This window comes from Sceloporus undulatus, unplaced genomic scaffold (assembly GCF_019175285.1).
Source record: "Sceloporus undulatus isolate JIND9_A2432 ecotype Alabama unplaced genomic scaffold, SceUnd_v1.1 scaffold_16, whole genome shotgun sequence".
NCBI classification, from domain to species: Eukaryota; Metazoa; Chordata; class Lepidosauria; order Squamata; family Phrynosomatidae; genus Sceloporus; species Sceloporus undulatus.
The window spans coordinates 3,318,887-3,390,975 of NW_024802938.1; the positions used below are offsets into that span (position 1 = coordinate 3,318,887).

The window sequence follows — 72,089 nt, forward strand, 5'->3', positions numbered from 1 at the left end:
TTGCAACCATATATCAACTGTGAAATCTATTTAGGAAGTGAAAATGAGATGAAGATAAACACAGAGGGAGGCGGGAGAAAAATAATAAATATGAGCCCTGATGTGCATGCCTCTCCAAGGAGCAAAGAGAAAGCATGTTATATATGCAGAAAGAGGCTCAGATAGCTATATTTCTTAGTGCTTTTGGGGGGCTCTCAGGAGAAGTGTTTGCAATTTGACATTTATTACTCCATCATGGCTGTGTAGTCACTCTTGCCTGGATTGCCGATGTCAGCAAGAATGATTGATTAGTCAGCAATTATATGCTAGTATGATAGTGGCTGAGATGCCTGTTCCTACTTTTGGGCTTCTCCTTCTCAATTTTCTCATAGTGGTATCCTATGAATCCTACCAATGTACTACCCTATTGGCCACTGCTTTCAAGCCATGTTTATATTAACATGATATCAGTCTTTCTAAACCTATTAAGACTGTCATGATAATTTTCAAATTAGACTCTTGGAATGGGACTTGGGAGATCCAAGTAAGCTTTCAGTCCCTCAAGTGTTCTTGAGCAGTCACACTCTTTCAGCCTGACAGCATTGTTTGTTTGTTTGTTTGTTTACAATTGAGATAAGGCATGACACATAAGGGTAGGGAAATAACTGTGGGGCAGGAATTAGGCTCAGCAGTAGTAGTTAGAATGCAATGGTGGCCTTTTGCTAGCCCCTGGGCCACTGCATGATGGATCTCTGTCTGGCTGTTCTTCTCTCCCTCAGAGGTCAGAGCAATGGCACTTGAAATGCTGGGAGGATCTCGATTTTGTTATTTGTGAGATTGTTGTGAGGATTAAGTGGCTTAGAGAGCAACCATGTATATTACCTTGAGATTATTGGAGGAAAGGGCATATTGATGTAACTGTCACCATAAATTGGAAATGACTTGAAGGCATGCAATAGCAGCAGCAACAACAAATAACATAACAAAATGACCAAGGAAATCTTACATTTTTATTTTCTGTAGGGCTAGAAGAGGCATCTCAAAATCTCAGAAAAGGAATTCGATTTGATACAAAACTTATTCCTTGGTGGCAGTTGGTGGCTTCCATCTCTGTGAGATGGTGAATTCACTTTAGGTTTCAGCCCACATTTTAAAAGGAGCTTTTTAGGTAGAGGGACCCTATCTCTCTAAGCAGTTTTAGCACCTTGGGGTAATATCAGACTAAGATCTAGAATAGATTTACTGCCCTACTGAAATGGAAGTTGCCAAACACTCCTGCAACTCCCAGATCTATTTGGAGAAAGCATCCCATGGCTGCTGGGTGACAGGGGTGAACAGAAGAGGAAAGAAGGTAGCATTACAGCTAGCATTTATCTATGGCTTACATATACAGTTGTAGATGTGCTGTTAGGTTAGCATGTGAAATATGCACAATAGAACAGGCTCTAATTTGCTAGTAAAGTTAGCCTCTGGTATTTGCTGTGGTTTGGTTCCAGGACCTGACATAGATACCAAAATCCATGGATGCTCAAGTACCATTATATATAATGGTGTAGTAAAATGCTATCCCTTATATAAAGTAGAAAAATAAAGGTTTGATTTTTGGAATGTGTGTGTGTGTGTGTGTGTGTGTGTGTGTGTGTGTGTGTGAATATTTTTCAAACGGTGGTTGCTTGAATATAAGGATGCAGAATCCGGGCATACAGAGGGCCGACTGTATGTGTTCTGAACAATGTGTTAGAACTTAGTACAGCATACCCTTGTTTCTGCTACAGTACTAGAACCTGCAAAGAATTAGTCCTCCCCACATTGCCACATGTTTTTATTTAAATATCAAAGAAGGATTGCAGACAGGCAGACGGACTCTGATTTTTAACGTTCTTCAGCTTCAGAACACAACCAAAAGATCTTATAAAATTATGGCATGTCCCACAGAACAGTCACGAGAAGGGGCTGATCATTGGGTGAATAGCAATTTATAATTAATTACAGTGACACAATAAAAAAGTAGACCATGCTGGGCGATGTTTGAAAAGTATATGTTTTGTAGTTTTTTATGTGAAACTGTTATCTTAAAAAAAAAAAGAACAGAAACAAAAAAGCAACCTGCCTGCCAGCAAAAAGAAAGAAAATGTGTCAGACAGAGAGCTCAGAAGAGGAAGCAGCCCAGAGAACAACCATTATGACAATAATGGGCATAGGGAGATATGGAGTGGGGAGACAGTCCTATAATCACAGTAGAAGGGAGAGCCACAGTGTGTTGGTTATCTCCAAACTGTCCCCCACTTCAAATAGTCTGGATAGCTTTGGCAACAGGACCCTGGGCTGAAAATGCTGATCTTCAGTGCCAGCCAGGTCAATGAAAGGAAAAACCTTGATCCAAGACTTGATCCTAGATGAACATGCTGACCTGGTTTATGTTACAGAGAACTGGGTGGATGAAGCTGGAGGGGTTAACATTTCCCAGCTTTGTCCACTTGGGTTCTCTGTGCAGCAGTAGGTGAAGCAAGGGCATGGAGATGCAGAGCTGCAGTGCTCTGTTGAGATTCCATCCCCTTGACCAGATGCACTGTCCTACTGTCTCTAGGTCTGAGTGTGTATTTTTGAAGGTGGCTGGGTGGGACAGAATAGGGACTCTGTCAGTGTATTTCCCAACCTATTGCTCAACAGTATCCTTTACTGAACTGGCTGAGGTTATCTCAGTGGTGTTGGAACGTTAGGAAGAACTTCTTGATGGTAAGAGCTATTCTCTCTCTCTCTCTCTCTCTCTCACACACACACACTTTTTGGGTTTTGTTAACGAAAATCATACTTCCTTGTTTACATGTAAATACACACACACACACATATACACACATGTAAACAAGGAAGTATGATTTTCGTTAACAAAAACCAAAAACTCTATGCTCCCGCATACTTTGCTTACATAGAAAAAAAAAGATAGCCAAGAGGCTGCTGGCTGCTTGTTGTCCATGCCCATCTTACTTTATTATGCCTTTGCATCCATATAATTTCACACAATCGTCACTGAATGAACAAACAAACAAACAAACAAACAAGCAAAGGGTATTCTCTCTCTCTCTCCAGCAATGATTAACAAAGAGCATTCTTTCCTTCTCTCTGTCTCTCTCTTGCAATGATCAATAACTTTATGACAAGTGCTATGGAGCAGACATCTTAAGCAATGGGTGGAAACAGAAGAAAAACAGAGTTTGGCCAAAGCTCAAGAGAAATTTCCTATTGGTACAAGCTAATCAACAACGGTACAAATAATCTCAGGAAGTGATTTGGTTGAGGTATTTACATCTTGCATTTCAGATCTTGCACTGAGCACAGGGCTGGGTGAAATGACCCTCAAGACCTGTTCCATTTCTATTATTCTATAAAATCAGAAGCAACCCAAACAGGTTTAAACAATACCCCAAAAGAATACACACACACACCTATTTATTAATTTAATATGTATACACTGCTTTATCCACTGGTTTTCCATTGCAATTTACATTAAGAAACAAAATATCCATATCCACAAGTTCTTCATCCATGGATCCAACTACAGTAAATGCAGATTGAAAATATTTAGTGGGAAAAAGTGTGTGCACCTAGTGGATCATTATTTCAGCTCAAGAGCATTTTCTCAGGCACTTTACAGAGTGCCCAAAAAGGGTGCTCTGCTGGCGCCCGTGTTTGCTGCGCCAGGGAACCGCAGCAGACAAACCGCGCAGTTCCCCAGCGCAGCAAAAAGAAGCCACAAAAAGCAGCTTCTTTTTGCGGCACCATTATGATGCCACAAAGTGCCATTGGCGCACTTGCGGCATCATAATGGAGCCAAGACATGCGGACGCTAAGCATCCGCTACATCAAAATGGCGGTGCCCATGTAGAATGGGTGCCACCATTTTGTACGTGCTCAGCACATACTTTTTGGCGGTGTGGAACCCGCCTTAGCTATTTATTGCTGGTCCCTGGGCAAAAGCAGGGGTAGGGGTGTGCATGGGGGAAGGGGAGGCAGACAAAGTAGAAGTTATAAAAGCACAAAGTTGGCAGGAATTAGTAAAACTTCTGCACTTTTTCTATCTTGGTTTCCTGCCCTACTGTGGAAAGACTCCCTCAATGAATGGCATGTGGTGTGACCCAAACCAGAATACTTGTTGTGCTGCACTGACTGAGCTGAGAGAAGAGCAAAGAGACCTTGTAGATCAAGTACAAATGTAAAAATAAATAAATAAACCTCTCTGAGTAACTATAAGGAACTTGAGCATCCATGGATTTTAGTATCTGCTGGCAGTCCAGGAACCAATCCCCCACTGATCCTGAAGACCAGTTCAGTATAATGATGAAACCCAATTTAGCATCAGTATACAAAACCCAAAAACCATCAGTAAAAACAGAAAATTCAACTATAAAATGCCATCAGGAACAAAACTGGATTTCAAATGTGATTTAAGATGTGAAGGGGAAGAGCTTATTCCACAGCTGTGGAGTTACCCTGTTAGTGATATACCTTCACTTGGATCTCAGAGGGGCAGAACAGGTGGGCAGGAAGGAGTGCCCAGAGGCTGTTTCTGCCTGGAGGGCTGTGGGACCCCAGCAACCACATGCCACAGTCTGGATGTTGGCCCCTGCTGTGATCCACAATGGATCACTGAAAGAAGCAAAAATATCTGCTCCTTTTGGGCCTGGGTTTGGGCCACCCTGGGTGGCCTCGCAGCAACCTTGGCTTGGCTTCCATGTGGGTTGGGGGCATACATTATCTAAATGCTCCCAAACTGCATGGAAACTGGCTTTTTATGCTCATCTGTTTCAGGCTTTAGTTTCATGTCTCTGAAGTAGTCTTGAAGGCTCAGGAAGATTCATAATGGTGAAGAGCATACAGATAACTTTCCTTTTTAAAATGGATTTTTGAAGTTTAACTACAAAGAAAAAAGAAAACAAGAAAAGGGAAAGGGGAAAATTAGGAATAGTACATGATAAGAACATTAACTAGCCATATACATTTATATAAACTAACCCTACTTCAAAAAATACATTTCCAGTCCATGTTTAAAACAAAAGAAAGAATGGAGACCAACAGGGAAGAAATAATGTTGCCCATATCAGTTGTTGCTCTTTGCAGTTCAGTGGCTGGTAGCACCAATGTCAGTGTCAGAATCTGCTCTCAGTTTTACAGTTATTATGAAGTTCAAAGGAGCTTTTGAAGATGGGAAACCTATTTTAGGAATTTAGGCCTGGGACAAACTGCCCCTAAAAGGCAGCCTGGCGGCAGCCTGTTAACAACCTGTTTCCCTCTGATGTGACGCCACAGCAGCCAAACTACCCGGTGTCCATCCACCTCCCCCAAAAAACAGAAAAACTGGGTTCTTTTTGGGTTGCTAGGCACATGTCACAATGTAAGCGATGCGCAGCAACATCTATATGCTGCGCATCACTTACGTCAAGATGGAGGTGCCCGTGTGAATGGGACGCCACCATTAGGCTGCCGCCATGCAGTGCTAGAGTTAGTGATCATGTGGTTGGTGTGTGCTCCCTAACCCTAGTTTCGGTGGCAGCATGGCGCTTCGGGACCATTTGTCCCGAGCCTCAGTTTAGTTTAGTTTAAACAAAAATCACAGCCAAGATACTGCATGTGACATGCAGAGTATAATGCTCTATAGCCACTCATCCTCGTTTTCCTTTTTTGGGCTGAGAAATTTCAGCCTGGACAAGCCATAGTCCCTACTGCTTGTTAACATCCATTCCTCCCTTTCCCTTTACCCTTTCCCTTATCTACTAAATGGCTGCAGGAGTATCCCTTGGGGCTTTACAGCTGGAATGTGTTTGTGAACCTTATGCACCATCTTAAAAAAGACATAAGCCTGGATAACCCTGAGTTACGTCATCAATAGAATTCTGTCTTATTACTTTATCACCACCCATATCAGTACCACCAGATACTATTATCCATTTAGCTATACTTCAGTTGGTAAAGCTAGTCCTCTATAGAAAAGCTGAACATGTTGGTGGGTTCATAGAGAAGAAGGCAATCTTTCATTCATCATGCATTCTATTTGTGTTCATAGAGACATAGATATCTCATTCTAGAGAAGAAAAGTTACATCCAAATACATATCAAATTCTTAGTTTGATGCAGGACATTTTTGATGTTCAAGGATCAAATCTATCCTACTTGTGAGTCAAAGCTCGGAAAAGGTAGGTTTATTTATTTATTTTTAAAATTACAATACTCAGAAATCTGGGGACTAAATTTTCCAAGCCATGTGCTGATTGCATTTGTTCCTTCCTGTTTGAGGGAGCAGCTGCTTGAAAGAATCTGTAAATTGTGGAAGTTAGTGTAAACAAAAACTGTTAATTTTCTACCAGTAGATTTTCTTGGAAATTTGAGAAGCTGAGAATACTTTGCTTGTTGGAAGAAAATGTTTAAGAATCCTTATCTTCTTTGTTTATGTGAATGGAAAATGACGTCCTGAAATGGCAATTTGCATTTTGTTTGGTAGATGATGAATAATAACGATAATATCACTATGACCTTTGGATGCCACACATTGCTGCTGCAGAAGTCCGTTAAACTACAGATGTAAAACTGATACTAAAATGTGGCTTATTTCCTCTCAACGAGAGTTGACAAGTGCTATGCATTTTATGGCAGTGGATTGAATTGTGAAGCAAAAAGGTTTACCAAAACATCAGTTCAGATACATGTAATGAGTTCCTTCGTGGTTTATGCACCTGTCAAATCTAGCAATTCATGTTTGTGTTTCTCTTTGTAAATGTTCTTCTGACTCTTGACTTTTTCAGCACTAGGCATTCCTCCAACTCACCACTGCTGCGTGGGAATGAATTTTCTCCTACGCTGTATGAAGAAAAGTAGAGTGAAGCATCAACAGAAATGCTAGGCATGGTCTTGGTCATAGAAGTAGTCCTCCTCCTCCTCCTTTTCTTCTTCCTCCTCCTCTTTCCCTCCTGGCATGGCAGCTCTGTCTACAATCTCGGTATCTGCAATATGATGTTAACCAGTTGTCCAAAAGATTGGAATACAATTTTGGCAGGTGTTATTGTTGTTTCAGATTTAATATATTTTATCACTTGGTCACATCTGGCAAGTCTTTATGGGTAGGGAAGGAGTTAAGCTGAGGTTTAGGAGCAAGCACCAATACAGTGATGGATAGCTTATTCTAGAGCCAGGGCAAAGCACGGTGACATTTGATCCTCTCCTTCAACCATTTGAAATAGCTTTTGCTCCTAAGTCAGGTCTCAGCACAGATAGTCTACAGATCTTTAGCCAAGAGTTGTTTGTGGAAGAGGGACATGTACAAAGGATAAGGGAGAAAGAGAGAGAAGGAAGGGAGGGGAGGGAGGGAATTTAGCTAGCAACTGTGAGCAGCAGAATGAAGGAGGACCAAAACAAAAACAGAAAACCAGGAGGAGAGGAAAGAAGAAAAAGTTTCATCAGGAGTTGTGGGAAACAGAAGAGAAAGATGATGACAAAGAGATAGACTAGGAAATGAGAGCATTGGTAAATGTAATCAGAAGTGGCAGGTGGGGGGGGGGGAGAAAAAGAAAGAGGATGGGATAGTGATACGAAGTTTAGCCAAGAATTCTAGGGGAGGGAGAAGAAGGTCAAGAAAGAGAGAAAAGTGAAATCAACAATTAAAAGAGAAAGGAATCAATGAGAAGGTTTAGATCCTGAGATCTGGGAAACCTAATGCCACAGGAATGTGTTTGTGAATTGTGTTCAACATCTAAGGCCCCATTCATACTGGCCTAAAAGACATGGAGGGAACTGGGATGATCCGGATGCCCCTCCCCCGAATCGCTCCGTTAGCAAGTGCCCACTACAAATTGAAATCGAATGCATTTTGACAGAAATCGAATGCATTCTGTAGATTGGCCGCTGCCAATCAAGCTATCGTCATGGTGATGTTTTCAGGGCATCGGGGGAAGTGTCCTCCCTTTTTAAAGAGCCAGGCACAGGGGTTTCAGCGGCTGAAGCAGGGAGAGAGATGCCTCTCTCTCTCTCTCTCTCTTTTTTTATAAACCTGTGGGCTTTTGGGTCAGATCTCCCCCTGTCCCAGGCAGAGGATGGGATTGCCATGCTTTTTTTTTTTGTTTTTTTTTTTTGCTTTTAAAAGCAACATTAGCTTTCCCTTTGCTTCCCTTGCTGTATCTGCTCAAGAAGACAAATCATGCGCATATTTGCTCAAAAAAATTGTTAAAAATGTAACATTGATTGTTTGCAACATTTGTAGCTTCTCCCTCTGCAGAAAGCAAGGAGATCCAAGGATATCCAAGTGCAAGCCTAGCTCCATCTGCCTCTGGAATATAAACAATGCGCATGTTCGCTCAAAAAAAATTGTTTGAATTTGAAAAGGGGGGGGGTTGCCTGACATGAGCTCCGTTCATGACCTGATTTTTTCCTCCTGCAAGGGAAGGAATGCCCAGCGACAGAGGGCTTTGGGCAGGGGATGCAGGGAAAAGAGGCTCCTAAAGAATGCCTTCCCTTGCTCCCTTCTTCCCAGGGCTCTTTCCTCCTCCCCCTCCCCTCCGATGACGGGAGGAAATGCCTTGCCCTTTGCCCACCCTCTGACCTAAATCCCTCCCTCAATTTGCCTCGATCGTGATCGAGGCCAAGTTCTCATTCCCAGGACCCGGGGTTTTTAAAAAGAAATGGCATTTGCGCCGATTTCAAAAGACCCGCGTTAGGGGCCATTTAACACGGAACGGGTGTGCAAGCCCCGGATTCGCTTGTGTGAGATTCGGGGTGAGTAGGAACTTCACGTGATTGAATCGGTTTCAGAACCGATTTTTTTTGTAATGTGAATGGGCCCTAAGGCCTCTTCCCTGTTCTGTCACTTTCAGATATGATTTTCATAGGGTCCCAGAGTTTCCCAGTGGTGATCCCTAGAATGTGGAATTCTCTCTTGAAAGATGCTCACTTGGCCCTTATTTTGTGAGTTTCAGGAGTGCAGAACACAGATTCTATAGTACTTCTAATCCATTTTCATCTCCTGTTGTTGTGATATATTTTAAAACTGAACCAGCTCTTTTAGCACTCTTTCATGCCTTTGAATTAATACTTTAACTGAAATATTGGCCTGTTACAGACTGCCCAAATAAAACTGCTTCAGGTCTCTTTGGAGGTATGCTGTTTAAATGATGCATGGGTCCTAAAAGTCCGGAAGCTGCATCAAAGCTGCCCTCCAGTGCTTAGGAACGGAGTGTGACTTTGGCGCGACCTCCAGACTGTTAGGACCCATGCATCATTTAAATAGCATACCTCCAAAAAGACTCGAAGCAGCTTTATTTTGGCAGTCTGTAACAGGCCATAGTCTTAGGACCCAAGATCAACTGTTCCTGCTTGAAAGGATTCTCTGGATGGTTGGCTCCCCTTTTTGTACTCTGTCAGATGAGGAAAGCTTGGAAAAGTTAATTTTGGATTTCAAATCCCAGAATTTCTTAGTAATTGTATGTGACACAGGAGGCATGGTGAGGAGGGATGGTTAACTTTCTTTAAACTTCCTTAAGTTAATTTATATTCAGATACAAATCCAATATTGGGCAACTCATTGATTCCCCCAGCTAATCATCCTCCTGGGCCTCCTTCACTGTTGTTCAAAAGATGTCCTGTTTACAACATTGTTGTAAAATGTTGTCACCTGTTGCTACTTCATGAATACTAGGGCTGTTGGGGAAGAGGTTGTTTTGCTATGGCGGGAGGACACTAGGGACAATATTCAGGGAAGTTTACCAGTCTCCTCTTCTCTACAAAACTATCCCCAACTCTGTAAGTGGAATACAACTAGTGGTAAATGTTCCTGTTTTATGCATTTGTGCAAGATGTTTGCATTCCACACATCAAACACATAATGCGTGTGAGGCAGCCCTGAAACAACTGGGAAAAATCTGGGCTTTGCAAAAATATTGGGATGCATTACTACATCGATTTCTGTCCAGTTCACATTTCTGTGGTTAGCATTGCAACCATGGCAACATGCTCTCTGTAGGAATTTATTTTTGTTTACAGAAGCATAAGGAACAGAGAAAAGGAGAGGAAGGTTGCAATGTCCCTTAACACAACACTATTTGCAGATTGCTTAGTTATTCAACCAAAACATCTAGTTAAAGCATGCTTGGGATTTCCCTGCCCCCCAATATAAATGAGTGTCAGAAGTACTTAATACACATTCTTATCATATAGAACTGATAACTGTAGATATGGGAATGGGTAGTGATCTTTGCTCCTAATTTATGTGCATTTACTTCACCTCAATTTCATGTAGGGATTTCTATATGTGTACATTTGTCTGTAATCTTGTTTTATGTGACAAAAATGAAAACATGCACTCTGGATATGAGGACTGCTGATGCAATGTCTCTCATGCACATTAATCCTGCGGCTACAAAAATCCACCAAACAGTGATACCATTATTGGACCAGCCAAGATGCACAATATACTGTACATGTTGCAAGCTTTCAAAGCAACACTGGCTTCTTCATCAGGCAAGGTGTTAAAAACCATACAGAAGAAAAAAAAATCAAAGATGCTAGTCATAGGCCTTCATTTTGCTGTTTTGTTCTCAGTTCAGATGGTATGGAGTGGTATTTCTTGCAGGCTGGAACCTCTTCCTTCAGGCCATTCTCAAAGTCCAGAAAATTTAACATCCATTTGCAACACAAAAAGATACTTTCTTTGCAATCCAGTATGTGAGGCCACAGGACCCTTTGTAGACAGAGGACACTGAATTGTGAGCCTGTGGCCTCACAAAGGATGGAGAAATATTGCATTGTAAAGGAAGTGTCTTTTTTGTATTGCAAATGGATCTTAAATTTCATGGACTTTGAGAATCTCCCAGTAGCCACATGGCCAGAAAGAGGAGGTGCCAACCTGTAAGAAATACTCTTTCATACCATCTGAACTGAAAACAAAGACAGCAAAATGCATGCCTAGGACTAACATCTTCAGTCCCCCCCCTGTATGGTTTTAACACATTACCTGATGAAGAACCCAGTGTAGCTTTGAAAGCTTGCAACATATATATTGTGCATTTTGGCTGTCCCAATAAAGGCATCACTGTTTGGTGGGGTTTTGTTGTTATTAGATTTGCTATATGGTCAGCACAGCTACCCCTGGATGTTTTTTTGGTTTTCAAGATACTGCATTAATCCCGTGGCTACAATTCTTTCCTTAAAGAATCAATTTGTGTGCTAGGTGTAGAGTGTGAATAAAATCCAAGAGTTGTTATAGTAATGGCCAAACTGAGGAGCAATCTCAGTCTCTCCCCTCCCCCAGTAATAATGTCATTTTATCTGTTGCCGAGAAACATGCACACATATTCTCCATGTGGGACATTCTTAGTAGCAGTAATCTATGCCCCAGCTATCTAGAAAACACACTGCCTAAGAGCCTGGAGGCCCTGCTGGTTTAGATCTTGCTTCCGATAAGCCATTCTCTCTTCAGATATAATGGGAAGCCAGACCTTCCCACTTACATGAATGTGCCCAGTCAATCTGCAGTTTTTCCAAGTTGCCTTTTTCTCATGCTTACCTTCTCTCACAGTTTCTTCTTTTGTGTGGCAGAGAAGGACACCAGAATAATGCATTTCCAATTTCCACAGTTCTCTGCAATGTCCAGACTCAGGGAACTGTGGTCTACATACATTCTAGTTAATGAGAACAAATCAGTATCAAAGAATAGTTTCAGCTTTTGGAATTCATTATTTAGTTAAAGTTGTAGTTCCCTGTGTTTGAACTAAAACTGAAATTTATTTAAGACCAGTTTGCTAGGGACAATCCCAATGAATCCTCCACTGTCCCACTTTTTTACCTGCCTTTAAAATATCCCAGTTTCTCCCTCTTCCTCCTTTGTCCTCACCTCACCTTACTTCAATGGCTGCAAACTGAATTCAAGTGGAACAGTAGTTTATACCAATTAACTTAGCAGGGGGAGAGAAGGAGAGGGAGCAGAATCTTGTCCAAATTGCTGAAGCCCCATCTAGCTTATGTGTTCTTCCTTTTGCAACTTTGACCACACTTAATATTGTTTGGCCAGATGGGTCCTGATTTTCATTTGTGAAATTCTGCAGGATATGCAATGCTCCAAGCAACTTTTCACAATCTTGAAAGAGGGGGAGTGGCAAAGAAGGGTTTGTATAAGCTGTGCATATTAAAACTGTTATAGATGGCTCATTCACGTGGCATGATTTTTTGTCACCGTTGCACTGGATCAATGTATGGGGACTGATTTTATATTCAGAGAGTTTTATACCACTTTCCATTTAACAATCCCAAGGTTGTTTACAATAAAAGTAAGGACTTTATCACACAGGGTAAAATCGGGCGTTTACACAGTGAATATTCCATGAAAATTGTACAATAGCGATTAAGATTCTTACACACTTAGAGATTAAAGAGTCATTATCCTGGGAATAACCAGCAATAAATCATTCAAGGGATTTCACCATGAATGATTTGTTGCTGATTATTACTGGGATAATGACTTTTTAATCGCAATGTCATGTGAAAATCTTAATCACGATTGCACAATTTTTACAGAATACTCGCTGTTTAAAAACCCTATTTTCCCAAATTTTCTCCATGTGATAAAGTCCTAAGATAAAATAAAAAGCAATTGTATTGTCATGTGAAACCCTGTGTGAACACTTGCTCATAAGATAAAAGTAATATTCTCAGTTTTTCTCATTTTTGTCAAGACAGCTCACTAGGGGAAAAAACCCTACTGTAATGAGGTTTTTTTTTTAACTTCTGAAAGGGGTTTTGCAGAAAAATAAGCAATTTTATGCAAAAACTGTATTTTCTACAAATCCATTTTTTGGGGGAAAATATCCAAAAAGTCCGCAAATGTGAAAAACAATTGAAGAATGCACAAAAAACCTGCAAATTCTGACCAGCAAAAAGACTATTGATATCTTTTGTTCTCGAATACAAGAATGAAGTAAGGGAAGATTTACATTTCTTACTGGACAGTGATTCGAATTTACTTCTTGGTTCATAGTCTACATTCTTTTTATTTATTTATTTTTATATATACATAAAAGAAAACAAGAATAATAACAAGTATAGACATATAGTACAAACATATTTCAAAAACCATAAAAAACCAGTACAATAACAACATTTATAACTCAAGACAAACTTCCTTTCTTCTTTGTTAGCTTCTAATATTTGAAATAGTACTTAACTTTTAAGGTGTACACATCTGTTTCGTTGTCTATTCTAGTCTTTCCATTATTTATCCAATTGTCATCTATCTTCTTAAATCATTTATTTTTATGCCAAAAGAGTTCATAATGTTTTTCTATGGAATTATGCAATTAATCCATGTTTTTGTTATTATGCAAAATTATTGATTAATTATTTCTAGTTCAGCAATCCCCCCCCCCCCGGTTTCTTTACTCTTTCACAGATTTCATAAAGATCTCAAATAAGCTATTCTCCTTTTCCATTCTTTTTCAAACTTTTCCCCCATGGTTAGCGGCCCAGGGGGGACCGGTGGTAACGCTATTGTTACGCCGGATAATTAATACATCTTTGAGGGATGGGCAATTTCCATCGGATCTCAAATTGGCCATTGTAAAACCGATCCTAAAAAAGCCCTCCCTCGACCCCCTGGTTCATAATAATTATCGGCCTGTTTCGCTGCTACCATTTTTGGGAAAGGTGATCGAGAGGGCGGTTGCGATCCAGCTTCAGGCGGTCTTGGATGAAACGGATTATCTGGACCCATTTCAAACTGGCTTCCGGGCGGGTCACGGGGTTGAGACAGCCATGGTCGCCTTGGTCGATGATCTCCGTCTGGGCATTGACAGGGGAAGCGTGTCCCTGCTGGTGCTCTTGGACATCTCAGCGGCTTTCGATACCATAGACCATGGTATCCTTCTGGGGCGCCTGGCTGAGGTGGGAGTCGGGGGCACTGTGCTCCAGTGGTTCCGCTCCTACCTCTCTGGGAGGTCCCAGATGGTACAGCTGGGAGACGTGTGCTCCAGCGAGCGGGCCCTTAAAACCGGGGTCCCTCAAGGAGCCATTCTGTCTCCCATGCTATTTAACATTTACATGAAACCGCTGGGAGAGATCATCCGGAGACATGGGGCGCGGGGTTATCAGTACGCTGATGACACCCAAATCATTTTCTCTATGTCTCCGACTGATGCAGTGACTGGGGATGGCGTCTCTCCTCTTGTGGCCTGTCTGGAGTCAGTAATGGGCTGGATGAGGAAAAACCGACTCAAACTAAATCCAGAGAAAACGGAGGTACTAGTGATAGGTTCCCCTGGTCCAGGAATGGCGGTGGTTCCACCTGTCCTGAACGGGGTCACGCTCCCTGTGAAGGACTCCGTGCGCAGTCTGGGGGTGCTTCTTGACTCGTCGCTTCACCTGACTGCTCAGGTGAATGCGACGGTCAAGAGCACCTGTTATCAGCTTCGGCTGATTCGCCAGCTGCGCCCATACCTGGCCCAGAGGGACCTAGAAACTGTTGTACATGCTCTGGTAACTTCGAGACTGGATTTCTGCAACGTACTCTACATGGGGCAACCCTTATACCAAACTCGGAAGCTGCAAATGGTACAGAATATGGCAGCCCGGCTGGTCACTGGCGTATCCAGGACCAGCCACATAACACCTGTGCTAAAAGATCTTCATTGGCTGCCCATCCGCTTCCGAGCTCAATATAAGGCGTTGGTTATTACCTATAAAGCCCTAAATGGCTTGGGCCCAGGATACCTAAAGGACCGCCTCTCCCCGTACATTCCGCCTCGCACCCTCAGAACATCTGGGCAGCAATTACTGAAGGTGCCTGGGGCCAGGTTAGCTTCCACTTCGAGAAGGGCCTTTTCCACAGCTGCCCCAGCCCTTTGGAACACGCTGCCCACGGAGCTCCGCTCATCTACCACCCTGGCCCAATTTAGGAAGGACCTCAAAACCTTCCTATTCAAGCAGGCATTCCCCGATTAAATATCCTGTGGGCCTCCCTCCTCTTCCGTGGCCATGAGGTTGGGCTAAGGGACTTTTATTGTTGTTTTTTAGATTATTGTTGTTGTTGTGTATATGTTTTTAACCTTTGTATTCTGCTTGCACTTGCTGCATCATTGTAAGCCGCCCTGATCGTTTGGAAGGGCGGGATACAAATAAAGATTTTATTATTATTATTTATTATTTCCATTGAATTATTCCTCAATAATTGGGTAAGTTTGTCATTTACTGAATAGTCCTGGAGTCTTGAAGACCATTCTTCTAGATCCAGGGTATTTTCTTGTTTCCAAAATTTGACATATGTGACTCTGGCTGCCGTAAACATGTGAAATAGTATTTTGCCGTGGCTCTTTTCCATATTGTCATTTATCATCCCTAAGAGAAAGACTTCTAGTTTAAATTCCAATTTTATTTATAAAATTTCTGTAATTGTTCTGTGTATTTGTAACTAGAACTTTCTTGCCTTCAGGCAAAGCCACCAGGTGTGGAAAAAAGTCCCTTTTTCTGTAAGGCATTTCCATAGTCCACATTCTCAACAACTGCACTAGAAGTTGTTCCAGACCTGTTCCTCAAAAGTAGCATCATCTTTGTTACCCAAGATGCTGTGATCTGTTGTCAAAGGAGACACAAACTCCTCCTTGGTCCATCATCTTCAGTTTGTGCAAATGCTTGGCAGAGGGTCTTTTAATAGTATACAAATGGCAATATAGTTCCATTTGAACTGCCATGGTTCTGTCCTGTGGAATCCTGGGATTTGCAGTTGAGGAAGGGACAGCGAGAGGGTTCCTGTAATGTCCCACCAAACTACAACTTCCCCCCTCCCAATTCTATAGGTTGCAGTGATAGTAATTAAAGTTGAATCACAGAATGATAATTATGTAATGTGAAAGGTGAGGAATGGAAGAATCGCTGATCTCTGACTTAATTTTCCATTATTTAAAGAATATTTTTGTTTTAATATTTCATTTTTAAATTAATTTTTGCACACCACTGTGGTATCCATATGGTTGATGCGAATGCATATAAATGTTAAACAAATAAATATGTTAAATGGAGTTTGCAGTATTTTTCTAGAGCTAGCATGGTGCAACGGTTGGAGTATTGGATTAGGACAGTGGGAGATCAGGGTTTGAATCCCCACTTGGCCTTGGAAACCCACTGGCTAACCTTGGGCAAGTCACACTCTCTCAGCCTCAGATGAATGCAAGGACAAACTTCCTCTGCAAAAATTCTGCCAAGAAAAGCCCTTTTTCTCAGGGTCACCATAGGTCAGAAATGACTTCAAGGCACACAACAGCAACAATTATTTTTCTCCTCTTTTAAAATATTATCTGCATTGTTAGAGACTAGAGGCAGGCTGGACTAGAAAACAGACTTCAGCACTGTATACTATCCATACACAAAGACATATGTTAGACAAATCAACGAACTGCCCCATTTATTCAAAAATTGTTAATCACTTAAATGAGAATGTGTGTGTGTTTGTGTGTGCGTGTGTGTGAGAGAGTTTTAAAATTAAAATAAAAATAATTACTTCATGCTTGCTGACATGAAGAAAATGATCAGAACAGTGTCCCCTAAAAGGGTTTTCTTGCAATACCAACTTAATCACCATTATAAACTGATTAAACAATGCATTAATAGCAACTGCAGTAGAAAAGTGGGTTGCTTAATGCATTCCAACCGAATCTGATTAACTCTTGGCATGTGTCAGGGTGGGATGTTATTCCATAGAAAGGAGATGATGAAAAGCAAATGCTGAGCAGTTTCTGAAAGTAATAAAATCAATAACTACTTACAGATGGTGGACATCGAGAAACAAAGGCAAAAGGCGGAAGAGGAGATAACGAACTCTTTGAAGTGGTGAATCCAGTTCACCTGTTGTGTTATGCTCAGGGTTGGGTGTACTCTGTACATCCGTGCACATGATGTGACCCAGTAGGATCTGGAATCTGGCATGGAATTTGAGTCTTGAAGGGCAGCTGCAGGCATTACAATTTGCTACACAGAGATGAAACACCATAAAGGAAATTGTCATGTACGAAGCAGTCCTCAGCACCTTCACTTTTGTTAGTGTCTTTTAAAATACCAGCTTTCTAGCTAATACAAAAATGTTGGGGAAAGTTCAGATGTATACAGGTACATTGTTGATTCAAGGCCCTGAAGTTAAAAGAAGCCCAGACACAGGATGTGATAGTCACCAGGATGCTGGTTAAAGCAAGGTAGATGGATCATATTTAGAGTTCCACAGATAAGTCTGTTTTACTTCCCCCAGATAACTTTTATATTCAATTGTTTCCTGTTGTCATTTTAATGTACTTTTATTTTTTTAAAATGCATATTTTGGTAAAACAAACAAAATGAAATTCTCGTGCAATTGCAGGGGCCAAATTCAATGGGTTTAGCTGTTTTCAGCATGTGTTACCTGTCTTCAAAGTAGCAGTTAAAGATGATGAGGCTTTTGAGGGAGGGGTTGAAGGGGATTTTTAAAAACTTTTTAAGGTTAATAAATGGAGTCTGATAGTAGATTGAATTTAACAGCATTTCTAATGACAGGCTATTTACACATTGCAGAATTAATGTAGTTTGACACTGCTTTAACTGTTGTGGCTCCATCCTGTGGAATCCTGGGATTTGTAGTTTGCTTTGGCACTACAGGTCTCTAGCAGAGAAGGCTAAGTATCTCACAAAATTACAAATCCCAGAATTCTATAGCATTGAAGCATGTCAGTTAAGTTGGTGTCAAACTGCATTAATTCTGTGGTATACAAGCAGCTCTAGTGCTGGGTGGACTCTGGACTCAATCACATGGGAGGCAAGCATCGTGAAAATGTGATTAAAACATGGTAATAGTGCAATTGGGGGGAAGATTATCACACCCCCATGTACTTCTCCCATTCATGTCCCATGCATAAACTGTAATGGATGCATCATTGGGTAATAACAGAGACGCCTGTTATTACTCAAAGGCACGTACACAAATGGGAGAAACACATGGGAGTGTGATAATTTTCCTCCCAATCATGCTATTACCACGTTTTAATCCCGTTTTCATAACGCTTGCCTCCTCCATGTGATAGTGTCCTCTGTCTTGAGATCACACAAGCAATTTAACCAACTTAGTAGCATTCTTACAAAAACATGCAGTGGCAGCAGTTGAACAATGAAAAGAAATAACATAGAAACAAACTCAGAAATAAGGCGAAAGTACTATTCTCAGACGATTTATATATCACACTTGTTCTTTGTAACTTATTCCTATATTGTAGCTGTTACCATAGCAGTAGAACATTTCAAGATGTTTTTGGAACATGGCTCAGAATGTGTAGCTTAACTTGAAATCTCCAGGAACTTACAACATTTTCTATATGTAAGCAAACTGTTTCCTTCAACATGATTCTAATTTATTAGGCCTTAAGGTTACTTTCTGACTTTTCTCCTTTAGAGTGTAGTGACCCTAACTCAGCATCTCAAACAACTGCTGGATAAAACAGGCGTCTGACCCAAACTTTTAAGAGCAAAACACTCAGAGTCTTTTACCATGAAAAGGATGGATCTGTTTATTTTGCTTTCTCTGACATGTGATCTTGTTTAACACATTTTCCCTGCCATGTGTCCTTGTCACACCCCCCCTCATCATATTAAACCTGCATTGGTTAACAATTCATTTCCAGGTTCAATTTAAATAGCTAGTAATAATGGTCCAACTCCAATTACTAGTCCCAATTTGAGTCGACCTAGAGAATCAAATGGAAAATCAACACTTATGTACAACTCATTGATTCATTGAGTCTTCTCTATTTGGGACTATCAGTTTGATTAAGGCCAAGTATTAAGGTGTTGGATTCCATTTTTGGAGAAAGGTGAGATATAAATGCAACCGACAATCACACAACAAAAATGTATAACCCTTAACAATCTGACTCCTTGTTATTTTTAAGTCTGCCTTCACTCAAATGAGTCTTCCAGTACCTTCAAGCAACATTAAAGAGTGTGCTCTCTGGTCTGTCATTAGCTTCTGATCGTATTGTTTAGTGCCACAAACAGGTCCTTCTTAGTGGTGGTAATGCAACTTCCAGGTATTCTTTCCTGCAAAATCATTCAGAAATTTTAGGCAGAATTTAAACATGTCTTTTTCCCCCCACAAAGCATTTTATGACTGTGTCTCCTGTTTTTATTAGTTTTGCAGATTTTTATAATGTTTTTAATTTGTTGTGCGATCATTCTGTAACCCTTTTTATTTTGTTTTCTAATGTAAATTGCTGTGGAGGAAATTTGAAAAACAGATTAGAAAAAATTTGAATAATTAAGCATTTTGGAGCCAACTCCCCTCCCCATCAAACCAAACCAGACCAGACCAGCAGATATAAAAAAGAGAACTGCATAAATAATTAATAGTTGCCCTTTCTTTTGTTTTAGAGATAGGTCTGTTCCAGAAGGTGTTTGCATTCTATGAATAAGTCCTAGAATGTGTGAACTAGTAACAAAGAATAGAATCCCTTTGGTCATTTTATAAATGTTGTCTGGAGAACCATTAGCCAAATCATTACATTTGCGTTTAGGAGGCAGAATTCCCCAGTGAGAACATATGGCTTAGATATTTCAATCTGTACTATTAAGAATTTTCAAATTTCACATAAAGATACCATGGAAAGCAGATGTTACTTCAACAGGTCAATATTCAGCTTGCAGAATGCATGTGAATATGTATGTATGTATGTATGCTTGGATTCCAACCATATGAACCACATGGGATCCTTTTCAGCAAAAATTGCTAGAAAAACTATATATTTCCTATATCTTTTTTGTATAGTACTTGCAGGCAGCAGCTCTCTTCAGGGCTATTGGGTGTCTGAAAGGGAGTTACTGAGTGAAAAGTATGACATTAGAGATAGCAAGTTCTACATGCATTTGCTGATTTTTCTCCTAAATTTTTGCCTGGTGCAGAGCCTTAATAGGCAAGTTTTTGTTAAGTGTTTTCCTCAAAAGGACAGCCACTACTTTCATTGAATCATATATCTGCTAGCCTGTCAAATGGGTGGGAAATCTGGCTTATGGCCACTGTGTGCTGTGTAAACAGTAGCACAGGAATCCTGTCAGAGCTTATGGCAGGAAGAGGCCAGTCTCTTTGTTAGGCCTATGAACATTTCCTCATGTTCAAAGCATTTTCTCAGCTTTAGGACTTCTCTCTATAAACAGAATACCTTCTTCTTATCCTTTGCCAACTTGAACTCAGCATCACAGCCTTCAGTAATATTACCTTTCCCAGTTGTGCTTTCTGTAAAGTAGATCATCAAAAACCAAGTCTGAAGGTAAAGTGATTTGGATTCTCAAATGTGCAGAAGAAGGGGGAAAGGGGGACAAACGGAATTGTTTGTTGGACTTAAAAAGCAAAAACCGGACACTTGGCTAATTGAAAGCTGGGCGATGGTTTTGAACATGACCTCAACACACATGTTGCTTTGGAAGAAGAATACATATCTGTTCAGATTTTTGCTTACAGTCTAATTATCCTACTGAGCTATTGTCAGATCAAGGACAATTAATGAAGAAGTGCTGTTGTTATGTTTACACTAAAATACTAAAATAGAAAGCCTTGTCCATTATATTTTTTATTGAGAAAGGATGTTTATTTCAGGTCTGTTGATTCTGATTTGATGTTCACATGGATTGATTTTTCTCTTAATATTTTGCCTCCTATAGAGCTTACATTACTGCAGTAAAAATCTTACTAGAATACAGGTGATCCATGGCTTCCACCCCCTGTCCAATCCTAATCTTGGGCTCTGGAAAGAAGGAAAGAGCTGCATGAATTTTGGTAAACCCCACTTCTCATTCACCCACCCACTAAAGGGTGGAAGGAAGAAAGGAGCTTATTGCTATGCTTAAATAACCTGTCTTACCTCATCCAAATTCAAGCCTAAATCGGGAGGCAGCTGGGTCCTACAGCAAGGATTTTGCTGCTGAGGTCAATGGGCGAGTACAGCCCGGCTGTAGCCTGGTCCCAGGTGAGCTCCAGCGGCCTTATTTTGAAGCCGGGAGCTTTCCAACTTGGAAAAAACGGTCACCAGAGATCGCCTGGGATCTGGGCTACAGCCGGGCTGTACTCGCATGGCGGCTTCAGGAGCAAAATCCTTGTGGTAGAACCTGGCTGCCTTCTGATTTAGGCTTGAATTTGAAAGAGGCAAACTGGGTTATTTAAGTGGAGTGATAAGCTCCAAATACAGACAGGCGGATGAACACACGTGAACAGAAAGCAAGGATGCAGGAAACAAAAACACATCTGAAAATATGAAATAAAAATCAGATTGACATTGCTCATATCAACATAACACCGCAGTCAAAAGCTTACAGAGTCTTGTGTCCATGTCTGATAAATATTGGCTGGTATCCTCCATTTCAGCTACAGATTCATAATCTAGAGTTAAAGATATTTAACTGCTCTGTATTCAACTACACTAAATATTCATGATCATGGCAGTATTGGCAGGAGCGACTAATAGGGTGCAGGGGTCATATTGCTCCAGGTGACACCTCAGATGGGGGTGAACACCTGGAGGGATAGCTGCTCATTGTTCATCCCAAGGTAACCTCTGGCTTCTTCCCTCCACCAGCCAGGGTATCTCTGCCATCTGTATACCTGCTGCAAGCTCTGGTGGGGGTGGAGTGATGCTGATACTTGGCAAGGAAAGGAGTCCCTGGCCACCACTGCCTCCATCACCTCCTTTTCCTGCCCAGCCAGTAGCCCTGACATACCTGGAGGGGGCTGCAGGGCAGCAACAGCACCTTTCCCAAATGCTTGGCGCATCATTGCCCACTTTGCTCTCATTTCCCTCTTGCTGCCTAGCCCTTCTGCCCCTTCTTCTGGGGTAGGGAAGGCCAGTGGGTAGGAATGGAGGGCAAGGCAGTCCACTACAGTTGCTGGTGGAGGAGGGGTGCTACAGCCGCCTGGCAGCCCCAGGTAATTTTCCCATTTAAATCTATTTATTTCTAAATGTTGTAAACAACCATGGTATTTTAGTCATGTATCAAAGAAACAAGGATAACTATATTCATCTGCACTTATTACAACACATGATGTCATGTTATGCACACATGTACTTATAATTTCCTAACTGGCTCTGTAGTATTTTTGATCCTCCATTTGGATAGAGTGAATGAGCTATATTTGGAATAATTAAGACTATTTTAAAGTGGTCCTTAATGGCCACAAAATCCCCTAACAACACAACAACATAGATAGATAATCTTCCAGGGCAGGGATATCTGTCTATAATTGTTAACTTTTTAAAAAAATCTATTGTTCATTTCTGGACAAAAATACACTTGCTCTCTCCCTGTCACCTCTTTGTCTCCAGCTCGTCATTTCTTTCAAAGTCTTCCTCCTCTCCCACATTTTCTCCAGTATCTATGTCATCATTATTGTTATGTATTTCTGGTGACCTCCACCCACTTCCTCTATCCTCCTTTTAGTAGCTCTGTGGCTGTGTGTCATGGTTATGCATACTTCTCTTCCTTCATGCTTATACATTGTTCTGGCGCTTCCCTCTTTCTCCCTGTGCCTAGTTTTCTCTTCCTAAATAATAACAACAATAACAACAACTTCTCTTCTTCCTCCTCCTCCTACCTCTGCCCTTCCCTCTCCATGTCCATGTTCAAAACATGACATCTTCTCTCCTCTTTCACCCTTTTATTTGCATCCACTCATCACTCTCATGGAGGTTCTTTAAAGGCTCTTTCCCACAGGCAGATGCTGCATTAAAAGGAGGTACACCATGGAATTCCTCTTCCTGCTTCTCCTTCCCTTTTGCTTTTTGCTATCCTGTCCTTAACCTACCACAGACTAAAAAACTCTTCAAGGGTTGGCAGAGGAGGGGTTGGAAACAAAGAGGGAACAATATAACTACTGTGCCCCTATTGTCCTTTGGAAAGCGTCCTCTAAATTCCATTAGGTTTCATTTGGGGGAAAAGACTCTTTGGCCCCATTCCCACTGGGCAAAAAAGCGGCTTATTTTGTTGTGATTCTGACTTGGATTCTGACTCGAATCTGACCCATTGTTCCCATTAAAAACGGGTGCAAACAGACCCAGGTTTTTTTTACCCCTGTTTTTGTTCCCATTGGTATTTTCCCTGTGGTAATTTGAAGCGGGTTATTTTGCTCCCCATTCACATTGCCCTTCCGAGACCTCTTTTTTTAAAAAAATCAGCTGTCAATCAAGTGCTTAAGCGCTTGACATCAGAGCCAATCAGTCGCTGAGGCGCTTTTCCCCTCTGGGAAAGGAAGAATAGTCCATCTGGGAAAGAGATAAGGAGCCTCTATTTGCCCTAACCCCCTTTGTGTCCAGGCTCTTCTGTGTCTCCCCAGACTCCCTCTGGAAAAGAGAGAAGAGGAGCCATTTGCCACAAATCCCTTTGCCTCCCCCATTGCTCCCTGGGCTGTCTGGGGGGTGATCAAGCAGGCATGTACTGCAAAGCCCATGTGCTGCTCAGGCGCTAAGGCAGAGGCAAAAAAAATAAATAAAAAATAATAGTTTAAAATGGTGTTCAATGGCTCTCCCCACACATCAGTCTATGAATGTGGAGCAGAGGGGAGACTGCAGGGGGAGTAATGTGTTTACTGCATTTGGAGGTCAATGTAATGCGATTGCCTTACCCTGCTTCTCAGTCCACTGGGGGAAAGGCTATGCGAACGGAAGAAAATGGCACCGGCGATGCAGAAAGAGAACAAAGAGGGTGACACACCCAGGCCAGCCCCTTGAGCGCTGCTCCTCCCATCTCCAGGTTCGCGAATCAGACACCCTTTCGTTCCCATTCATTTGCCCCGAATCAGACTAGGGAGGCACAGGAAAACTCGCAAAAAGCCACTGTTTTTTTTAAACCGATTTATCGACCTATAATTTGGGATTTTCAGGATAATTTGATTCAGATTCGAATTCCAATGGGAATGATATTGGAACAATGCGGGTCGAATGCACGCTCAAATGGAAAAGATGCACCCATGATTCGCATCCTGATCTGCGTTATAGGCCAGTGGGAATGGGGCCTTTATGTTTTGGTTTAATGCATGACTACTGATCTCTGGTTATTGTGCCTAGTTGGACAAGAAGCACTTTTTCCAAATGAAAGTGTATCTAGATTACACAGCTGCATCAGTCTGATGCCATGTTAACTGTTATCACTCAGTCCTGAGATCCATAGTTTGCCAAAGTTCTCAAGAATTCCCTAGTGCACTGTTTTGAACTGCACTGCTAGAATTGGCTAGCAGAGAATTCTAAGGATCTTACCTAATAGATTCAACAACAAATGCAAGGATTCTTAAGTTGAAACCATGACAGATAAACAATGTATCAAACTGCTATAACTGTGTAATGTATATATACACTGAGTTGTTATGGGTTTGGTGGGTCTAATATGCTGAAAAATGTGTCATCACATAAGGAAAGTCAGGCCTTGCTACAGTTAATCCTACCATAGTGGTATGGGACCAAAGTCTCATAAATCCTAATATAGTGTTGCTCTTAATGCAGTTAGCCTGATCTATTTCTTCCTTCTTCAGTGTGAGTAGATGGAGGTGGACTAGTGCAGGTTCTATTCAAAGTACCCTGTGGAGCTATGTGGAGTTTGTGGAACTTGAATGGGCCAAGGAAGCTCACCTGTTTCTTCCTGCTGCCCTATTACCATTCCGTGGTATATGAAGAACAAAAGCTTGAATTGTTTTTTTTCATTATGGCAGGACCAAGAATTATCTCATGACAAGCATCTACTCTGACAAGAAGATGTAACTATGCTTTTACATTGGTTGCTGACTTTCCAAACTCCTTGAATTGTACACTGTCCTCATTTGTTTACTTATTTATTTTAGTACACTTTCAGGCTACCCAAATAACTGCAGTTCTCTGGATGGTACAACTGAAACCATAAAATTTCAAACAATGATTAAAAAGAGTACATAATAAAACCAGTAGCAGGCAATAAAAACAATGAAGCACTTACAACCAAAGTAAAACTAAGAACATAATAAGCACTAAAACAATTGCTCAGTTAACAGCATTTCTTGGGAGCCACTTCATAGGAATGGATACATATCTCAGTTTTGCTGTCTCCTACTTTTGAATTGTTTTATCCCCAATTTCTTTCTGTCCTGTTTAGGAGAAAAACCAAAATTTTGATGTGTTCTTATCAGAAAACAACAAATTTATCATACAACTGTGCCCATCAAATATAATAGGAGCAGCTATTCCATGAGAAGATTACATTGTGCCTGCTGATGGTGTATGTGTTAAAAATGAGAGGCAGGCCACAGCAAAGAAGTGGTAACCACAATTAAGCACCACAAACACAAAGATGCACAACTTTGTCAGAGGGTTTTACACAGATGTTGGATACCTACCTCTTAGGAGTTCTTTAATGGTGGATTCCTGTACTGGCAAAAAGTTAGATTAAATGGCCCTGGGGTCCTTTCCAACTCTATGATTCTATTGATTCTGTACTTAAAGGCCTCTACCTGGGTGGATGAATGTATTGATTCTGCTTTCTCTTTAATCTAATGTTCTTTCTGTCTCCATCAGAGCTTTGGAAATTTACTTTTTGAGCTATACCTCCCAGGGGGCATTGTGATTGGAGGGTTCTGGGAGTTTCAGTCCAAAAGTAACATTTTCATGCTCAGTATACTTGCTGTGGTCTTTTTTAAAGCAGAGAATTCTTATTAATCAAAACACTAAGCAACTTTCTCACCCACCCCTACTTTTCACAAGACACCTCCCCTCCTGTTACCTTCAAGGATCCAATTTCCAAGGATTCAGAGAAGTGTTTAAAAGTCTGTCATGGGCGTCTATAGCTATGATAGTCTATGCCCAGAACTTCAGTCAAAGTCCACTCAAAAACACTTATATGTAATTGGTATGAAGAAAGAATGGTTATATTAAGGTATACCTTTTTCTCTTTTTTAGAAATTCTACCTTAATATGAGGAATACCTACTATCACAGGTATGTACAAGTTTCTGTGAGCAATGCCGGCTTGACATTTCCTTGTGTAAAATTACAGCTTGAAAAATACACTTTTGTGTTTAGTCTGGATAGGTAGCCTGAGGATGTTCACTTATTCTCAGGTTTGCGACTGTTACTCAGGAATAACCTCAAGACAGTGACAATTAAATTTATATACCTCTTTGATTACTTAGCTTCCTGTAACCAAAAGCAGGAAATGACTGCCTTCAGGCACTGTTCCCCCACAATCAACATATTATATATATGGGATCTTCCTGAAAGTTGGACTGATACACTGCTGTACTTTAATCAAAATTATAGCATGGTAACATTTCACATCCCCAGATCATGACAGCAGTCTTGAAACACATTTTCATAGCCTAGCAATTCTAGAGACTAGGCCAAATATCCTCAGACCAGTTTTATAGGACTTTGCATCTTCCATGAGTGTGTATGTGCACAGGGGGGAAATTGGTGATTTTAAAGGAGGTGTGGATTTGCCTTTAAAGATAAAGTAGCAAAAAGGATTCTCATTTTTTAAATATCAGAAAAAGTAATAGGATTTTCTGCCATTTCAAATAATAATAATAATAATAATAATAATAATAATAATTTTATTTCTTACCTGCTTCTCCTCACAGCACGAGGCAGGTGACAACACAGTTAAGACACAATCATTATATAAACTACACATATTAAGCTGCATAAAATGCACATATAAAGAGATTTATGCAATATTTATATTACAATATGTAGAACAATAATTAAATATAAAATGCATGTTTTAAAATTCATGATTAAAATCTGCCTGGATAGGCAGCTTAGTTACCCTAGGAAGCTGGCTACATTCTTTTTTAAAATGAGGGACAGTGTGCTCCCCTGAAATAATGTTTTGATATGACATGCCATTAGTCCCAAAGGCATGTGGAATAGGAAAAATGGGACCCCACTGAACACTCTTACACTCACCAAATGTCATGATTTGGCAGAACCTATGTTGATTTTAAAATGTCTCAGTTTCAGTCTTCGCCTCTCATTTCCCCCTTACTTAAATTACTGCAAACTGAGTTTAAAGTGCAAATATAGGAGGGATACAGACAGGGAGAAATGAGCGCTGAGACACTTCCCCTTTTGCCCCATATGGAGGCCGCAGCAACCAAATGACATGACCTCCGGGAACCCTAAAAAGAACCTGCTCCCGGCAGGTTCATTTTAGGTAACATGTCGGGCTCCATTGGTGCACTTGCGCACAATGATGATGTCTGCATGTGCTGTGCCATTTGGATGCTGCACCAAGTGCATGTCATCATTGTGGCCCCTGCATGGATGGAGGCAAGCCAAGATGGCATCCGGATGGTGCTGTACAGCTCAGGAGCATGTGGACACTCCACTCTCCTGAGCCCTAAATCCAGCTCCAGGCTGGTGCTTTGCACCAGTCTGTACCATACCATAGTTTGTACTCTATTAATTCACCAGGGAAGAAAAGAGAGGAGAGGACAGAATCATGCCAGGCAAAAGCAGATGCCTGAAGCTTCTTCTAGTTTGCATGTTCTTCCTCATTAATAACTTTGGCCACACTCTGCTGTTGCCTGGCCACATGTGTCCCAATTTTTCTATATGAAAAGTTGTGGTGGGGTATTTATTCTTCTCTCACACACCCTTGCAAACATAAATTCTGTATTAAGTCAAGCTCAGTCTCTTTCTTTCTTTCTTTCTTTCTTTCTTTCTTTCTTTCTTTCTTTCTTTCCCCTCTTTCCCCACAACTGGGACTCAAGGTGGCTCATAACAAGCAAATGAACATGTACAATTAAAACTAGATATGAGGCGCAGATTAAAAAAACAGATAAAAGTTATCATGTTATAACATATTGAAACATACTGATAAAACAAAGTTGAATTAAAATGTAATTTAAAATAAAAGCAAAATGTACAATACTAACTTAAAGACTTCCACAGCAGTCAATCAGCTGTTCCAGCTACTACTTGGAATGGAAAGTCTCAAGTTTCACACCTCCCAATAGATGTCAAAGAAAGGGATGGGTATTTCTCCTTGTAGTGTTGAAATATTAAGGTTTTTTTTTTCTCATGAAGGGTGGAAAACTCACGACAACATTTAAAAATAGTGCATTTTCAAGAAACTCACAGTTTTATTCAGAGTGGTGCAACTTTCTGAAGAACTGCACAGTTGTATGTCTCCAGCCATGACTGTTTTATCTTGCACAACCTTTTCAGAAAGAGATACAAGACATGGAGGGAGTAGATACCAAAAATTAATAAATAAAGCTGTATTGCATACTGGAGTGCTGGGGCTAGTTTTCTAGTCTTGCTTGATAGTTTTGGTCTACAGCCACTTCCCCTTTATCCTCATTTAAGGGATCCGTGAATAATGGATTCTTTGGGTTCTGAGTCTATGCTCCCTTCTTTCTTGACTTGCCTGCCTACTCCAATTCCCCAATTCCTTTTCATCCTTGCTAATTTGCTTCATCCACACCAAGGCTGTTTCTTTCCTGCCAGCCCTTCATCTGCTGCTCTTTCTCCGCTGCCTACCAAGAATCACAATAGGCAGGCAGCTCAAGAAAGAAGGGGAGCTCTGACTCAAAGTCAGAGTGTTCAGGGAGCAAGCGGTGCAAGAAAACAGCTGGGACAAGAGCAGCATAGAGGAGAGCCTTGATGGGGGTGAATCAAATTAGAAGAGGAAAAAAATGATGCAAAATTTCTTGCGGGAGCAGGATTCCTATTTATGGGGGCAATGCCTGGAAATGCCTCCAGATGCTTTTTTTGTGTGTGTATTTTTGTCTTTCAGTCACCTGCCCCACTCATGCCAACTCCATTGATTTCAAAGGGTTTTCTTAGGCCAGGAAATACTCAAAGGTAGTTTTGCCAGATTCTTCCTTTGAAATACAGCCCACAGCAGTTGGTATTAATTGGCTGTCTCCCATCCAATTAATAACCAAGGCTGACCCTGCATATCTTCCAAGATCAGACGAGATCTGGTGCCTTTAGGGTTTTTAGGCCTTTAGGGTATTTATGGTATTTAGTTGCCTCTTTACTTGAATGCAGATCTGTGCAGGCAAACGTTCCCTCTTTCAGGCTTGACCCCATTTGCTGACCTGTCCACCCACTTGGAAGCTCAGACAGACCACACACTAATCCCTTGGCAGACTATCTCAGCTGCAGGCAAGAGAAGAGAAATGCAGAACTTTTTCAACAGACAGAGAAAAATTTCTGTGAAGGGTTGTCTAATTAGAAGCTAGCAAATGATGGTAACAGAGAGTAGAGATCAGGACTGCTGGATGCTGTTTGGGTTTCAGTTTTTGTCCAGTTCCCAGGATCCATGAGAAGAATTAGGAGACTACTGCACACAATTTATCCCATTTTATCCCCAGCAGGATAGATGTGTGTTTAACAGACAATGAAGGATCCTACCGCATTCTTCCATGACCAGGCATATGCAGCCCATATGCAACACAAGCTTATCCCACAGCCTTTCAAGGACAGAATTTTCCTTTTAAACCCCCCATGGTTTAATGCTATGGAATCCTGGGATTTGTAATTTTTGTTGTGGCATGAGAGCTCTCTGACAGAGAAAGCTAAATGTCTCGGGAAACTACAATTCCCAGAATCCCATAACATGGAGGCATGGTAGTTAAAGCAGTGTCAACTGGATTATTTCTGCAGTGCAGATGCTGCCCTAGACAGTCATTATGTGTGACCACATAACACCAATACTAAAGTCACTCCACTGGCTGCCTATTAGTTTTCGGGCACAGTACACCTTGGTTATCACCTTTAAAGTCCTACATGGCTTGGTCTCAACCTATTTAAGGGATCGCCTACTTCCATATAATCCGCCCCGTACTCTCAGGTCCTCTGGGAAGAATTAATCCATTTTATAAAGACCAGATTGACTGTGACCTCCCAGAGGACATTCCCTGCAACCGCTCCCAGCCTGTGGAATGGCCTGCCAGACGAGATCTGTCAAATTACCAACCTAGACAGCTTCAAGAAAGCTGTCAAGACGGATCTCTTCCAGCAGGCCTTCCCATGTAATGGGAACTACTCGGCCATGTAATGACTCCTCCACATCATGACTCTGCCCCCTGTTATTGTTTTAATTTTAATTGTTTTATATATTATATATGTAATTTTGATCCTAATTTTGATCCTAAACTATGGAACGACCTGCCAGAGGAGATCAGTCACATTTCCACTCTGGCAGCTTTCAAGAAAGCACTCAAGATGGATCTCTTCCAGCAGGCCTTTCCAACTTAGTTACCCTCCCCAGATATAGAGATATTTGTCCCCTCATCTGTCTATTTCCCCCCACCAATGTTTCTGCCTATTTTTTGTTTGTTCCATGTCTTTAATGTTTTTAATGTTTTAATATTATTACTGTTTAATTCTGTTTTAGTACTGGGAATTGGGGTGGTGGTGGTAGGTCTAGGGTTTGATTTTTTAACTCTATTGTAATTTGTTGTATTTTATTGTTGTAACCCGCCCGGATTCTTCATGATTGGGCAGGCTAGAAATAAATCTATTATTATTATTATTATTATTAATTTGTTAAATTCTTTTTTAAGGGGGGATACTTTGTATATATTGCTGTATCATTTTTAACACTGTAAGCCACTTTGATTGCTTTAACAAAAAGTGGGGTACAAATAAAAGTTTTATGTTTATTATTTATTTATTATTATTTATCCAAGCACAAACCAAACCCTATCCTCCATAGCTTTAAGAATATTTTTGTAGCCTTATTGAGACCTGTGAGGGAAAGGTTTCCAGTTTATTTTATCAATACATTGACTCCATTGAGAGGTGCATACTTAGTCGTTTAGGTACAGGCTTGGAGAGGCAGGTGGATTTTCAACATAGGGTAACAAAGACTTTTTTGGTGGTAGAGGTTTTATGATTCAGCTTTATGATTCAGTAATACTGAGGTACAATAATTCACAGTAATAAGCAGTGGATCTGACACCAGGTTTGTCTGGACTGAGTTAAATTTAGGCTAAAAAAATTGAGAGAGAGAGAGAGAGAGAGAGAGACTTAAGCAATGTACATTATAATTAACAGCAATTAAAATGCATTGTGTGCAGAGGATGGTCTGGACAAGCTTTAAAGAAGCAGCAATATGACCGCTTTTCTTTATGGGAAATTGGCTAATCCTGCAGCCACTTTCTTCAAGAGAGAGGCAACATTTTCTGTTCAATTGCAGAGTAGGTTGTGGTCTCATCAACGGCATAAATCTTTCTCCATACTGTGCCTCCCATTTCTTAATGTGATGAAATAACGTCTTTGTAGTGTACTCTTTATGAATATCTTCCCAGCCTTGGGCTACAGATAAGATCGCACTGAGTTGGGTAAGTAAAAATGTCAGTTGCTGCTACCCACAGATGGGCCTGTAAGTGCTGCAATCTTATTTGTCAAACTCCAGGATGATGATAAGCCATCAGAAGAGATCTATTCACTCTGAGCTGCCATTGCCACAGTTGCTAGTTAACTTTTTTATTTAAGAAATGAAAACAAAACTCAGCAAGTTTAAATAGCTACTAGCAGTAAAATAGACAAATGTTCAATACCACTCTTCTGTCTTTTCTCCAAGAATGGGAAGATAAAAACTAGAAGGATCGTATGGCAGTAAACTGTCACTACCCCCAAGCTGAGCCTTGCCATTAGGTTTTGTGAAGCAGCTCTCTAAAGGAGCAACTAATGAAGATAGGAAATACGAAGACTCAGTGTTGAAGACCAGAGCTCTACATATCAGATGGCCTGTTTTGCTGCCCTATGTCCACAGGTTCATAGAGTATAACAGGTATTGGTGTCATTGTAAAATTCCTCTATATGCACTATTGGGGAGCTGTCACCTTGTCCTTTGCCTTAAAAAAAAAAAATCTTGTGCCAGCCCTTCAATTTCCCTTTCCTCTAAAAGCAAGAAGGTGAAAGTACCTGTGGGTACCTGAAATGCTAAATATTTATGTAACAAACAGACAAAGAACTTAGAAATCTCTTCCAGCTCTATGATAATATAATTCTATTCTATACATAATTATTTTCCCAATAAGAAGGGTATCTTTGGTGGTATCCACATTGCACTATGATAGCACTTTGATACCACTGTAACTGCCATAGCTTTCTGTTTTAAAAACTAAGATGTACTCCCCTAGAACCTAAAATGGGCAATCATGCAGTTCTCCAGTTCCTTTTGGACTGCAAGTCCCAGCATCCCTAACCAGCATAGATAGTGGTGATGAATGCTGTAACTGCTGTCAACTGCAGGGGCATATGATTGCCAACCCACACCTAAAATAAAACAGAGATGATGGTTGAGTGAACACTCAGAGAGAGTTATGAGTGGGCATCATGCCAGAAAAAGGATCTCTCCTCTGCCAGCTAGCCATCTAACTTCAGAAAGTGGAATTCCTGCAAAAGAATCTTTGAAGATTACCTTATTTCCTAGGGGCAACTTCATGTGAGAGCAGGAAAATCGGCTGTGTTTTCCCCTCTACCCAGAACTAGGAAGATGGTTAGGTTCAGATTTTAATCATCATTAAGAAGATTTTTCTGCCTTTCCTTGCTGGTAAATTTTGGCACATGCTAAAATACATGCAAGTCACTGTGTCATATGGCTATATGCATACACTTTCTTTCCTGCAAGTAATCTACAGTGGCTGCTTATTGTTTTTGTTATTTGTCATCAAGTCAATTGTGAAATATGGCAACCCTAATGAATGAGAGTTTTCCAGGAGCCCCAGTCACCAACAACCCTCCTCAAGTCTTGCAAACTCAGGGCTCTTGCTTCAAGGATTGAATCCTTCTACTCATAATGTCTCCCTATTTTCCTACTGCCTTCCACTTTACCAAGCATTACAATATTTTTGAATGAATTGGATTGTTTCATGATATGTCCTAAATATAACAGCCTCAGTTTAGCTATCTTTGCTTCTGGTGAGAGTTTAAGTTTGACTTGCTGTTAGACCCATTCATTTTTCTTTAGCAGTCCATGGTATCCATAAAACTCTCCATCACCACCATATTTCAAATGTGTTGATTTTCTTCTTTTCAGCTTTCTTCACTATCCAACTTTCACACCCATACATAGAAGTCAGTGACACATGTATTGCTAAATGGGAGGCCATTTTAAAAATAAAAAATAAAATGGGAGGCCAAAAGGGTGCCCATTTGCATTAAATTTTAAATTAAATTTAAAGTTAATGTATGCATATTATACACATATATACATTTTGAAGTAATAAGCCGTGGCCCTTGAGTTTTCAAGACCTGAATAGGGCTGTTAATAACAAGACTTCTTAGAGATTTCTCATTCATAGTGTTGCCATAAATAGATACCAATTTGACTGTGTCTACAAAAGAGAAATACAATGCATCTCATAATACTGTACTGGGAAAGACTTTGGCCTTGTGCCATATATGTCAGCAAGTTCAAGGTTGCTGCTCTGTCTTTATGTCTTTAAATCGCATTGGATAGCTCTTCATATAGAAATACTTCCAGAGGCCAGTCTATGGACAATACTTTCAAATAGACAACTTTCTTCTGCAACATAGCAAGTATATGTATCTGTATGTATGCATTTAGATCATTTCTATGCCAAATTTCTGTTAAGAAACACCAAAACAATTGAAATAACAATCTAAACATAAAAAGATAAAGATAAAAGCAATTCCAGAACAATTTTGTCTTTTAATGGGTGTGCCTTTTGTTTTTAATTGTTATGCTTTTAAAATTATTATACTATGTTTTAAATGAGTGGTTGTTTTAATATGATAGTTTTGAATTGCCAGATTTTAAAATATATTTTGTTCTAACTTTGTTGTACGCTGTCTTGGGTTGTGGGGAAAGTGGGATATAAATAAAATACAAAAAATTTGGTTAAAAATGTAAGTCTTGTCACCTTTTCTAAAGGAAGGAGTGGGGAATCAGTTGTAGTGTAAGGGGAGAAAATTGGGGAGTGGCAGAGCAGAAAGCCCTCTCGCCCCATCTGTAATGGGGCCTTCACAAAGCAACAGTGGCCTCAACATGGCTTCTCTTGCATATCTAACTGGGCAGTTTCATAGGGAGAGTGATGATGCTTTAAAAAGCCAGGTCCTAAGCTGTTTAGATCCATATCAAACCTTCCAACTGTCCCAATTTAAAAGGAACAGTCCCGATTAATCCTCTGCCATCCCACTTTTTTCAGCTGCTTTTAAAAAAATCCAGTTTTTCACTCTCTGTCTTTTCCACTTTTCTCCTTTGTCTACAGCTTACTTGAACTGATGCAGACTGAGTTCAAACTGCAAAGGTAGTTTGTATTCAGTTTCTCTGAAGATGCCAGCCACAGATGCAGGTGAAACATCAGGAATAAACTCTTCTAGAACATGGCCACATTGCCTAAAAAACCCACAAAAAACTATGGATGCTGGTCACGAAAGCCCTCAACTTCATCGTTTGTACTCAATTAACTCAGCAGGGGGCAGAGAAATGAAGGGGTGAAATATCATACCTCCTAGTAGACTTTGTGCATTCTTCCTCATTAATTACTTTTACCTTCTTGACTACATTCTGATGTTGTTTGGCCACATGAATCCCAGTTTTCGTCTGAGAAATATTGGAGCATATGTCATATAGGTTTAAAATATAGCATGTTTCCCCATTCTTGCTTCATGTCTAGAATAAAATAGTCTCCAGACATTTTCTGTATTAAAATAGGAAGCAAGTTTCCATACTAAGTGTAAGGCCTATTACACTTCACCTACCAGGCTAGAAAAAGTTATTGATACAGACATGCTGACAGGGCCTTCTTTGCTACTGTGAGATGGTGCCCAGGGTTGGAACAATGATCCAATCTGCTGTAGAGTAGAATTTGGCACATCAATCTTGACATATGGCTGTTCCTTTTCAGACACATGTTTTTTCCTCTTTCACTCCTCTGATTTATGACAGCTTCTGTTTTGTTATGGTATGTGTCAACAGAGGCTTTTTTAAAGTGGCTTTAACATGTATGGGGAAGCTACAGGGATGCTTTTGCTATCTAGTTTATGTGTTAGGCTGTAAAAAGGAAGTGAAATGTGAAATGACAGCAGAAAATTATTTCTGCAAAATGAGAATGTAAGCTACAGGAGAAGGAGCTTTCCCAGACTTCCTTATAAATAATCCATAGTAGCCCAATATACCCTAACAGAAAATAGGCTAAATTAATTCCTGGTGTTACTCCAGAGGCTCAAGGGAATTTTACCAGACAGCAATAAATTGTAACCTTTAGAAACTGTGACAGGCATACTGACAAAATATAATTCTTCTCTATATTGTTGTCTTGAAAGAGAATGGTTATAACTTTATAGGGTTATATGCTGCCACTCACATCTGTTTAATCATTGTAGTATATCCTTTATGGTCTTATGCAGAATTGTTTGGAGTGTTTCAGAAACATCATAATTGTATCTTCCCTGAGAAACATTCCATTGACTTCAATAGCAAGTCAACAAACTGTCCACAGAAGATTAAGAGATATTGGCATGGATTCTGAATTTTCTTTTAGGGGAATATTTGCTAATTGAAATTTGTCACACAGATGTTCCCACTACCAGGTGACACTCACAGATTTCACTCTTCCTTTTGAAGCCTCTTGTGCCTTCAACATTTGCTCCAGAGGGATGGGTGACCCTTTGAAACATTGGGGAGAGTGCAGGTCTTCATGGGAAATTGGTGGAAGTTATCAGGAGGAGGGAGGTATGCCAATGGGATACCAATGCCATATCTCTGGGAATAGAAAGGCTATTTCCATCCATGGATTAAGATCCAAGCCATAGATACATTTATTTCTAAAATGTTATACCCTTTAACAGATCTTGAAAAAGTCAGTTTTGGGGACTATAGTTGCCATAATCCCACAGCTAGAATGGATACCCTTCAGTGCCAATGAGCAGCTAAAGGAAGGCATGATTGCCACAACCTAAGTTTGAACTTTTAAAGCGTTTCAAGCCTTCTGGGCTGGACCCAGAACACGGGATGGAGGTGGGGATTATTGCATACTAAATCATCGCCTGCCATGAGCCGGGTCCAAGCCGGGTCTGAGCTGTGCTTCACCAGCACAGCACTTTTTCAAAGTCGGAAGTTTGCCAGCTTCAAAAAAGTGCTGGCGGAGTGTGGCTGGGCAGGCAGTAATTAGGCGACAATTCAGTATGCGACAATCCCCGCCTCCATCCTGTGACCTGGCTCCAGCCTGGGAGGCTTGAAACGCTTTTAAAATTCATGCGATAAGCAGTGGTCTGTACGGAACCTTAGAAAAGTGATTCCTTAAAACAAAATTAAACTGTTACAATGTTAAAATAGATTGCTTATTAAAAGAAAAAACACTTAAGATGATATAATACTCCAAGCTGGTCCTTTAAAAACATTTTGTTTTAAAAACCTGACTGCCTGCATAAGAAGTTTTTAACCTGCTGGTGGAAGGACAACAAGGAAAGGGCCATTCTGATCTCCCTAGGAACAGAGTTCCACAGTCCAGGGGAAACCACAGAAAAGTCTCTCTCTCTCATGTCCTCACCAACTGTGCTTGTGATGGAGATGGAACTGAGAGAAGGGCCTCTCCAAAGGCTCTCAGGGCCTGGCCTGGTTCATGATCCCCAGGGGAAAGAGGTTGGTTGGAAAGGCAGGGAGTCAACATTACCAGTAGCAACAGCAAAAACAGTGGTGGCACCAGCCATAGCACCCAGGAGGAAGGAGATGCTGGAGGAGGAAAGGGGAAGGCTCAGGGGTAACAGCAAATCCCTCCAGATGTTGAAAAAAGTTGACTTGGAGGAGGGAAGAATTGTTGAATGTCCATATTGGAAGTGTCCAGATGCATGGTTGACTTGGGAGAGGGGGAAGGGGAGGATGTTCAGGATTTTCTAGTGGAAATTAGAAAAAAAATCACTTCTTATAATCTTGTGGAGAATACATGGATACAATTATGTCTAAATATCTTTTGCAGATGAGACATACTAAAAGTACCAAGCAGCTATTGGGCATCAACCATAGAGTGACACTGGCTGGAGGGTATTTCAAAGATAACAGAAGTCCACCATAACTAATACTTGTTAACAGTGCATAGAGGTAGGCATGGCAACCCCCCTTTTGAAGATATACCAAGAAAATCCTATGATAAAACAATCTAAAATTAAACAAGAGATAAAGTCAGGATGCACCCAACAAACCACTGAAATAGAACAAAGGGCAGGTTGCCTCAGAAAGAAAAGAAAAAGAAATGGAAAGAATCAAGAGAAAATTGATTATACACCAAAACAGGATTTCTTGTTGTTCACAGGTAACTCAAATGTAAAATTAGGAAAGACTATAGGAAAATTTAGACTAGGCTCAGGAAATAAGGCAGGAGACTGATTGGCTGAATTTTGTGAGGACAACAGTTTGTTTATCATGAACAAATGCTTCAAAGCAACCTAAGAAAAGACTACATACATGGACATCACTTGATGGCTAATACAGAAATCAAATAGACTATATAATTGAAAGCAAAGGATTGAAAAGCTCCATGCCATCTACAAAAACAAGACTGGGAGCAGATTGTGGCACAGACCACAAACTACTAATAGTAAAAGTTTGAGTAAGACTAAGACCTAACTCTAAAATGCAACCTGAAGAATGTCTCTGAAGAAAGTGTAAAAATAGATTTGCATTACTAATAGATTGGGAATCAGATGATCTCTGGACTGAAGCTAGGGGGGCATTGTCAGAGAGAAATGAAGAAAGACATTATTCATAACCAAAAAGAAAGGTAAGCCACAATGAAGGACAGAAGAAACTCTTTAAGCAGTTAAGGACAGAAGAGAAGTAAAAGCAAAAGGTGACAGAGACAGAAATAGAACTCTAAATGTAACTGCTCAATAAGCAATGCATAGAGAAAAGAACATCTACTATAACAATGCAGAGAAACAGAAGTTGAAAACATGAAAGGAAGAACTAGAGATCTCTTCAACAAAATCTGAGAAATGAAAGGGAAATTCAAACTTAAGAGTGGGGATGATATATGACCAACAGGGGAACACATTGCATGACCAAGTAGAAATACATCCAAGAACTATATAAAAGAGATCAAAGGATGACAGATTCATTTGAAGAAGAACCATATAAAGACAATTTTCCAATTTTAGAAAGTGAAGTGGAAGCTGCAAGCAGAGCACTGGAGAAAAATAAATCTCCATGAACAGATGGCATACCAATAGAACTGCTTCAGTTTATAGAAACAGAACCTACTCCAGTTCTTATTAAAATCTGTCAATAAATATAGAAACAAAACAACGGCACACAGACTGGAAATGATCAATATTAATTCCAATCCCAAAGAAAGGGGACAAAATAGCTTATAGCAGCTATAGAACTATTGAATTCATTTCCCATGCAAGCAAAGTCATGCTCAAAATAAAAATTCTTACAACAAAGACTTTTACCATGTATGGAAAAAGAAATGCTAATTATCCAAAGTCAGTTCAGAAAAGGAGGAATTATCCCAAATGGCCAAATTAACATGGGTTTTAAAGGATAAGCCAACTAAATATTTTTTGAAAGATTGGAAATCATTTATGGATTTTTTTGAGCAATATGAAATCTAATGTTATAATAATATGCAATTATGGTTTTTAGTAATTTTAGTAGTAATATTTCGCTGGATCTTTAATGGTGGAATAATAATATCTTTATTTATCTTTATTTAGCCCCTGGATTCCACTTGGGGAAGAGGATCCCACTCTCTGTCCCACTGGCCCCACTGGGTGCCAGCCTTCATCATCTCTCATAGTAACAAAATGGTGCCATGCAAAGGCCACTATTGCTTGTTAACACGTTATTATAATGAGTGACTGCCTCTTGAAAGTGCTTTGCCTGATGAAATGTGAACATTTATGCTACAAGTTGCACTTGTAATAACATTTTTACAAAAGAAGCCTATTGCCTTTTGTATGTATTTCCTCTAGTATTAGCAACCTGGTACCTTCCAGTAGTTTTGAATTGCAGCTCTTTTTAGACTGAATGTAATAGTAAAAAATTTATAGGACTCATAGCCTGGAAGTCCTCCAGTTATCTACCCATGGTCTAGGGTTAGGATGTCTGTTTTGCCAGAGTTCACAGAAGAAAACAGGTATATTTTCTCTTGTTGTTGTATGCATATAGATATGGATATGAGAGCCAGCATCATGTAGTGGTTTGAGTGTAGGACTAGGACTCTGGAACTCAGGGTTCAAATCCCCACTCAGCCATGGAAACCCACTGGGTGACTTTGGGCGAGTCACACACTCTCAGGTCCAGAAAACCTCATTATAGGGTTGCCTTAGGGTCACCATAAGTCAAAAACAATTTGAAGGACATATCGAAAATATATGGATGTACATAGTGCCATTTTGACACTTGTAGTATCTGAGGATGAACTTCTTGTGGTACCTGAGTAACTCTAAGCTAGATGTTTTCTATGCTCAACATAGAAAACACCGTGAATTCTCCCATGGTGGTTGTCTTGATGTCGGCATTTCATTTTGTCTTTTAGAAATAGCCATACATAACTTTCAATCTGTTTTCAAAAGACATAAAATATACCACAGATGAGCAGAGTCAGATGGATTCTGCATTCTTTTAGTAGATGAAGGGATACCACATAAAGGTGTTTACCCTCTGAAGCAACCTCAGCCATTATTACCCTATACTTTCTGAGCTAAGTAATAGAATGAAGAGAGAGTATGAGAAAATGTATTCCTTTCATGCCCTTTTCTCAGCCGTGTTGAAAACACAATATGCACTTCTGGTAGAAGAAACAGATCATTTTTGTATGGATGGATAAATCAGGCCCCAAAACCAATCGTGAAAACTAGTGATCTTGTAGATGGAGGAAACACCCTGTAATTTGCTATTGGCACCATAGGACCTGGATTTTAATCTTTATTCAAAGATTTTGTGCATTTAAACCCAAGGATCATCACAAAGAAGTTTAAACCACATGTAAACAAAACAAACAGTAGCGAGATAATTTGCTGCATCCTATGCCATCCACAAATAAAAAAAATTCATCTGCTTTTTTGATTCTTCATTCTCTCGCCCACCTCTTATAAAAAACAGCTCTACTTACTGGTTTAGTATCATAAAGATGCTTGTTTTGATGTTTATGTCTAGGCATAGTGATTGTAAAAAGAACAGGCATGTTAGTTAATTTCTAGAGTGACAGAAAATATATGTGATTCCATAGGAGGGAAAAGAGAACTAAGACAAAACAGTTTAAAAAGACTTGTTCAGATTTCAGAAGACATAATGAGTGTTGCAAGTTTCTTTAAAATGTAAGAATATCATAATTATGAAAGGCTGTTAGCATCCCTTCTCCTTTTTTGCCTAAATGAAAATACGGTCTGAATCCAATTGTTTGTTTCAGGTAGAGTACACTTGGTGAATCAATAGGAATTTAATAAGTCACTACTTGGCTACTGATGAACTGTTTTTTAGAGAACTAATAGGAATGTGGTAAATTCAGTATTAGTGTTTTATTAATTGCTATTGATGTAATCCCGCCTCGATCGTTGGGAAAGGCAGAAATATAAATAAACATTATTATTATTATTATTATTATTATTATTATTATTATTATTATTATTACTACTACTTATATAAGACCCATTGATTCAACATGAGTCTAACATGCCTGGGACTAACAGTCAGATTTAGGTCAAGATATTGGATTGGGATATTAGAACTAGTTCACACAATTTGAACTGTGTATACCACTAGTACACTGTTGTTCTCATTTTCCTTCCTTGACCTGGCTGAGGATTCAAACAATGAAGCAAGATGGTATAAGTAAAACTCATTCAAAACAGCAGATTTCATATAATTCAAAATGGCAGACTCTTTATCACCAGATGACTGATGAAACTGTTAGCACAGTGACCAAATTTTTTTTTTCCATGTGGATCTCCTGGTAGAGATGTGGAAGTAGGCTTGCCATGTCCCGCCTGGGGGCGGGACTTTCCTGGTTTGGGGTGGGTCCGCACGGTCCCGCCCCGGTTTGCCCCCACCCCCGGGATTTCCCCTGCCCCCGGGCTGAGGGGAGGATTCCTTCCCCGCCTGGGTGCCGCCACCGCCGAGGCAAGGCCAGGGCCCAGGCCAGGAGGGAAAGCCTCCCTGAGGGGAGGATTCCCTCCCTGCTTGGGCTCTGCTGCCACCGCCACCGAGGCAAGGCTAGGGACCCAGGCTGGGAGGGAAAGCCTCCCTGAGGGGAGGATTCCCTCCCTGCTTGGGCTCTGCTGCCATCACAGCGAGGCCGAGGCCCAGGCCGGGAGGGAAAGCCTCCCCTCAGCAAGGCTCCTATTCAAATGTAGGACACAAGAAAATGTGTCCTACATTTGAAAATTTTGTCCTACATTCGTCCCGGTTTGGAGGTCCTGACATATGGCAACCCTATGTGGAAGCAATGCATGGTCACTAAGGGTTTGTGTTGATATTTCCTTAGGTGAGATCAACATTAAAGTCATGTTAAGCATGAAGCTTGCTGGGCAGGGATAGATAGAATATTCAAATATATTTGGAAAAAATGGTTTTAAAATGGTTTTGCTGGATGTGAGGATATCCTGATGAGGACCATCCTAGATGGATATAAATATTCTCAATGTAAGACTTATTCTGTGCAAAAATGCACACACACACACACACACACACACACACACACACACACACACACGCATAGAAAGTGGCATTTTCTATGGAGAAACCAAGACCTCAAGCACACAGGCCTGATAAAGCAGGCCATGACTGCTCTGGCACCATTTGCATTGGGATTGTGGGAACCGCACATGCCTGGCCCCAATCTGAGCCACCTTTGGCAACCCTTGTATGGCTTCCCTGAGGTTTGGGGACACACATTGTCTAAATATCAAGCCTCCCAATGGTGCCTGATGGTGGATCTTTTGGCCCATCTGTTTTGGGCCCAAATTACCTTTGCAGAAAGCAGCCCTTTTCTGTGCAGAAAGGATAATTTTGTATGCAGAAAACAACATTCTGCACAGAAAATAGTTTTCTGTATAGAAAACAAATTGCCTGAACAAAACCAGCAATGTTCAGGAAACTTCTTTTCTGTATAGAAAATGCCATTTTCTGCATAAAGAAAATCAACATGTATTCTGCATAGAAAACATCTCCAAGCTGTAAGTAATCTCCAGTTTTACTACTCAGTTTTAAGCTACTCAGTTTTAAACAATCTTTTCACTGCAAAGAGAAACATGGTAAAATTAATTGTTCTTGCCTGTAAGAATTACATTTATAAAGATTTAAATCCCTTTGACACTAGGTAGCATTGATACATCACAGTATCTCAACAAACATAGGCTTGTTGTAAGGTAAAACGATAAGGATATCAGTTTAGCCTTGGGATGAATCAAGAAAAACCAGTCAGAAAATGGACATTTGTCTTTCTATGTTTCTGTTAAACTAGAGCAGATAATGAAACAGACAGCCTTTAGACACTTAGAAAGGAATGCTGTGATCACTGTCAAGATGGGTTTCCCAAAAGCAAGTCATGCCAGACTAATCTTCTCTCTCTCTCTCTCTCTCTCTCTTGGATAGATTTACAAGGTAGGGAGATGAAAAGAATGTTGTCGATATAGTGTATCTTTGGCGCTGTAAGGACGGGTCCTTCCAGATGCAACTTGCCCCTCGCACGTGAGGAGGGCATGAAAATGGCTGCGCCCTGTACATATGGACGCCACCATTTTGACATGATGGCGCCTTGCTGTGTCACAAAGGCACCACAAGAAGAACCCGCTTTTTGTGGGTTCTTTTTGCTCTGTGACGGAGCCATGTGGTTTGTCCGCTGCGGCTCCCTTGTGGATCAAACCAGGGCAGCGGGAGGCCACCCTTTTGGGCAGTCTGTATCCCGCCCTAATTTCAGTAAAGACTTTTACAACATCACTCTGAAATTCTAGCAAAAACGTTAGTAAAAAGTGGGCTAGAAAATGCTACTGTTAGATGGATGTGTAATTAGTTGACTGGCTGAACCCAAAGGGTGTTCAGCAATGGCTCCTCTTAATCCTAGAGAGAAGTGAGTAGTGGCTCTATTCAGGGCCAGTGATATTCAACATTTTTATCAATGACCTAGGTGCGGGACAGACCGCCAAGAAAGGGTGGTTTGCTGGTGCCTGTTTTTGCTCCTCAGGGATGGTGCAGCCCCCAAACAGCATGACGCCACTGCGGAGCAAAAGGAACCTGGAATTTCCAGGTTCTTTGTGCGACGCTGCAGTGATGTCATGAGTGTGCCATTGGCACACTTGTGGTGTAAGCACAGGGCAGTGCCATTACGTGTGCATGGGGCCCCGCCATTGTTATGCTGCCGCCACGTAGTAGGGTTGTGAGGCATGCTGTTGCTCTGCCCAAGGGCAACTCTACTATGTGTCCAGGTCGGTGCAAAGCGCTGGTCTGGATCAGGCCTTAGATGGAACCAAGGGCATGCTTATGAGGGGTATCTTGCAATACCTCAGAAAACAGGATCAGAATTCAAAATGACCTTAACAGATTAGAAAGCTGGCCCAAATCTAACAAAATGAATTTCAACAAGGAGAAATGTAAAGCAACCAGGTCAGACTGCTGCTTGTCCATCTGGATAAGAACTGCTTATGCTAACAGATGGTGGCTTTCTACAGATCTATAAATAACGTGATTGTAGAAGATTGGTGTGTTTCGATGTTGAGCAAGAGACATCAGGCCTGGCTTATTAACTCAATGTGATACTTTTCAAAATGATAAGTTGCTCTGTCAGCATTCTAAGTGTCCTGAGTATAGAAAATCTTCTTCACAGATAAAGTGTCCCACCTTTGCTTCATTTAAGTTTCAGGTTTCAGTAACAGTCCAAATGATGTAGTAATCAACCTCAAAATGTGGCCTAATTCCTACTTACCTGTTAAACCAGGTTCCAAACTGAATCTAAGGCATGGTTCAGTCCCGAACGTGGTTCCCACTATCTTTGCACCGGAACAAGGCTGGTGCCAGAGAGGCCATGGGAGGGACCATATGGAGAGGCCAGGCCACGTGGCGGAGAGACCTGAGGGACAGAGGAGGCAGGCTAGGTCGGTAGGATGAAGGAAGTAAGCCTGAAAGAAGGGCAGGGTTGCAGGGGGGCATGGCCAGGATGGAGAGGCCAGGAAAAAGCCACTGCCAGTAGGAACCAGGGCGTATTCGAATCTGATTCTAATCCGCCTTGTTACCACTTGGACTGAATCGATTTATTTCTAAATAAATTGATTCAACCCAAAAAATACCCTATTTTACCAGCGTCTTTTTGACACAGGTTAAATAGGTAAAAACCATGCCTCTCCCTTTCTGAGTTGCTTCAGCGATTCAATTAAGTGGGAACCATGGTGGTTTAAACCAAATCATTTGGATCATGATCCAGTTTAAACCATAGTGGGAATTAGGCCTGTGTTTTCTTTGAGCTCACTATCAATGAAAATGTTCATGTATGCCTGTTGTTGCTGCTTCTGTTACTGCTGCTGTTGTCATTGTTGTTATTTTTAGACACTCTTAGAGAAGGGCAAAATTAGAATGTAAGAATGATGTTATAACCGTATAAAGCCACATTGCCGAATGGGTGAACATTTTTCCTTACCTTGAGCATCCATTTCCATTAGTCCCTCACTACTTGCCACTAATGGCAGCCATCTGTCTTTGATAGTAGCATTCCAGAATCACTTGGGGTGATTAGTTTAAATTGCATTTTTTTGCTGGCTGCATCAGCAGAACCTGTTATAAATTGACACATTTGAAATTGTGTGTGTGTGTGTGTGTGTGTGTGTGTGTGTGTGTGTGTGTGTTGCAGGATGAATCATCACAACTGATTCTATGCTATGTAACTTCTTGCTTTTTTGGAGGAGTCAGCTCTCATCACAGCTTTGTGTGCCATCTTCAGGTCTATGACGCTGGAAATCCTGTCCCTTATTCACTTTGTTACTACTATCTCATAGGTCATATTTATAGTATGTTCTTACAGTGGACCTATCTGTGGCTGTGATTTTTCTTGCATCAAATACAGTGTAATTTACTTTGGTATTTTGCCATAGTCCATCCTGCCCCCATGTCCTCAAGCAAAGCATCTGTCTGCATCTGTGAAGAACCAGAATGCTCTGTAGCATAGCTAGGAAAAAGCCTTTTACTTCAGTCATTTTGCCTTTCCAGGAAATGCCAAGGATGTAATGTAAACAGTGAATATGGAAACATCTAACCTTTCTCAACCACTGGTAGCAGCTCATATTTTCTGTTGCTAACAAGCAGGGTACTGAAAGCATCCACTCTGTACCCATTTGCCCTGATAATTAGTTTAGCATTATTTGACAAAAAACAACTCATGGCCACATTCCTGATATCTGGATTTTTGTGTGTGTGTGTGTGTGTGTGTGTGTGTGTGTTCAAATCACTTCTGACTTATGGCAACCCTATGGTGAAATTATCATGGGGTTTTCTTGGCAAGTTACTTCAGAGGAGGTTTGCCATTGTCATTCTCTGAACCTGAGAGAGTGTGACTTGCCCAAGGTCACCCAGTGGGTTTACGTGTGTTTACACAGTGTTTAGCACTGTGTCAAATAACAAATTAGTTGTCACTCCAAGGTATATAGAGACAGCCAGCATGGTGTAGTGGTTGAGTGTTGGTCTAGGACACTGGGAGACACATGGAAACCCACTGAATGACCTTGGGCAAGTCACACTCTCTCAGCCTCAGAAGGAGGCAAGGGCAAACCCCCTCTGAATAAATTCTGCCAAGAAACCTCCAGCGTAGGTTTGCCTTAGGGGTCTCATAAGTCAGAAATGACTTGAAGGTACACCACTACCACCACCACTACCACAACAACATAAAGTATATAGATTTACTAATTGCTTTACTATTTAAGTATTGTTTATAATAGTGCACAGGCTACCATGTGATGCTGACTGGTTATAAGAGAGAGAGAGAGAGAACATGTTTAGAGGAAACACTAAGGAGGAACCTATTTGCAGAACTGATGAAATTGTAATTCCAGTTTATAATTGCTGATTTCACAAGAGTGATACATTTATTGGCCAACCAAAAGGCAGAAAATGTATCATCCAAGCTTTCAAAGTGGCATAGGCTTCTTCTTCAGATAAAGATGTTAAAAATCATGCAAAAGCAAAAAAAGGTAAAGATGTTAGAGTTGCAGCCCAGTTTACATTCGGGCTCAAATGTTAATCTTTTGTCCAGTTAAAATGGTACTTAGGGATTTCATTGCCAGCAGAGGCCATTCCTTCTTGGCCATATGAGGACCAGGGACAAAGGAAAACAGAAGATAAGTAATAAAATTTCAACTCCCTTAGAAACAGTAACAATAACTTCACTGAGATTTAATGGTCCCTAGCGACTAGTTTCTTTAGATTTCAGCTACTCATCATGTTCAGGCAAAAAATAAAACAAAAACAAAAATCACTTGGTTAAAAAAAAGTCCCAAGAAAACTATTGGTTTCTTTTAATGAAGCATTCTTTTCTACGAGCCAAAGTAATTTATTAAGACAAAAACAGTTGCATGCCAATTATTGACAAACCATGTTCCTGCACAGCAGAAATGAGGTGAAAATAGGTTGGTCCTATTTTTGGGAACTAGATATTTCTTCACTGGGAAGACAATTGCCATTATAACTGAATATTAAACCCTAACCTTTCATGATATATTAAACCCTAATCCTTGAAACACTGGAATTCTTGGCTCAGAAAAAAGCTCTACAATTGATAAAATGCATTTTTTTCTTTAAAAGCAGAAACACTTAAAAAAAAAAAAAAGCCAAGTATTCAATACAATTAAAAGGAGCCATGACTAAACACTTTAGTATTGAGTAAAAGCCAAGGAATGATTCCTTCCTGGCTTTGACAGCCCTTTATTGAACCAGCCAGTTTAAATCATTTTGAGTTGCTGTGTAATTCAAGAATGATTTGACCAATTTTGAAATATACTTTCTCCTAAGTGGAACGAATGAATTATGCCCAGATGCCCATAAATACAGATAATTTGATTGTGTGACACAAAGCAGCAAGAGACACTTAATAAAAAAATTGGTGGTGTCTTGCAAATGAATAGAGGAGTATTTAATGTCAAGATTTTCCAGTGCAGTGTGCACTGATTATTCATGGAAATTAAGGACTGTGGGCAGAGAGAAGGAGAGAGAAGAAGAGGGAGAGGGGTCATGCATGCATGAGGGGGAAATGAAATCTTACCTAGTAATCTTCATAGTTTTCTGCAGAGTCTCACTATGAATTATTTTAATACTTCTGGCAACATTTCAGCAAGGAGAACAATGAAGTAGGAGTCACTCTTGTTTCATTTCTAGTCATTTTACAGGGACATGCAATTTAACCACAGCCTTGTTTTGTCATTGTTAACTGCTCTCAAGTTGACCTTGATTCATGGTGACCCCATGGAGGAGACATCTCCAAGCCCCCTGTCCTCACCTCCTCTGCTCAGGACCTGCAGACTCAGGCCCATGGCCTCCCTGATTCAGTCCAGCCATCTAACATGTGGTCCTCCTCCCTCTCTACTGCCCTCTACTTTTCCTGGCATCATTGTCATTTCCAATGATTCATGCCTTCTCATGTACAACAGCCTCCATTTAGTCATTCTGGTTTCCAGGGAGAGTTCGGGCTTGATCTGTTCTAACAGGCATTTATTTGTCTTCTTGGCCATCCACAGTATTCTCAACATTCTTCTCCAACACTACATCTGAAATGAATTCATTTTCTTTCTGTCAGCTTTCTTCACTGTCCACAGTTTACTCAGGAGTAAATCTCATTGTGTTCAGTGGGAGCTTATTTCTAAAGGTTGTATTGGTCAGCATCAGTCAGAACTAACTTTTGAAGGGTTCTGCCTCTAGTATTTAACTCCTAAAGGTTTTTTTTTTTAAATAATAATAATAATTTTTTTTTGCAGCATCTTTGAGATTGTGTTAAGGAATTTAAGATTCTGTTAAAGAAATTGTGGCATAATTTATGAAGTGATCATACCCAAAATTTTCAATTTCCATGGGTATTCATACAGTCTGTAAAGGTCCTTCCAGGGCACCAGTTCACTCCATGAATCTGAGGAAGAAGACCAAGTCTACGAAAGCTCATGCCACAACTTCTTCACACAGTTTGTCTCAAGGGTGCCGCATGATTCCTTTGCATGTTGATATTTCAGACTAACTTGGCTATGTTTCTGAATTTTAAAATCTTAACCTTTAGAACTTTTGATTGAGTAGCACAGTATTTACTTCTCCCAGTGTAAATTCCAATGTTGTGAGGGTTAGCGTGAGGATTAGAGTAAGTGTTAGGGAGTAATACCAAAATCTTATAATAAGGGGCATTTCCGGACAGCAATGTCATCCCAATGGGGGGAAAATATTGATTTCCTCTGAATGGTATGAACTTATTGACAACCAGAGGCCAATGTTTTTGCTTTACTGTATCTCTCTTACCCAGAATACTTGGGACCAGAAGTGTTTTAGATTTTGGATTCTTTAAAATTTTGGAATATATATATATATATATATATGCGCAAATATATTAGAGAGGGGGGGAGGGAGAGAGAGAGAGAGAGAGAGATGGGACCCAAATCTAAACATGTAATTCATTTATTTTTGATATACACCTCATAAACATAGTCTGAAGGTAATGTTATGTGTAATATTATTAATAATCGTGTGCATAAAAACAAAACAAAAAGTATCCCATTATGAAAAGGCACCAGATTTGTTGAAATGATCCCTCTATGTGTTTTTGGTTTATAGAAAAACAAAAACTCAAAAATCTGTACATGGGAAGTGTTAGTGCCAAGTCTTGAGTGTACAACACCCTCATTTTGGAAGCCCAGTTGGATGGAGTAGGATAGATGAGGCAAGGAAGTGAAGCAATTTCACACACTTCAGCTAGATTTTCATCCAAATGTTAAACTGGAAAAATTATCTACATTTATGTGAGTTTTCTTTGCATGATGTGAATTATAAGCAAAGTGTTAATCTTTGGGGGCCAATGAGGGCATAATAAAATTCCTTTCAAAATTATTGTAATGCAAGTGGTAACAAAGTTGCTTTGTGTAAAGAGTAACATTTTAAAATTATTTTTAAATGTTATTTTTAAGAAATGACATTTTAGAAGCATTTTGTCAGGAATTTTTCTCATTTTACACTGTTTTATATGCGTGGATTTTATTTTGAATGGTAATAGAAAGTAACAAAAAGTATGATTGGGAATAAGGATAAGATATTACTCTTTAAGCACTATAATGAGTAACAGGAACAAATTGTACTTACTTAATAACTTTCTGACCTCTGGTCTTTCTAGAATAATTTTTCTTCTGACCTGCTGAGGGAAAAGCAAATGTGTCTTTTCTCTCTTCAATACATTGTTACAAGAATAGCAACATCTAACTAAAAAGCCCTGCATGAATGAATGATACACTCCTTATCATCTTAATATGAAACAGTTAAGTGTGATGAGCCCTGTTGTGAACAGACATTTACATTTGCCAAGTTCCCCTCTGTGTTTATTCAGTTTTAAAGGGGGAGTGGAATCCAAGTTCAAAATATGGAATATAGTTATAACTGAAATGTATAATTTTCAATGTGTGCAATTTTTCCATATTCCAGATGTAGCTTTCTAAGTGTGGACAAGATGCTTAAATGATATGAACGCCTCTATTGAACTTAGCCAGAGAAAAATTGTCAGTGGAATGACATATAAATTCAATCAGGCAGCTGAGAGGATAAATTCTATTTGATTGTGCATTAGTTCTTTATAATAGCTTGAAATGTGAAATATTCTTCATGACAATATAATATTGTCATGTCCCGAGGGAACCTAAAAGAAGTACCACCCTCTATACTCTTTCTGCTACTTCTGGCTTTATTAAATGTGTGGGCAGGAAAATAGTGGCAGAAGCAGCTCTTTGGCACTTTCCCTCAAAAGTGTTCCAAAAGAGTAGAGGGTGTCCGTACTTCTTTTAAGTTCTCCTGGGATGGACTCTTGTCTTTTGCCGCTTTACTCAGAGAAGGGGATGGTTCCTTTTTTGATAAGAGTGAATACTGCATCTTGACTTTTGCTTTTACATTCTTTTTGACATGTGTACATTTTCTTAGCCTTGCCTGAGCCCAGTTGTCTCCCCCATACATCACACAGCCACCATTTACTATAGTGCCCTACTCATGCATGAAGTCTTTAGGGTGAGCACAAACAGTTATGCCTGCTGAAATTGGCAAGTTCTTTGGCATTGTTTTCCTTTGCTTCATCCTTTAGATCTTTTGTTACATGCCCCTATGTTTTATCCACAACTTAGTCCAATAATGGGTTGCCATCTTGACCACACTCTGATGTTATAGGGCCACAGATGCCCCAGTTTTCATTTGTGAAGTATTGGAGGGTATGAGGTAGACTATGGGATATCCCTTCCCTAGATAGGCAAGTCTGGAAAAGTAAAAACAGATGAAGAGCAAAAATTGGTCCTAGCTGTAGTAAATAAATCACTAGCTTTTATTGGTTAGAGAGATTTCATTGTGAATCATGGTAGGGGATGAATATAATTCCCCCTTGCAGACTAAAATAGTAAATGTGTATATGTTTGCTTGAAGTGGCAGATAGCCTTCCCTTTATCCTCAGGTAAACTCTAACTATTCTTGAGCCAGCAGACCTTACAGTATCAAAGTGCTGCTCTAGCTTTTTAAAAACCAGGTTATGCTTCCATCTGTTAGGTGCATGCATGAGCTGCTCCTGTTACAATGGGGATTTTCAGATTACTATCTGCTTCTAAGAATGAAAAAAAAAAACCCCACCAATTTACCTATTAAATGCCGGATAATAATAAAGGCTGGAAAGCTTAATTCATTTAAGTGGTGGATGAAGCTGTTAACTCCCTCTTTCCTGAGAGTAATCTCAACACTGCATTGGGACTGACTAGGATTGCATTCATGCTAAATCCCTGGAAATGTGGAAAACAGTGGAGCTTACCTTTGAAGAGAAGCAACTTAATTCTGTGTACAGTTAACAGTATATGATAGTATTGTTGAATGAATACAGGCAAACATTTAAACCAGAGTTGGGAAACCAGTGATGCTTCAAACTGTATTAAGCATCAGCTCCCATCAGACCTACCCAGTGTAGTCAATAGTCTGACATGATAGGAATTGTAATTCAGTACCATTAAGAAAGGCACTGTTCCTAATAACGGTTGTAATCAATAAGATCAGGAGTAACAGGTGTGGGAGTTGGATCCTTGACTCACTAGCATGGCTTTTCAATTTTTCCTAGGGTTACTGGGGGAAGAAATTCCTCTTCAAGGGTGAAGTTATTTATTTAAAGCTATTTTGCCATCTGTGTATTACAGTATTTTTAATGTTACAGTTTATATTACAGTTGTTTAAAAGGAGAGTGACTATCCTGGAGTACTCTATTTCCCAACATTTAGATAAGGGGTAAGTCACATAAGATGAGTTTCTACCTGATGGGTAACCCTAACTAAACATGACCAAGGACTCAAAAGCTACCATTGGCACATTACAGAGCACCCAAAATGGGCACTCTGCCGGCGCCACCAGTTACTGCGTCCTGGAATCGCAGCAGTCAAACCGCGCAGTTCCCGGATGCACCAAAAAGAAGCTGCAAAAAGCAGCTCCTTTTTGGGCCCTGGAAGTGGTGCCGCAAGTGGCCAATGGTGCACTTGCGATGTAACTTCCATTGCAGGACGTGTGAACGCTATGCGTCCGTGACGTCAAGATGGCAGCGCCCGTATAGAATGGGTGCCGCCATTTTGTACGTCCCCGGGATGTACTAGGGTTAGGGGCATACATAAAGCACACCCTTTCCTAACCCTAGTATGTCCTGGGGACGTACTTTACGCCCGTGCGGAACGGGCCATTGTTACAGTATCTCTGCATGAACATTGTTAGAGTTTGGATCCTAGAACTCAGTGCTTCTAAGGTCTAATTTGCATTGCAGAAATAATGCAGTTTGACACTGTCTTAACTTACATGGCTCAATACTATGGAATGCTGTAATCTGTACTTTGTTGTGGCACCAGATCTCTCTGACAGAGAAGGCTAAATATTTTTAAAAACTACAAATATCAATTTCCATAGGATGGAGCCATGGCACTTAAAGCGGTGTCAAACTGCATTATTTCTGCTGTGCAGGTTAGATTTGACTTATGAATGTCATGTATAAAATCAGGCTATTATTCCTTAAATGACTTTCTTGAACTACAGTACCTTAGACATGTCCAAGCATTGTCACATAAAACATTAAAAGAAGGCAGATTCAAATCCCACATTCACTATGGTAAGCCTTGTTGCCATGCTCTCTGTGAATTCACTGAGCATACCTCTTGTGAAGACACATCCAATTAAAGATGGTGGCAGATTTGGGTGTGCAATACCGGTACCCTGGTGAAATCAAACTCTTTTACCCAAAAAGGCTCTGATGCTGAATATAAAGTTCAAAAAGGGGGAAGTTTAATTTGAAGAACAAAAGTAAAGAGTTTTCTCCTCCCCAGTTCTAGATAACTTGAAATAAAAGACACTTTACAATTTGAGTTTTAGTAATCTTCAGACTCCACAGCTCTGCCTTTCACATTGCACAAGTATGGTATTATGATTCTGCTTCAACTGCCCTGGCTCTGTCCTATGGAATCCTAAGATCTGGAGTTCAGGGGAAGGGCATTTAGGATTCTCAGATGGACCTATACCTTTTGTAGCTGATTTTATGGAACATTCCCACTCTGACTTGATAGCACGGAAAATTGACAATGATTTGGCCTTTTTAGTGATTGGTAGTAATATTGCTGTTGTTTTAGTGACTGTATTTGTAGATAATATTGCATTTTGTATTGTATTGTGGTTTTTATTCTTTGCTGTAATCCCACCTCGATCCGCAGGGCGAGGTAGGACATCATCATCATCATCATCATCATCATCATCATCATCATCATTATTAGGGTTTCACTAAACTACAACTTCTAGGATTCCACAGGAGATAGCTATGACCATTAAAGTGGACTCATAGGGAAATAACTGAGTAATGTGAAAAGGAGCCAGGCCTCTGGTTGGAACATTGATGTTAAAGTCATAACACCCTCCTCACAGGCATTTCAGGAGCTGTTTTCAGTGCTTTTAGATCACAGCATTCTCCTGCTTGGATGCTGGCTTTAATCTCGCTTTATATTATGTTTTTATGTTTGCTGTTGGTTTTATCTTGGTTTCATGATATGCTGTCTCTGTTATCATTTAGATGATATATTTTAAAAATGTTTCACACATTTCCCAGAGAACTTTCATTATCAGGCAATTTGAAAGTATAATCAATCTATAAGCTACCCAGTTGCTGAGATGTATGTAACAGAGAGGAGGCTGCATCCAAGTCTCCTCAACATGAACTGCTGGCTCTGTATGTCTGAACCAAGTCCTAATCAGTATTATGTACTCTGTGTTCTCATGGTCCTTTGCTCTGTTACATCAGACTGTTGGTATTCTTGTTACATTTCCCAGCACGCCAACCATTTTCTTTTTTCTTTCTCCTGCACCTTGTTACCATGATCATCATATTCAAGTTTGGCTATACACTTTTAGATCTGTCAGTCCTATGATACAATGTGACATCGAGTTATTTACAAAAAAATGTCCACAAAAACCATGGCACAATTCAATAGAGAGTGAAAACTCCTGTGCCATGTTGACTCAATGTTGGGTTGGTTAAGATGACCAGGGCTTGATACACACTGCCAGTAAATGGTGTCCTGGCAGTGATTGTAGGGCTCGAGAGCGTGCACCAACCATACTCTCCTGAGCCCTACTACGTGCAGGCGGCTCCATAATTGTGTGGCACTACCCACACAGGGGAGCATGTCTATGACGTGTGGGCGTCTGAACGCCCATACGTCTTTTAGTGGAAGCGGCATCATAAGGGCTGCGTCGCTCTAGGTGGCTTCTTTTTGGCTGCACCATGCAGTTTGGTTGCTCCAGCAACTCTGCCAGTCTGTACTGGCATTCCCCTGCCAGTCTGTACTGTGCCTAGGAAAGGCTGAGAACCCAGTGCACATAGCCAAATACTTTATGATTTAGGGCCCATACAGACAGGCCAAAATAAAGCTGCTTCTAGTCACTTTGGAGGTATGCTGTTTAAATGACACATGCACCTTAAGAGGCCAGAAGCTTCACCAAAGCTGCGCTCTAATCCTTAGGACTGGAGCATAGCTTTGGTGCAGCCTCCGGCCTCTTAGGACGCATGCAGCATTTAAACAGCATATCTCCAAAGTGACCTGAAGCAGCTTTATTTTGGCTTGTCTGTATGGACTAGTTAGTTAATCACTGGAAATAGTAATGGAATTCATCCAGAACTTGTTGAACAGTGTGTGTGTGTGTGTGTGTGTGTGTGTGTGTATTTGTGTGTGTGTATCTGAGTATTAGACCATGATGCCAGTTCAGATGGAATTTGATGAATAGGTCCATTTGGACAGCAAACAAACATGATAATATACGTCTGTATTTTGATGCAACAAGCCACATGTCCTTTTGAGAGAACAAACTTCTAAAAATGACAGTCATCTTAGGGAGCGGCCATAGAGTGTCTGCAAGCCATGCAAAAACTCAATCGGTCAATTTTTGACATCTCCAGGTAGGGCTAAGAATAATTTCATTTTGAATCCTGGAGATCTGCTGTCATTTAGTGTAGACCAGACATCAAACTGCTAACTGGCATATTCTTAAAAGAGGCATTCTCTCTTTTCTACACAAAGAAATAAAACCATGTCTTCTAAGACAATTATTGCTTTGATATAAGCAGGCCTCATTTTATGTGTCTTATTTCAGAATGATTTATTGAGTGACTGCAATGCATTCAGTAAGATGATGGGTTAAAACACATGTTATTGTCATTTTTTTCCCTTTAACTGTTGGTCAGCTCTGGTATAAACAGTAGAGAGAACCATTTTTCTGATGAGAACAGAAAAGAAATGGTGAGTTGGATATAGACTTCCTCATAGCTGACCCATTAAAATCAATGGGATTTAAGTTATTCTTGACTAAGGACATTACCACATGACCTCCATTCTTCCCACAATAATTCTTGTTAAAGAAAACAGAATTATACCTGTTTATGAGCAGCCACTATCATACGTCTTTTCTGTGACTGGGGCTGTTTCTACCATTGTACTCTCTTCCTAAGACCCCCTTAACCTCTATACCCTACTCTGTGTGCCTTTTATTTTTTTTAGATTTATTTTTATTTTAATTTCTTCATGCAGTTCTGGAACTCTGCTACTGTGACTTAAGTTTTCGAAAGAAAGAAAGAAAAGAAATAGAAAATAATCATAATACAAATAGAATTAGCATGCTTAGCAGCAGAGGGACAACAGGGGGAGAAGAGGAAACACTGACACAATATGGCTGCCAATCTCACAAGTGCCCCAGCAGTGATGTTTCACAATTGATGACCAGAGTGTCTATGAGCTCATTGATGGGTTCCTCCTATCAACGAAAAGGGATGCCCTCAGACACAGCAGCTACAGGTTGAAGGTAGCATTGTGTGATAAGTGTAACTGTCTAACTAAAAATAATAATTGTAAGCCACCCTGATAGCATTTAGGGCTGAAGAGCAGGGTATAAATACCATAATAAATAAATAAATAAATAAAGGCTCTTTTTTCCACCTCTAATTGTGGTTTAAAAGCCATGTGCGATAAAGTCCTCATTTCAGTGGGTATTTTCGAAGAATGGCTAAGTCTGGATTCAACCAAAAATTTAATAAGGCACACTTTTTATGCACTTGGCAAGGCAGCTCAGTTTTCAGATCTATATTAATCTTGTCATATGGAAATGCTACGTAGTTCTGTGGAGAAAATTATGACATTATAATGTAAGTGGGGTTTATGTATTCATCTTGACAACAATGATTTGGTGCTTCATAGTGCCAACATTCTCAGCTAAGGTGCAGCATGTTGCCTTAGCATAACAAAACAGAATTTCCCAATAAAAGGCCTTTGAAATCCAAATTGTGCTTACATTTGTTTCTGCTCATGACATGCAAATGCTTGTTTTCTGTGTTGTTTGTCCATGCAAGTAGATGACTCTCAGGCAAAGAGGTGTGGCCAAGACAGGAACCTAAGAGATAATTTACAGGCAATGAATGAGCCAGAAAACATCATGGTCATTCCACTGTTATATCGCTGCCCTTCTAAATAAACAAGAGGTGGGAGGGATTTGTCAGTACTTGGTGAACTCAAAGTTTGCCACCCAGTTCATGCCTGGAAACTGTGGGTGCAGCTACATTGCATCAATAATGCAGTATGACACCACTTTAAGTGTTGTAGCTCCATCCTATGGGATCTTTGTACTTTTCAGTATCAGTGACAACAGTAGTGTGTCTGTTTTCATGAGATCACCAGAAAGAAATCTGGGGCTGTGCAGCCCAAAGAACCTTCAAGCAAAATCAGACAATAGTGTGGCTGTCTTTATGTGCAGAGTTCTTAGGTCTAAAACACACTACAGAAATAATCTCATTATAAGACGCTTTAACTGCCCTGGTTCAGTGCTATGGAATCCTGGGAACTGTAGTTTATTGTGGCACCAGAGCTCTCTGACAGAGAGGCTAATTGTGTCACAAAACTACAGTTCCCATAATTCTGTAGCATTGAGCCAGGGCAGTTAAAGTGGTTTCAAACTGCATTATTTCTGCAGTGTGTTTTGCACCTTATATAGTGGGCCCTTGGTATCTGCTGGGGGTTGATTCCAGGACACCTCGGTAGATACCAAAATTTGTGTATGCTCAGGTAGATACAACAAGGTAGTAAAATGGAATCCCTTATATTAAATTGTAAAATTAAAGTTGGGTTTTTAGAGTTTTAAAAAATATTTTCAAGCCATGAATCTGTGGATTTGGAGAGCCAACTGTACTCAATATTAAATGTCTCACTACCAGAAACAGGAAGGGAACTGACAAACTCAGGTCCTTATCACACCTGATGTTCCAGTCCTCATGCTAAAAGGCCATCTCTGCATGCTGACATTTCTGTTTAGAGGAGTCCACTGGACTTTTACCAAATGTACACTGAACCATTATTTACTTTAGGAACACATAAGACAAAAGAGGAAACACCACCACCTCCCTTGGTAAGCATTTTCTGCAAGCAGCCAATGTCTTTAAAGTGATACTGTTGAGTTAAAATATATGTGCCAGTTTGAAGAAATAGCTAAAGAGTATGCTTCCTCTGCAAAATGTCTGTGCCAGGTTTATGATTTTGCAATTAGGTTTTCTTCATGATACATGATTCCCTCCATAATATTTTTGCTTCTTATTGCATGGAGGATTATAGCAAAACTGAGGTAGCAAGAGTTCTGTATATGCAGCATATGGGTGCAGAAAGAAAACAATGCCATAAACAGAAAAGTGATGTTTTTGCATAATTTCTTTATATTAGCTGTCCTTGCCTTTTTACACAGACTTCTCAATATTAGTTTTACAGTAGTATTAAGGATGTCAACTGATTGACTTGGTTATACAATTGGCTTCCTAGTAACAGTGATGTAGACTCAAGTCAGACTCAAATCACTTTAGTTTCTTGACTTGGACTAACCTCGACAATAAATGATGTACTGATTTGCCTCATGACTTGTATATTTTTAGTAACCAACTTGACAATGTCATTCACTTTGAGCAGCAGGCAAGATAAGGAGATAAGAAAGGTATTTTGATGACTATCTTCAGAAGGGCCAAACAGTTGATGCAGACTCTGATGACTCTTGCTGTGATGATCAGAGGAGGCACTGAAAGATGGGCCTGTTACAGACTGCCAAAATAAAGCTGCTTTGGGTCTCATTGGAGGTATGCTATTTAAATGATGCATGGGTCCTAAGAGTCCGGAGGCCGCGCCAAAGCCACATTCCATTCTTAAGCACTGGAGTGCAGCTTTGGTGCAGCTTCTGGATTCTTAGGATGCATGCATCATTTGAATAGCATACCTCCAAAGAGGCCCGAAGCAGCTTTATTTTGGCAGTCTGTAACAGGCCAAAAATAGTGAAAGAAGCTGTGGAAAGATGTTCACTTTTTGCAGTGCAATGTACCTGCTCACAGGGTTGGCAAGATGATGGATATTTTGAAGAATTTGGGAACTGAGTGCATATAGACTATCCACCTTACTTACCAGATCTTGCTGCATCTGACTATTTCCTGTTTCCAAAAGAGATTTTGAATTACCTAGAGGTGATAGCAGCAATAGAACAATATTTCACTTACTCAGTTTTGTTTTTGTTTTTTTGGAAGAGTTAAAGAAACTTGGGCCCCATTCCAACCCACCTATTTGCGCAGGATGGAACTGGGCAGATTCCCCCTCCCTGAATCCCTCTGGAAGCAAGTGCCCACTAATAATTTACCTGAATCAGAGTAATTTAACCCTGAATGCCACTGCAGCTCTTGTGGAGAGTTCACATTTGCAGAACTGGTTTAAAATGAAGACGCCTTTGCTGTCAATCAAATTCAGTTCCGCTTTCGTCAAGGTGATGTTTCCTACAGCCAGTGGGCAATCGGAAGTGTGCTTTCCCCTCATTTAAAAAAAAAACAGGCAGCAGTATGCGCACATTTTGTCAAATTTAAAAACCTCCAGGTGTGTGTGTATGTTGTGTGTATTTGGGTCACTACAGATTATAGATTTTCCCCTGCCTCAGTTTTCAACCTCAAAATGCAATCTAATGCAATCTCTGCATCCTCCCTCCTTGCGACCCCAGAATGCCTCATACACATACAATAATAATATTAATAATAAATTCCTCACCCCAAATGGCATCTCTGCATCCTTTGCTTTCCTTCAGCCACCCCAGAATTCCTTACAGACACATACAGTAGCAAAAGCTTTCTGTATCCAAACTGAAAGAGAAAAAAACTGTAACATTCGCATTGTAGCATTCACATACAAAAAATAATTTAGAAAAAAAGCCTATTGCAAAGTGCCAAAAGCCTATTGCAAAGTGCTGTGCTGGGAGCAAGGAAATGAAAGGAAAAGTAGCACAAGCAGACACACAATCTATCTATATATGTATCTACCTGTAGCAAAAAGCATGTACATAGTCTATTAAAAATAAAAAATAAAAAGAGAGAGAGAAAGCTGCCTATTGTGAGAGGGAAGCTTGTTCTGTTCTGTGCCCTCCCTCTGACCTAATTCCCTCCACTGAATTTGACCCTTCGTCCTGCTCCTTCCTTCTCCTCCTCCTGCTCTTTTACCCCGATTGCCCTTCATGGCCCCCTTCTTTCCCCTGGCTCCTTCATCCTCCTCCTCCGTCTCTTGCCACCCTTTCTCCAAGGCTCTTTCCTTCTTCTCCTGCTCCTGCTCCGTTACCTCAATTTCCCTTGGCACCCTTTCAAGGCTCCTTCCTCCTCCTGTTGCTCTGTTACCCCCGATCACCCGTTCCATCCTTCCTCCGGCTCCTTCCTCCTCCTTCTGTTTCTCCGTTACCCCTGATCACCCTTTCCATCCTTCCTCTGGCTCCTTCCTCCTCCTCCTCTTGCTCCATTACCCCCGATCACCCTTTTCATCCTTCCTCCAGCTCCTTCCTTCTCCTTCTCCTCCTCCTCCTCCTCCTTCCAATGCTGTCTTCCATGGCACCCTTCTTTTCCCCAGCTCCTTCCTTCTCCTTCTCCGATGAAGGGGAGGAATGTTCTGCCCTCTGCCCTTCCTCTGACCAAAATCCCTCCCCTAAACTTGCCCCGATCATGATCAGGGCCAAGCTCATATTTGCCGGACCTGTTTTTTTTCAAGAGATACAGCTTTTACTCTGCTTTCAAAAGACCCGCGCTAAGGGGCATTTGCCCTTCAGCGGGCGTGCAAGCCTCAGATTCACTTGTGGGAGATTCAAAGCAAATATAAACTTCCCATGGTTAATCAGGGTTCTGATCCAGGGTAAAAGGTAGTCTGAATGGCCCCTTGAGAAACAATGTGCCAAGTTCATTGAACTTCAGGGTGAAAATGCAGAATAGCATGTAATTTTCATGACCTAAATCATTCTCTTTTGTGGATGGGCTGGGAACTTTTCAGCACCCTCTTGCAGCAATAACTCAGAAAAATTTCATTTAAATAATAGCCTCACACACCTTTGGAAACTTGATCACTGTTTTTCAAATGATAAAGCTTCAGTTACTATCTCACTTTTCAAACTAAGCTTGATCTAAAAATACTGAACAGGGAGCTAATTCAATGTATCGCTTTAATACAAGGTGAACTGGTTATATAACATTTCCACAGTAGAACTGAGTACTTTATTAGAGCCAAGGCCAGGCTTCTTTTGATTCCTGCCTGAGCATGACTCACAAGAAATAAGAAATAGAAAGGAAAGTGAAACTATATTAATACAATGTAAAAAAAAATGACCAAAATAAGAAACATCACCACATTTCTAAATCCAATAATATCCAAACAATGATACCTTTATTGGGCCAACCAAAATGAACAATTATATGTTGCAAGCTTTTGAAGTCACACTGGCTTCTCCATCAGGCAAATTGGCGAAAGACATTAAAGATGTTAGTCATAGGCCTGCGTTTTCTCTTTCTGGTCTTAGTTTAGATAATAGGGAAGGCTATCTGCAGACTGGCACCTCCCCCTTTGGCCATGTGGTCACTGGTGGATTTTCAAAGTCAAGGAAATTTAATGTGCATTTGTATTAAATTTGCATTTGCATTGCTATATGGCCAATACGGCTACCCCTAAATTTCTAAATGTCAGCAACAGATTTCTTCACAGTATAAATCAGGCAACCCACAGGGGTCCCTATTTTTATTTTATACTTTTAATATATATATATATATATGTGTGTGTGTGTGTGTGTGTGTGTGTGTATATATATATATATATATGCACTCCTCAATCTCCCTTTCATTGTTTCTGTTCCCCCAATTTTCATTTGCCACATCTGGGGAGTGTCCAGGAGTGTCGAGTTTGGAATAACTGCTCTCCAAAGCCCCTTAGATTCTCAAGTGCACAGATAACATTGTTCTTGTTTGTATTATGCAAGAGGAGGTACGCTTGAAAAGGCATCCCCAAATTTATCTTCTATTGTCCTGAATAGAGTAGTCCCATTGAGTCAGTGGAATTGATCTATGGCTTGACTTACTATTCTGTAATTGACTTACTCCAATTAGGAATAATCACCAGGATCCCAGCCATTGTTATTTCTCCTTACTATTTTTCTTACATAAACTGTCCCTCCCCAGCCACTTCTAGTTGTGATTTTTTGAGTAACTGTGGCATTCTCAGGACTCCTGTGGCCCATGATGATTCCCAGTGTTCCCAGTGTGTATATGTATACTGAAAATGTGTTTCTGGACTACCAGAATATATCCACCCCTGATTTATGGGGTGAGGGAAGTACACCCTTGAAAGAAGGTGCTGGTGAATTCTTTCCTACCATGCCATAAGCGGATTTGGGGACATGGATGTGTTAGGTATGGTCCACAGTGGCTTCTTCAATATTGTCAGTTGTTATATTTTAATTGTGACTGTAATTTTATACAATTCTCATGCAAATGGATGTAAAGAATCAGTTTGCACATTCATTTTTGCTGCTGATTTCTGCTACGTGTGATTATCCTTAAGAATGTGTGTGCCTGTGATAGCATGAAGAAAATGCCATATGAATTTGCAGTATGCATACTGAATTCCAGAAGATACTCACATCAAAGTGAAATCAAGACTGTGCCGGGGGTAGGCATAGCTGAACATCTGTCAAAGCCTAGAAATTAGCAGGAGGCCAGCAGCTGACCTTGGCTGATCTCCTTTGCGGACAGAGCAAGAACAGTGAAAATTGTTCTGCTTTCTGTAGGGAAAATAGTAAGGACAAAGAAAATTATACCAGATAAGTGTTTCTCTAAACTTTCACATTTTTCTTACAGCTTTTGTCTCTGTTCCAAAAGTCATCTTCCAATTTTTCTGCTTATGTCAATATATAACGTAACATATTTTAAAGATTTTATGTGTTTGAAAATGTATCTGTAAGTTATTTGGAACAGAAGTGGTTTCCTATTAAGAACCTGAATTTCACTCGAGATTCATGATGGACAAATCTCTATTAAATTTATACCACGGATGTCCTTGACAATGAAATGTTATGATATATTTTTAGGGAGATTATTTTAATAAAGAGGTGGGAAGTTCAGTTGTGTGTCCTTCTCTGAATGTCTGCTGTCAGAAAGGCCTTTTATTTTTAAAATCATCTCCTTTTTATTCTGATTCTTTTCAAGATCTAATTACACTGCAGAAATTGTGCAGTTTGACACTGCTTTGACTGTTATGGCTCAATGCTACAGTATTCTAGGATTTGTAGTTTTGTGAGATATCTGTCAGAGAGCACTGGTACCAAACTACAAATCTCAGGATTCCATAGGATGGAGCCATGCCAGTTAGTGGTGTCAAACTGCAATATTTCTGCAGTGCAGATTAGATCCTTGCCATTCTTACAAAACAAGGTAAACAACTGTGGAATATCAAAATAAAAGCCAAATTACCTGATTATTCACTGCTGAACATTTAACATACTGTCTTCTAAGCTGCTTTCCTGAACTGTAAACTTCCTGGGTCCTTCCAGTTAATGCCATGCTCCCATTTCATCCCCCTTTAAACATCTTATAGCAACCTTTTCTGCTGACTCTTAAAGAGCAGCATTGGTTGTCATGTGGAAGCATCAAAACAAGAAGGATGTGTGACACTTCCCCTTTACCTCCTCCTGAGGAAAACTGAAAGAAGTCAGGCACGTCTACCCAGAGAACTACCGAGCTACAATCTTTGCATTATCTCTGTTGCTATTTGAAGTTCACCCCAGCAATCCATGCACAGAGACAAGCATGAAACAGTTGTGAAATCCATTGTACCATATGGCGCATGTGTGTAAGATGAGAACAAAACACCTTCATTGTCATTTCCTTAATGATGATGTCATGCAATCACGTATGCATAGGCTTGATGTGCAAATGCAGCCAAGCATCCCAAGGGTTGTGTGCAATTCTTTACATTATTTCTATTTGACCTTTCCACTTGCCTGCAACTTTCAAACATCTTCTCTTACCCTTTGGCAGCCTCCTATTTTATTTTATTTGTTAAAACAATTGATTAACAGGTACCTATACTGAACAGCAAATGACCTAACGAAACATGCTACATATGCCGAAGTTCACTGCTGTTCAGTGAACTCTTTCTGTCCGCAGGCCATGCCCCAAGGAAACTTTGTTTGGTGAGGTTGTCAACGTAATGAATGACTCATTTCAAACTTACTAACAGGGTGTGCTTGCTGAGCCCCAGAGGACACCACCAAGATCCTGTGTGGAAGCCCTGTGTTTGGATATCCTAACAACGTAATGCTGCTGTCAAAGAGCAAATGAAGCCTGTTTGGGGCTTATCAGAAGGCAAATTGCTGCTCCAGTTCTGCCTATTTAAAAAGGGTGTTCCCCAGATTAGAGAAAGCTCCAAGAGGTTATTGCTGCTTTTGATTACAGATGTCTGGAGATAGGGATTGGCTCAGCTTCCAGAACCTACAATAATAGGAACATTGTCACTTGTGTTATGCATGCTGCCTGGAGAGCCTTCCCAGAATTAGAGCTAATGAATTCTCAAGAGCTTCTCCTTTTCCTCTGTAAAGATTAGCCTGTAGTACTATTGGCAAAAGGCAATGTGCTGCTGCTTTTCCTGTTAGATATAGTACATACTTTTTTGAAATGCTTGCAAATCTAGCTGGAGAAGAACACTCCAGAGGGTCAGACTTCTTCAGAACTGCTCCAAATAGGACACTAGGGGACATTATATAAATAAAGTGCATGCCAATGGAAAGCTCCTCTGAAGAAATCTTGCAAACCTCACAATAGGTTTGCTTTAGGGTCACCATAAGTTGGAAACAACTTGAAGGCACACAACAGCAACTGCAAGGCTTCCTAAAGAAGGGGGGGAATGAGTTAAGAAATCAAAATTTTAATGATGTGAAAAGAGGTGGCAAGGGTGGCATCAGTGCTGCAGAATTAATGCAGTTTGGCACTGCTTTAACTGCCATGACTCAATGCTATGGAGTTCTGGGATTTGTAGTTTTGTGAGATATTTAACCTTTTCTGTCAGAGAGCTCTGGTGCCACAAATACCAGGATTCCATAGGATGGAGCCATGTCAAAGTAGTGTCAAACTGCATTAATTCTGCAGTGTGGCAACAGCCTAGGACTACAGATGGTATACAGTTCTTAGTCTAAAGGATCATCCTTTACACAGTCTAAAGGATTGTCACAGGAGATTATTACACTGTGCCCTTTTCCACCTTTCTCTCCTGGCCTAGGCTTGGGAGGAAAACTTTTAAGAACAGATTTTATAACATGCCTCCATGCCCAGGTTGGAGGCATCCCGTATCTGACCATGGCATCCCATACCCGGACCGGACGTATTCCACACTTTTTTTTTTTTTGAAAAAAAAGGGATTTCCCCATTCTTTGCAAAGTATGGGAGAAGTACGGATTGGGTACAGGATGCCATGATCAGGCATGGGATGCCTCTTGCCTAGGCATAAAAGTGTGTGATAAAATCTGTACTTAAAAGTTTTCATCTTGTGGCTAGGTTGGGAGGGAAGGATGGAAAAGGGCAATGTGACGATCTCCTGTGTCAAAAGAACTGGTTTGCCCAGTTTAAAGAGAAAGAAGGAGAGGAGGAGGGGCTGAAGTTCTACATCAACAGTTAGTACTTGGTGATGCATAAATTGCCACCTTATAGCAGGCCCAAGAATTGTGGAAAAGGCAAAGATCTTATTGAAGGAGAATTAAAAGAGAGACAGCATGGTGTACGTAGTGGTTTGAGCATTGGACTACAACTCTAGAGACCAAATTTCAAATCCCCACTTGGCCATGGAAACCTAAGGATGATGTTGGACAAATCACACTCGGACAGCTTCAGAGAAAGGCAAGGAGAAACCCCCTCTGAACATATTCTGCTTAAAAAAAATATTATATGGTCACCTTAGGGTCACCATATGTCGAAACAACATGAAGGCACACAACATAAATAAAAACTACTTTGCACCAGCACTTACTCTGCTACAATCCAGGTCTATATTGTGGATATAACAAGGAGATAAAGAATTCTCATCAGTTTTCTCATCCTTGATTGAGAGGATGGTGAACTACTATATGGGCTTCTCACATTTTAAAAAAGTCATTTGTGCATGGTTGAATAAAAGATAGTCAGAGTATAAAATGGGGGGGGGGTTGCTGACAAATTTTTGACAAAAAAAGGGCTTAGATGTGAAAAATCATTGTAACACTTGTAATCTGACCCACCAAGGAGAAAACCCTGAAATGTATTAATGCTTGCATGTAAAAATGAAATAAGTGCAGGTTGACACCCTGCCCCCAGTGCATCATAGAATCATAGAATCATAGAGTTGGAAGAGAACGCAAGGACCATCCAGTCCAACCTCCTGCCATGCAGGAAATCCCAAACAAAGCATCCCCGACAGATGGTCATCCAGCCTCTGCTTGAAGACTTCCAAAGAAGGAGATTCCACCACACTCTGAGGGAGTGTGTTCCACTTTTGAAAAGCCCTTATTGTCAGGATGTTCCTCCTAATGTTGAGGTGGAATTTCTTTTCCTGTAGCTTGCATCCATTGTTCTGGGTCCTAGTCTCTGGAGCAGCATCCGCACTGCAGAAATAACCTGGTTTGAGACTGCTTCAACTGACTGTGGTCATTTGAATGTTAGTCATTATTTCTGCAGCGAGGATGTAGCCATAGTTAGCATGAAGAAGCTGCTTCGTACTTCTTCAACATCCAAAAACAAAATGTAACCTCAGAAAGGGTAGGGTGGTTGTAAAGGTCAAGTTTTTGTGCTATGGGTATATTTGTATGGACATCCATCCATCCGAATGAAACACCTTCCACCATCTGCACCAGGGACATAGCCAAGGGGGGAGGGGGTTCTTGGGGCCCGGACCCCCCCTTCCATTAGAAAAATGAATGGTGTGTGCTGCTGCGCCACCGCACCCAAGCCCCATTATAATGGTAGCACTTAGTCTGCCCCCCCCCTTCCTAAAATCCTAGCTACGTCCCTGTCTACACCAGAGCTTGGGCATTATGCATTAGCAGCAGTATTATCTGAAGTGCTTTGCTCTTGGTGTAACATTAATAGAGTGTGTGTTTGTGCATACAGGCAAAATCATGAAGTAGTAACACTGTTAATGTTTTCATTCACTAAGTAATGTTGATTTATATTTTTTCTCCTTATTGAGGCAGAGGAGGGTGCTTTGGAGGCATTTTGATGGGATGATTTTTTAAAGTATATATATATATATATATATATATACTCTTCAGATTTTTTAAAAAAGAAGTCGTAGTAATGAAAATAATGACTAACATGAGTAATATGATGAATTACTATTTTCTTTGTACGGGTAATCATAGGAAGCTGCTTTAGAATGAAACTCTGCTTTCATCCTAAATGGTGTAGTTCCAGACAGCAAACTGTTGCATAATATGTGGGAGAATAAAAACTATGTCGTTGTTGTTTTGTGGAACTGAATACCATGTAAAAAATAAGATAATTATCAGTTATACAATTCTTATAGCTCAGCTTTTCCAGATTTCTGTTCCGAGTACTGATCATGTAAGAATTTGTTAACAGGGTATGCAGATAAATGCTCTCAAAGAATTGCTTTCTGTTGTGTTTTGTTTTGTTATTCTTGGGAAAATGTAACCTCTACCCCCCACCTGCATCTCAGCTGAATGCTGCTGGTTTTCATAGACCATGTTTGATGGTATCTGGGGGATCATTTAGGAGGAACCTACATAAAACTTCCTCCAAACCTGTCTGTGGAATTGAATGAACATGGGAGCAGTTTTTATTTATTTTAAAATTTCAGTAAGCCCTTTCCATTAAATACTTTTCTGATTGAACTTTAAAGTGACTTTCCCCAACCTCGTGCCCTTTAGATGTTTTGGATTAGAACTCCAGTCATCACCGATTATTCTTTGTGCTTCTTGAGGATGATTGGAGTTGTTATCTACAATATTTGAAGAGCACTGGGTTCAGAAAAGCTGCTTTAAAGCATAGCAGTGACTGAACAAAGATATAAAAACCTAGGTGTTAGAGATTTTACTGCTGTCTCCTTCAAACATTCTGGGAACTTTTAATGTTTTCCTACTTTATGGATAGTTTTTTATTCTCCATTCTCTAAGTTCCTATTCATATCATCAACTGAATCCTGTGTGTAATAGATCTGTTTCCCACATCTGGATGTACTATTTGATGGACCATCTTCTAAGGGGATTATCAGATGAGGGATGTCCCGTCATGTTCCCGTGATCGTAGGAAGGACTTTCAGATGGGATTTGCACTTATCCCATCTGGGAAGTGTGAATGACGGTGATCATGCAAAAGACTTTCAATGAACTTGTGCAGATCTCGTCATTATACCAACATTAACCTGTCATTAAAGCGACATTGGCAGGTATTTTGCATTAACGGAAGTTGGTGTTAATGCAATGCTGCTTTAATGACAAGTTAATGGTTGGATCGGCGCTATGATTTGAAAGCCTTTTGTGCCATCACAGTCATGGATGGGTTAAACACAGGATAAGGATGGGGGTATGATCCCGTTCCCATGTGAAAATCTCCTATATTGCTGGAAAGGCATCTACAGGTTCCTGTAATGGGCGAAACTTCACAGTATATGATACACATGAAATGTGTGCAGCTGTTTTATCAAGGTTAAAGAGTTGCACAATAGGGAGGGGAATACTGATAGACTGGAAAGTGAGGTGGTCACCTCAGGTAGTGGATTCTGGGAACTAGCAACAAGATGTCAAGGGGATGCCTCCTATGATAGCTTGGGCATTCAGAGGTGGTGCAGGTTGCTTTCCCATTGCCAGTGTTGATGAAAGGTACAATAGCCTCACCAGCTAGCTTTTGTGCATAGAAGGGAAGGAGATAGTATCTTGTTCTGGAGCCAAGATGGAAAGCAGGAAATGTCAAACACTGTGGTCTTGAGTAAAGATAAATAGCCCAGAGAAATTTCAAACATCTCAGAAGGTAAGCTAGCTTTGAAACAATTCCTCTTCAACTGTGTGCCCTGTTGAGTCTTGAGGAAGTGCAGTTTCACAGGCTTCGCTACATTCCCAGAATTTCTTTAACAAACTCTGGAGACTCACAGCATTTTATATTGACTGAATTTATTCACAAATATACTGTTTGAGAATTGGTGAAGGGAAACAGCATTTACATCTCAAACCATGCCCAGTGCAATCTTTGAGAGCTCCATTCTGCTGTCGCCACCCTTCAGAACTGCCAGCTTAGCTTGCTTTAGTCCCCCTGGCCAGGCAGACAGCAAAAGAAGATGCTGTCTTCCAGCCTTTTTGGTTCTTCCACAAAGGAAATTGCTGACAACCACTTAACTCTCAGGAGGTATGGCCTGGCAAAATGTGACCAAGCCAATTTTTCTCTTAAGCAGTTCCTGGAGCTTTTAGAGTCAGAGTCACTGAGTCAAAGGGATTGGTCACATCTTTCAGACTCCAGACCCCCTTTAGAGGAGACCACCCCTTTAGAGGAACCATACAGGTTGGTAGGACAGTGAATTGGAGACTTCTCTCTCTGGGAAATGTCCTTTGCAGAGAGAGTTATTTCTACCCCCTTTTATTGTGTGCCTTCAACTCCCATGAAGTGTGTGTGTGTGTGTGTGTGTGTGTGTGTGTGTATATATATATATATATATGCAAGCTTTAATGAGAAGAAGTTTGCCTTCCTCTAAGGTCACCCAGTTGTTTTCCATGGCTGAGCAGGGATTCGAACACTGGTCTCCTAGGCTACTGCCACACTGCAGAATTAATGCAGTGTTTTAAGACCATTTTAACTGCTATGGAATGCTGGAATTTATATTTTGTTGTGGCACCAGAGTTCTCTGACAGAAAAGGTTAAATATCTTGCAAAACTACAAACCCCAGAATTCCTTAACATTGAGCTGTGGCAGTTAGTATGGTGTCAAACTGCATTAATTCTACTGTATAGATGCCTCAAAGTCCTAATCCAACACTCCAACCATTACATCATTCTGACTCTGTACTGCACTGTACTCTTTGCAGCTGTTCCCCACCACCATCAAATGATTGACAAAAGATTTTTAATCTAGAAACAGAACTTGGAAATGTTATAACTCCAGCTGGAATGGCCATTGCTGGGAAATTTGGGAGACATGATTCAAAACATCACATTTCCATGTTTTAATTAGAAAATGTTTAATTCTGAACTTCTCTGTGTGACTTGTTTTATTCTTGTGTTATTCATACTTTGTGGTATTGCTTTTCTTTTTGCAGATACTTTACAGTGAAGGATCTTGAGTAAAGATTCTTTGGGAAAAGAACTGTTAAATATTTTGTTTTATTGTAAAATAAACAATACATTCCAAACAGTGAGAGAATGTGATATGATCAGGGATGGGATGTGCAGTATAACAGAATGGCAGACTATTAAAATAAAGGCCTTGAGGCCCTTTCATGTTTAGATGTCTGGAGACTCTGATGGCCTTACTTATCTTAATAAAATGCACACGGACTCCAGTACAATTGCATTATTGGCCTTTCCAGAATGCTTGAGACTTGGGCAGAATTTTAGACTTTTATTGCAAGGGAGAAATGATTTACTCTTAATGCATAGATATGAAATATTTCTAGGATTAGGATTTTACTAAAACAGTGAATAAAAATTAAATTTTGTTTGTGTGGCTAAGATAAATAATAATGCATTTTCCAATTTAAATGCTGTGACTCTGTCTGTCTTTCTGTCTGTCTCCAAACATGTTCAAAACATGCTCAATTTTCAGAGAGAGAGAGAGAGAGAGAGAGAGAGAGAGAGAGAGAGAGAGAGCCTGACTGACTTCTGGATACTAAGTGTTCCTTAAATCAGGAAATTATTTTCTAAGGATTAGATTTATGAATACATGCTCTTATTTTGGCCATTTCAAGAAGTTTTCACATTAGCTTGTTCATTTTAAAGTTTTGGATAAAGTGGTATGAAACAAAATAGCATCACTGTTCTGTACTTTTTAAAGTGTTGATGGAAATGAGTATTTGTTTCAGCCAGGAATTAAAAGATACAGAAACAGAGCAAAGGCATGCAACTTGAAAATCTCATATTACTTCCCTTCATATCCCTTGAACACCGCACTGGATATATTCTTAGCTTTTGTAACAGAGACTTATATAAACCAGCCCCTTCAAATGGCTGGCATTGAAATGTAGCTACAGCACCACAGTGGTTGTGCAGTTGCCAGACTGCTCTGCCACATTAAATGTCTACAGTCTAGCCAGATGTCCATTGTTTGACATCTGAAACAGCCAGTTTTGGAGTATATTCTAAATCAGTTTTCCATCAGTTGAATTGCAAGGAATGAATTAGTGCCTAGTTAGATGATTTGTGGACGTCCCAGGATAGCCCAGGTCCTAACCTGGGTCGGTCCACAGAACAGCATGGGGATGGCCAGGTGCTTACATGGAGCTGCTATTGCTGTATGCTCCTTACCTCACTCTGTCATTTCAGCTACTGAGAAGACCCTCATTGCCCCATCTGATATGGAAATAGGATGCCTAGCTGGGTCTTCAGCAGAGAGGAATGTGCAGGGCAGTCTGGTCTGCTGGAGTTTGTCATGGAGAACCCATGAAGCTCCATAGCAAACAGTGGGTTATTTTGACTCATAGTAAAGCCCCTTTGACCCAGAATTGGGCCCAGCCAGGGGCTAATGACCTTCATCATCCAAACAGGACAATGCAAGGCTGGGGGGGAACACAGGCCTTTTGACCCATGTGGATAGCCTCTGTGTTAACATGCTCGTAAGAGCACTTTTTAAAGAATGAGGGATTGATATTTGGTAAATTATTTTTCATGGTAGCTTTTTCTCCTCTTGTTGGAATAACCTTCTAGGTATAAAGGTATCCAAATAGAGGAGACAAACATTGATGCTCTTGATAGTCTGACCTCCATGTTCTATTCATGATTAGATTGAAGCAAGAGGCTGCCAGATGAGTTATCAAGTTGTTAGAGAATAGTAGGTCTTGCTGGCAAATGACTTATAGCCTTGACTCAGTGAAGTGTCTGGAGTGTTCTTAGCTAATAGGTTTTCCATGGCTCCTTGCATGTAATTTAGGAGTATGTTTGTAAAATGACAACTCTGGCTTGGGAAACGTGGTGACCCAGCAAAATATGCATATATAAAAAAGAATGCTCACTTTGGTGTTTATCACATGGAGGTTTTTGCAGCTCAGATCTGGGATGACTCCTGATTCAGCTATGCGAATTCATGTTATAACGTGAATGTTTTATCACACCTGGTTGCCCTTCCATTGCCCTTCTGAATCAAGGAGGAATCGAATCCAAAGCAAGTCACGTGATACAGATTCACGCAAAGTGGAGTGAGTGCAAATGGTATTACCACACCGGTGCATATCATGGGGCTTCAACGATTCGAATCGGCAACCTTGTGCATGCTCAGTGGGGAGTCTAAACGCATCGTGACCTTGCATGTTTCTGGGGTGAAAAAGAGCACAAGTTCTTGTTCCCTGTTTCACATAATTGCATGATTGCATGAATATTTGCCTCGTGAATATTTCTGTATCTTCTTCCTCCCCCTTTTTTATTTTCCCTTCCATTTCAGCGATTTCAACACACACATAGATAGATAGATATACATACATATCTGTATATTCACATTCATGCACACGCACACACACACACGCGCACGCACGCATGCATGCACGCGCGCGCACACACACACACACATATATTCCAAAAAAAATGAGTTGCCCTGAAAGTGAAAGGACTACCAAAAGGAAAGGGGGGAAATTGCAGCACCGCATCATGGGAAATTTGCAACCCAGGGGGCTTGCGGTGGTGTACCAAAGCAGAAGCAAAGTTGCATTCCACACCAGACCAATTTGGAGTGAAATTGAAATGAGCTTGGAAGTGAATTCTGTGAATTTGCTTGTTACCGATTTCGCCAAAATGAGAGGTCACTTTGGAAACACTGTGGAAACCCCACAGAAGGAGCCCCCATAGAAAGGAATCACGTGTAATAACACATCATGTTATCACATGAATTCACATCATTGGACCTGCAGTCACAT

At 40.4% G+C, this 72,089-nt stretch overlaps 2 long non-coding RNA genes across 3 annotated transcripts; both read right to left on the reverse strand.

The window, feature by feature from the left end:
• Nucleotides 1–6,853: 6,853 nt before the first annotated feature.
• Nucleotides 6,854–20,811, reverse strand: LOC121917353. Of its 2 annotated transcripts, XR_006101007.1 has the most exons (5): nucleotides 20,697–20,811; nucleotides 18,937–19,053; nucleotides 16,764–16,965; nucleotides 11,522–11,636; nucleotides 6,854–6,971 (listed from the first exon to the last, which is right to left on the reverse strand). It is a non-coding gene; the product is annotated as an uncharacterized LOC121917353 (long non-coding RNA). The 2 variants fall into 2 exon arrangements; XR_006101006.1 differs by lacking the exon at nucleotides 20,697–20,811 and having other exon boundaries at nucleotides 18,937–19,470.
• Nucleotides 20,812–24,812: 4,001 nt separating this feature from the next.
• Nucleotides 24,813–58,146, reverse strand: LOC121917354. The gene is made up of 6 exons (XR_006101008.1): nucleotides 58,121–58,146; nucleotides 55,983–56,081; nucleotides 49,251–49,299; nucleotides 43,864–44,007; nucleotides 28,095–28,175; nucleotides 24,813–25,105 (listed from the first exon to the last, which is right to left on the reverse strand). It is a non-coding gene; the product is annotated as an uncharacterized LOC121917354 (long non-coding RNA).
• Between the last annotated feature and the right edge of the window lie 13,943 nt (nucleotides 58,147–72,089).